Consider the following 72,089-nt stretch of genomic DNA (forward strand, 5'->3'; position numbering starts at 1 on the left):
ATGATTGTTCCGAAAGTTCACAACTTTTAGAATACTAATAAATTCGAATATAGCATCATGCTATTGAAAATAGCTTAAATTCATACTTAGTTAAAAAGCATTTAAATATTGCTTGTCATCCTCATGCTTCTTATTTATCTTCATTTCGGCTGTGGCAAGTTTCTTTCTTGCCAACGGCTAGCCTTTCGAATGAGCTGTCTTCTGTCTTCAGTTTCTTTAATTCTGTCTAAGCACTTTCAATCTGGTCCTCCAGGTATTGGTTCTGTATGTAAAAGAAAGTATACAGAATCAGCCAAAGCAATTAGGGTTTATGAAAGTGAAGTTTCTTGTTTCTTTGTCCTCTTCCATAGAATGATTAAATACAATTTTAACAGGGAAACATGACAAATTATTAAGCAACATCATGAAAGCAGTATTTTAAGCAACATTCATCCAGGAGGAATGTGTAATGGACTGGAGCTGAGCAAAAGAAGCAACAAGTAGACTATTATAATAATAAATAAAAAGAGGAGCCATTTATAGGATGCTTCAAAACTTGCAAAGCACTTTCTTCACAAAAGCCTGTGAGGATAAATGTTACTATAGGCAAGCTGGTTCTGATACAACAAAAGTTCATTTCCATATGTGTACTTGAAGCCTATCTTGTATGACGGGACATACCAGATTTTGTACTCCTGTTGGTATAGACTTCGAGAACTCTTCAGGGGCATCTCAGGCTTTCAATGAGACTTTAGAGATGGGTTCTTTTTGGAGACTTTAAAATTCAACAAGGAAAAAAATGAAGATGGTGGGTAACAAGATGTCTAAATAAATCCCAATGGATCCATGATCTCATCAATGTGGGTTTACCCTTCAATGGTGTAAGTTTATGATTTTTTATTCTCTATAGCTTTTGTCCACATTCTCCCACTAATCCTTCAGAATAGATTCAATCAACATGCTACAAATATCCTCTAGCTTTCTGGAAACAATTGAGTATCAATGCACTCTATCGTTTGTCCATCGCTTCTCTTTCACTCTCACTCCATGATTGGTCCAACATCTTTTCCAGCCATTTAGTTTGGTGACATTTTATAGCTTGTTCATACAATTAATCATTGCAAATATACTTAAGGATATTTCTCATACACCATATATCTCTTCAATACTCTTGCAAGGATGTCCTAATTTTTCTTTTTCTACAGTTATGGTATTCTGTCAGTCATAATAATACAGCACCATTTCTCCAGAATTGTGGTATTCCATGAATCATAACCACAGAGCATCACTGTAAGTCTTTTGATATTAAATGATGCAATGTTGTTTCACAAAGATGTTGAAGGTGGGGGGTGGTTGTGGTCACTGATATCACTGTAAATATGCAATCCAGTCTACTCTTTTCTTCCCTTTCAATTATGATCCACTTCACAGTTTTTCAGTAGTGTTTACATAAGAAAGATTCCATGGAGGACAAGCACTGTGGGTTGTCCCTCCTCCAACTGATTATCACAATTTAAACAATAGGCATGCTTTTTTTCCCCCTATTCATTTTTTAAAGGCAAATTTCCATTTATAAAGCTAAATACAAAAATAAAATATTATATAGGAAATCATAGATCCCCATTTCATATTATTTGCTTTTTAATAGAATAAATGAAATATTACTTATACAATTGTTATATAAAATTCAAAATATTATAGAAATTATAGAAATATATATTCATATATAATTATATATTCTATTATAATATATTATGTTATACAGGATTTACATATAATAAATATATTTATATATAAATAAAATATCATATAAACATAAAATATATAAAATAAAAATGTAAGATGTAAAAATATATTTAAAATGTTACTTATAAAATTTCGCTGCTTCCTTAAGAACTTTATTTGATTCACTTTCATGCCATTTTTGAATCTTTAAATGAGCCCCTTTTGGGCATTACTATTACTAATCTCCTTTTCTCCACTCTGAACTTGTACTAATAAAAAAGGGAGGAAATACCTTTTTAATAAATATAGTCAAGCAAAACAAATTCACACTCCATTTTAAGGAAGTGCCCAGACCAACAATTTTTCATTCCCTAGACTTCACTAACATCCCACCCCACCTGAGTATCTCCACTTGCCCCAACCAGGGTTTCAGCTCCCTTTTCTGTATTGTCTTCACCCATTAAAATGTAAGCAATTTGAGTGCAGGGGATGTCTTTCTTTTTTCTCATATTTGTATCCCCAGTGCTTAGCATATTGTCTCATTATTAGAAATTACTTTATAAATGCTAGTTGACTTGACATATGGTGGCCATATCCAAAAACCTTTGTTTCTTTTTGAGTCCATCACCTCTTTTTCAAGAGATGACTAACATGCTTCAACATATAGGTCCTCTGGAGATGTGGTTGGTTTTTATTTCAATCAAAGTTCTTTTAAAACTTGTTTTTTCTTTGCATTGTTAATGTTGTATAAATTGTTCTTCTGGTTCTGCTCACTTCTAAATAAGTTGATGCTTCCCAGAGTTCTCTGAAATAGGTTCTTTTTTTTTTTTACATTGTAATAACATTCCATTACAAACATATACCACAATATGCTCGGCTATTTCCCAATTGATGGGCACCCCTTTAGATTCCAGATCTTTTAATTTTTATCCTTTGTAATTGCCCCCACCCGTGACACATACACACACACAAACACATATACACAGACACACACATTATCAGGTTTGTTGTGCAAGCATTATCCACCCTCTTAAAAGCACTCTCCATCTCTAGCCTCACCTGCTCCTAAACCCACACCCATCCAATTCAATTCAATAAACATTTGTTAAGTGCCTACTACATGCCAGACACAAAGTATTTTTATCCCAAATATTTTTGTGCCAAACTCTACGCATATATTTAATTGCCCTTTGTTGGTTTCAGATTAAAGTGAGGGTGTATCTGATGCTTACTTTCCCAATTCCTTCTTCCAAGACTGCATACTTCTTCTCACATATTCCGACTATGAGAAATAACAAGTTAGTCTGTTCTTCCATTCAGTACTACTGTTTTCCTTTTAATCTCCTTTTTCTTTCTCCTCTTAAAACCCTCAGAACAGAACCAACCTACCCCCTGGTCTTCTGTTTTTCTTATTAAACTCTCTCAGTATCTATTAAAGGCACTAAAATTCTGAAAAGACATCTATTTCCCCATTACCTCCATTATAATATTAATATTAATCCAATAGCTCCATTTGATTGTTCAAATAAATGTTACCTTTCTAGATTTCTCTTGACATGTGTCAGAATAAAGTTCTTACTCAGTTCTGGCGTTTTCATTATGAATGAATGAAAGTCTTCCATTACAATAAAAGTCTCCTTTTGTCCTAATAGGAGAAGCTTTTCAGTGTAAATACTCTTGGATTCAAGTCTTTATCTTTTACCTTTTGGAATTCTGTATTCCAAGATCTCCTCTCATTTATCCTAAGAGCTATTAGGTCTTGTATGATCCTGATAGTGGTCTGTTGGTATTTGAACTGCTTCCTGCATGCTACAGCATTGTTTTCCTTGAGAGCTCTGGATTTTGGCCAACATTTCCAAGACTTGTCCTTTTAGGATTTCTTTCATGATGTTATCCAGTGGATTCTATCTTCACTTGATGCACTGGTTTTAATAAATCTGGACAGTTTTCATTTGTCATTATTTTTATTACATTATCTAGGCTTTTTGTAGATCATTATTTTTAGGGAGTCTAATGATTCTTAAATTATCTCTCCTTGATCTTGTTTTCCAAGTCAGTTTTATTTCTGATAGTAGATATCATTTGACTTTTTTCTAATATTTCTTGCTGTTTTGTGGAGTGACTTATTTCTGTCTGGTCTATTCGAGTTTTAAGGGAGTCTGTTACTCGGTTAAAATTTACCACTTTCCATTTAAAACTTTTTCTTTTCCAAATGCTTTCTTTTGGAGCCTATTTGATTTTTGAAAAAAATCTCTGGCTTCATTTCTTCTAGTATTTTTGCAGTCCTTTTAAGAAATCCGTTCTTTCCTCTGAGTCTCTGCTTGTAATTCTCATGAAACTATTTTCATTTTAGATTTGGAGCCATATCTCATCTAATTATGATTCCAATATTCTGTGTCTTTTTTGGTTATATTCATCTCCCCAATTTCATTTCTGAATTGTGCTTTGTGTGCAATACACCAACTCCTATTGTGCTTTTGGGTGGAGTGGTTGACCTTGTTGAATTTCATCCTGTCTTCTGGCTTGATGCACTGACCTCCACCTCCCAGGGAGAGGTTCTTTCCAGATATTTGAAGGTTTAGAATGGTGGATTTTCATGCCTGCTATGTATTTCACAAAAGAATGTTAAGGGCCTAGGCATTAGGTGTCCTGGGCTGAGCATTAATGCAATGGCAGTAATTATTGTTATTCCTCATCACTTGTAAGGTCAGTTTCTGACTACTCTGGGGCTTCTTAGGGGAGGCCGTTCTCTCTGCCTTCAAATACAAAAGATTCTGGTTGCACTGGGATGATGCATGGCTTGTTTGTCTGAGCATCAGAACTGGCAACACGAGTAGCTGCTTTCCCCATGGCCCCAGGCTTCTGGCTTTTATGTGTGCTTCTGAGGTGGATGAACTTACGTAATTTAATTGCTCATTGGATTTTTTACACATTATTTAGTCTGGTGTGGTTTTTAGTTTTATTGCTAGAATAGGTATCATATCAGGCTGTCAACCTTGTGTAGTCAGCTATGTTGGCTGAAAAGCAATAGACATTCTCCATCCACTCAATTTTCCCTGTATGAATAGTTAGGGTGAGATATTATGAGTGACTATGAATCTCATTTAGGAAGCTCTGAAGCATTTTGGGGCTTAATGCAATAGTTACAATGTCATCTAAAACAGAAACAGCTATCTGGAGTACCTCCCCATCTAGAAAGAATCACTTTTGCTATTATACTCTGTACCAAACATCTTGTATGATAGTGGCAAAACTTCTGATGAATCTGTCTCGCTCTTTGTGCTGCATTTAATATTGATAATCAGAAGAATGTCAAAGTTAACTTTGTTGCTGCTTCTATCAATGAATCTCATATGATCTTCGATATATACTACATATCGTCTGATGGGAAATACCTTGTGGGAAGGAAGTCTTTAAGGATACATTTTGTTGTTTTGAATAATTTTTTAAATAGTCAACAATATTCTTTGCATCCATCAATCAATAACGTGAGTGTAGAGATGTGTTCTTTTGTAGAATACACTTAGCAAAAGTCTGCCCAGGAAAAGATTTGTCAAGATTTTAAAAATAAACCTTTATTTAATTGTGACAGTTGAGCTGACACATTTGGATTCTAATATCACAATCTCTAATGTTCTATGGGAAGAAGTAAAAATGGCACTAACAAAAGAAAAAAGAAAAATAATAGATCAGCACACATAGTAAAGGTCCATTTTGGAAATATCACAATCTTGAGAGTATTGAGGGATGGTACCTCAGGATATCATCTCAAAGTGGGGTACATGCTGAACAAATTGGGAAAAAATCCATGGATTCCACAAAGATTATTAAGAAAACCTTAATAACTATCAGCCTATATGCCTATTTTCTCATCTTTATGATGACAACTTACATAAGTTTTGAGGGCATCCTTAACGAAAACGTGAGAAGATTTGGGAGACCCTACTAAAGAGCATGGCAGAAATGCTAGAGCTTGAGTTCAGCTGGCATAGTCTTTGAGAACCAAGGTTTACCTCGACAGTAGAAAGACTTCTGAGATATAGAAATAGTAGTAAAAATGGCATAGTGAGGACATGTAAGCATTACAGAACATGAATCTTTCAAGATACTTGTTACTTTTTCCCATGTTATCTAGAAGTTCTTGAATTTTCTTTTGAAATAATTATAGCCCCATTTGGCATGAAGGCACACCCTCCACTGAGTCTTGATAGCCTTCATATTTCTCAGTCACTTTAAGCTGAAAAGCAAAAGGAGTTGACAGAAACCACAGTTCAATAATTGTCTTTATATAAACTGTAGTAATGTCAATGTGTTTGCTCTTAAATAATCCCTGTGCTTAACAAAGAACACAGAACCATTTATGAAGCAATTAAGTTCTTAGTAAGAGAGCACTAGTATTCTCATAAGCTTAAGTGCATGCTGTTATCCTTCTTAATTGCCAAAATGTCCTTGGACCTCTTTATTACAAATGCACTCATGATATTTCCAAATAAATTATCTAATACTGGTGATTATACAAATGTTTTATTTCTGGCACTAACACTAAAACTATTCTTGATTAATTGTAGAGCAATTGTAATGCCCACGTTAAATCTTTCTATTGATTTTCATAATGTGGTATTGCTTAATTATATATGGCAATTACTAAAGCAAATCTTTTCATAACTTCATTAATATTATCTAAAACCTTAGCCTTCTTACTATGAAAAACTAAACAGCAAGATATTTCCGCTGATAATAGCCTCATCTTCCGAAATTTTTCTACTATTAAAAAAACACACCAACTAGGATCATAGATTTAATATTAGAAGCTAGCACAGAGATTTAATTCATCCAACCTTTTCATTTTATTTGTCTTTTTATTGGTACCTTATGTTTTTTATAATAAGTTTATTTCTGAATGTATTGCTGCCTCTCCCCTAGCCAAGAAGCCATAATGTTTTAACAAAAATTCTAAAAAGAGGGCAAAAAAAAATTTCAGTAGAACAATGTGTCTGATGGCATACATCAGTCCACCTCCACAGTGTCCAACCTCAATAACTTTCTTAACTCTTCTTTGGGGCTTATTTTGTTAATTATAACGACATGATGTGCAATTTTTCTGAGTTTTTTTTTTGTTTACATTACTGCAATCAACATGTATCTTGTATACCTGGTTAGGCTTATTTCACCCTGCATCAGTCCATACAAATTTTCCCACAATTTTTTGAATTCTTCATGTTCAATGTCTTAAAGTCATATTCCATCACACAAAGGCACCATAGTTCCTTTAGCTATTCTCCAATTGGTGAAAATCTTTGTTTCTAATTCTTTGCTACCACAAATTATGAATTATGAATATTTTGGTGTACACAGCACCTTTCTTTCTGTCTTTGACTTCCTTGAGGGATATGCCTAAGAGCAGCATTTCTGACTCAAAAGGCATAGATATTTTATTCACTTTTAAAAGCAGGATTACAAATTGCTTTGCAGAATGACTGGATCAATTCACAGCTCTACCAACAGCACACTTGTCTTCCATGGCTCCTCCAGTATTGATTATTTTACTATTTTGCCATCTTGGCTAATTTGCTGGGTTTCAGGTAAAATGTGGTTTTTTTTTATTTGGATTTCTCTCATTAATGATTTAGAGAAATCTTTTATATGGTTGTTAACAGTTTCAATTCTTCCTTTGCAAACTGGTTTTTTTCCCCATATCCTTTGACTACTTATCCACTGGTGAATAACTTCTGGTCTTACACATTTATGTTAATTCCCTAAATACTGGGCTATCAGACCCTTATTAGCAATATTTGATGCAATTTTTTTCCCACAAACAATAGTTTCCCTTCTTGTGCTTTGTAGGTAGATCTGTTAATCAGTACAACTACCTTGGAAAGTACTTTGGAATTATGCAAATAAAATTACTAAAATGTCCATATCCTTTGACCTAGTTTTTGAGCTAATAAGTGTATGTACACACACACACACACACACACACACACACATACCCCAAAGATGTCACTGATAAAAAGAAAATCTCTATGTACACCAAAACATTTAGAGTAATGCTTTTTTTTTTTATCACAACAAATAATTAGAAGCAAAGTTAATGCCCATAACTTGAGAAATGGCTAAACGAATTATGGTATATGAATGAAATGCAAGAAGTATATATGATGAATATAGGAACATAGAAGGTCTTATGTGAATTGATGAAAAGCCAAGAAAAAATATGCATAATAACTACAACAATGTAAATGGAAAGAGTAACCACTACAAAACAAAAGGTGAATGTTGCAGAATTTTAACAAAAAAGCACCGTCTCAAAGATAAATATGAGAAGACACTATTCCCAATTCTGCTGTAGAGGTAGGGGAAGTCCATAGGTGTAGAACATTATGTATATTTTCAAACTTTTTTGATGTATTCATTGGTTTTGCTGATATTTTTCCCTCTTCTTCCTCTTTTTTTTTCTTTAAAAAATGTTATGTGAAATGGCACACTGGAAAATGGGAGGGAGCAGGATATTAGGAAAACTTTAGATGATGTAAAAATGTTCTCTTCTTATCCTAGGTGCATTGATTTCATTTGTGCAAAAGCTTTTCAATTTCATGTAACTTCAATTTTTCTTTTGCAATCTCCTCTATCCCTTGTTTGCCAGCCCTCTTCATTTCCCACCAGGTTGTCATCCTCTGGACATTCTGCCCCAGAGACCTCTTCACCTTAGAAGATCATTTTGGTCCTAGAACTCCCACCTCATAAGAATTCTTTGTCCAGGGTCCCTTCCTCTGATTGCAGGGCTCAGCCAAGAACTTTTAAGGAGGGCATCCAGGTCAGTTGTCTTTGGCCTTCTCCATCATGTCCCTGGGTGGTACTTTTTAAAACACCCTCTCTTCCCCTTTTGTAGCTTCCTCTCAAGTGTTGTCTTCCCCATTAAAACTGAGGATAGGAATTACTTGTGTTTTTGCTTGCATTTGTCTTCCCAGAGCTTAGCACAGTATCTGGCACACAGTAAAGGTTTAATAGGGGCAGCTAGGTGGTGCAGTGGATAGAGCACTGGCCCTGAATTCAGGAGGACCTGAGCTCAAATCCAGCCTCAGACACATAACACTTACTAGCTGTGTGACCTTGGGCAAGTCACTTAATCCCATTGCCTAGCCAAAAAAATAAAAATTTTAAAAAAAGTTTAATAAATGCTTACTGAGTGACTGACTTTCATTCTGTAGATGAATAAGCTAAGGCACAGAGAAAAATGACCTCTCCAAGGTCAAACAGTGACAGAGTAAAGTGTAGAATTTGGAACTCCTAAATTGTAGCCCATTATTCTTTTCACAATATGATGATTATTGTCATTTTATTTAAAAGAGATTTTGTTTTAAAGCTTCAAATAGGAGAGGAAAAACATGTGGACATGACTGTATTCCTTGTGTTAAAAAAATGTTTTCTGGGGGTATGGAGCCAAGATGGTGGAGTAAAAGCAGTGACTTGATTGAACTCTCCCCCAAACCCCTCCAAATACCTATAAAAATGACTCTAAACAAATTCTAGAACAGCAGAATCCACAAAAAGACAGAGTGAAACAAATTTCCAGCACAAGACAACCTGGATGGTTGATAGGAAAGTGCAAGGCTGGGCTCAAACCACAGTTCAGCGTGGCCCACACAGGGCCAGGGCAAACCCAGAGCAGGCCTCAGGGGACTGAATCATGAGCAGATGTGGATGCTTCCAGACTTATCAACTCACAAACACCAAAGACAACTTAGAAGGTCAGTGGCAAAATTATGTTGGAGCTGGGTGAGAGAGGAGTGCGGTCCAGCCCTGGCCCTAGCATAGCCCTGGGGCAGTGGCCACAGGTGCAACAGTTGCTTCCAGAGCTCTGACCCCACAAACAGTGGGGGATCAAGTGATTGATCAGAGGGAGATTGCAGGGATCTCTTTGCTGGCACTGAAGAAGGATTCTCTTGCTTTGCCTGTGCTTGGATCTGGGTCACAGTCCTGCATGGTGGTCCTGGGGCAAGGGGGAACACTGGTGGGGAAGAGCTTGTGGTGGCAGTGGTGGAGGGAGAATCTTCCTCACAGTTCCAAGGCAGAAAATAGTACTTGTGAAAATAAAAATGACAAGTCTACCTAAGTTAATTTGCTTATTCAATGTCATACTGATCAAACTACCAAAAAATTATTTTGTAGAGCTAGAAGAAAATAACAAGATTCATTTAGAAGAAAAAAAAGTCCAGAATATCAAGGGAACTAATGAAAAGAAATGCAGGGGAAGGTGTCCTAGCCCTTCCACATCTTAAATTGTATTATAAAGCAACAATCATCAAAACTACTTGGTACTGGCTAAGAAATAGAGTGGTGGATCAGTGGAATAGGTTATGTACACAAGACACAGTAGTCAATGACTATAGTAATCTACTGTTTGATAAACCCAAAGACCCCACCTTCTGGGAAAAGAATCCACTATTTGACAAAAACTTCTGGGAAAACTGGTAAAGAGTATGGCAGAAACTAGGCACAGACCAAAATCTTATACCATATACCAAAATAAAGTCAAAATGGGTATATGATTTAGATATAAAGACTGATACTATAAGTAAACTTTGAGAGCAAGGAATAGTTTACTTGTTAGATTTATGGAGAACAAAATTTATGACCAAACAAGAGTTAGAAAACATTATGAAATGCAAAATGGATAATTTTGATTATATTAAATTGAAAAATTTTTGCCCAAACAAAGCCAATGCAACCTAGATTAGGAGGGAAGCACAAAATTGGGAAAGATTTTTTACAACAGTGTCTCTGATAAGGCCTCATTTCTAAAATATATAGAGAACTGAGTCAAATTTAAAAGAATACAAGTCATTCCCCAATTGATAAATGGTCAAAGGATATGAACAGGCAGTTCTCAGATGAAGAAATTAAAGCCATCTATAGCCATATGAAAAAATGCTCTAAATCACTATTTTTTAGAGAAATGCACATCAAAACAACCCTGAGGTACCACATCACACCTATCAGATTGGCTAACATGACAGAACAGCAAAATGATAAATATTGGAGATGTGGGAAAATTGGAACATTAATGCATTGTTGCTGGAATTGTGAAATGATCCAACCATTTTGGAGAACAAATTGGAACTATAGCCAAAGGGCTATAAAAATGTGTACACCCTTTGACCCAGCAATAGCACTTCTAGGGCTGTAGCCCAAAGAGATCATACAAATGGGAAAAGGACCCACGTGTACAAAAGCATTTATAGCAGCTCTTCCTATGGTGGCAAAGAATTGGAAATTGAGGGGATGCCTATCAATCAGGGAATGGACGAACATTCATGCTTATGAATGTAATGGAATACTATTGTGGTATAAGAAATGATGAGCAAGAGGACTTCAGAAAAACCAGGAAAGACTTGTATGGACTGATGTTGAGTGAAATGAGCAGAACCAGGAGAAAGTCATACACATTAATAGCCACATTGTGTGATGACTAACATTGATAGACTTAGCCCTTCTCAGCAATGCAAGGACCTAAGACATCTCCAAAAGTCTCGTGATGGAAAATACTATCCACATCCAGAGAAACAACTATGGAGTTTGAATGCAGATCGAAGCATACTATTTACTCTTTTTTTTCTTCTGTTTTGTTTTGTTTCTTCTTTCTTGTGGTTCCTCTTGTGGGTTCTAATTCTTCTTTACAACATGACTAATGTGAAAATAGGTTTAATAGGAATTTGCATGTAGAGCTTATATCAGATTTCATGCTGTCTTGGGAAGGGAGGTGGGGAGGGAGGGGTAGAAAATTTAAAACTCAAAAGCTTTTGGAAGTGATTGTTGAAAACTAAAAATAAATAATTTTTTTTAAAAGAGTGCTTATGGTTGCTCATAGACCAGAGCACAGGCCAGGAAAGCAGTAAACATCTCTCCTTTGATCACACCACCTTAGAAGAACTGAAAATTTACAGGTGCCTATAAGTATATCTGAAAACAGCTATACAAATCCCCTGAAGCTTGGGACAATAGACCCTCCACATTAGAAGCAGAGCCCTATTTTAATAAAGAGTTTAAAAGTCAAGTAATTGTCTGGGAACGTGATTAAACAGAAGAAAAAACTCAGACTGTAGAATCTTACTTTGGTGACAAAGAAGATCAAAACATACAACCAGAAGAAGACAACAGAGTCAAAGCTCCTCCATCCAAAGCCTCCAATAAAAATATGAATTGGTCTCAGGTCATAGAGAGGTCACAGGGTGAGTTGAATATGAAGGGAAAATATCTGAAAAATAAAATTAAGGGGTGAGAGAGGATTGTACTGTGAGAAGGAGAAAGGGAGAGATAGAATAGGATAAATTATCTCACATAAAAGAAGCAAGAAAAAGCTTTTACAGTAGAGGGGAAGAAGGGGGAGGTGAGAGGGAATGAGTGAATCTCATTCTCATCAGATTTGGCTTAAGGATGGAATAACATACACACTCAATTGGGTATGGAAATCTATCTTACCCTACAGGAAAATAGGGGGGAATGACATAAAAGGGGGGATGACAGAAGGGAGGGCAGATTGGGTGAGGGGGTAATCATAAGCAAACACTTTTGAAAAGTGACAAAGTCAAAGGAGAGAATAGAATAAATGGGGGACAGGATAAATGGAGGGAAATAAATTTAGTTTTTCACATGACTATTATGGAGGTGTTTTGCATGAGTACACATGTATAACATGTATTGAGTTGCTTGCTTTCTCAATGAGTGTGGGTGGGGAGGGAGGAAGGGAGAGAATTTGGAACTCAAGGTTTTAAAAACGAATGTTAAAAATTGTTTTTACATGCAACTTGGAAATAAGATATACAGGCAATGTGGTATAGAAATCTATCCTGACCTATAGGAAAATAGAAGGGGAAGGGGATAAGAGAAGAGGGGGATGATATAAGAGAGAACAGATTGGGGAAAGGGGTATTCAGAATGCACTGTCTTCGGTGGGGAAAGGGGAGAGATAGGGAGACGATTTTGAACTTAAAACCTTGTAGAAGTGAATGTTGAAAACTAAAGATAAATAAATAAATAAAATGCTCTAATAAAAAAATGTTTTCTGTCAAAGGAAAGCTATATTGCACTATGACTGTGTACTATCTAGGCAATCCACACTGCTAAAATCTTTCTCCATTGTATTTCCCAGGCTTACTGCTTGAAATCTCGTTAAATGGAAATTAATGAAGATGTTTACCAAATATTTAGTGGTCTCAGCAAGTATAACTTCTTCTGGGAAATTCCTTTTTGTGATGTTACTGAGGTCAGGAAACAGTAAATAGAAATTGTTTAATGATCCAGAAAAAAAATTTAAACAAAATCTATCTTAGGTTTAGAGGACAGAACAACTTAAAAGTTTTTTTTTCTCACCTCTGACTTATAACCAGCACAAATATCTATTTTGAAAGAGATCATGCATAGCTTTAACAGCTCTCAAGTACCACTACAGCATGAATAGTAGAATCATCTGATCATTATAAATACAGGGAATCTGCATTTACCAATAGATCCAAAGATGATCAGACTGTGGGACATGGGCTCATATTAACTAAACTCATAGGTCTGACTGTTAAACCAGATTACTACTTCATTAAATTTATGGTAGGAGGTTTATATGGCATTAGAACCCATATTGGTCATCTGAAAAGGGCACTCTATATCCTAGCAGATAAGTTTATTTCAAGTAGATAATAAAAGAATCAAACAGTTGCCTGGTGAGCATAGTATCAGAACAAAGGAAGGTGCCTATTTCTGAAAAATCTTCCATTAAGTCCTAATAGCCTGATAAAATACCTTCTTTTACTTTGTGGATATTTCTGTTTAAAAAATCACCAGCAATTGTCTAGACCCAAAGCACCCTCATCCTCTAGAAGGCAGAGGAAACACTGGCAAATTCTTCCTTGACTCTCTGTCTAACCTTCACCCCTCTAAGTTGCCACTACTCTGTTATGACAGCAGACCTTGCAGATAATCCCAGGGTTCTTAACCTGGAGTCTATGAACTTGCTTTTAAAAATATATTTTGCTAAGTATAATTCAACATAATTGCTTCCCTCTATATATTTTATTTTATGAATTAAACATTTTTCTTCTGACAAGTTTTTAGGTTTTACCAGACTGCCAAAAGAGCCATAATAAAAAAAGATTAAGAACTTTAATGCATCATTTTACAAGATTTTACACTCATTTTATTACAAGGAAACTGAGGTCCAGAATGTAGACATCATGTACCCCAAATCACATGACTCTGTGTTAAGACACCATTTTTAACATGTTATATTTTATAATGTTACTTGCCTATGGTTGCTTGAGAAAAAACTTTTGATGATCTTGGAGGCACACTTTCTTTGATGCAATTTGGAAATATTCTAACCTTATTCCCAAATCAAAATGACATCAGTCCTTAGGGTTAATTGCTTCTCTGTTTAGATAATCTCCCTTTTTAGAATGATCTGTGTCAGCTTCAGTTTCAAAGGGGACTCTTGCCAACCCTATCCCAGATTCTGATAAAGCTTGTCAAGAGTTGGAGCTTTCTACTCTGTTCACTGACAGTAGAATATTCCAGGGCTATTTATTTGAACAAATGAAAACACATCCCATAAGTTCCATAAGCCCCAAGTTTATAAATTCTGAAAAGGTTTTCAGGTTTTGATAACAATATGGTCATTTTATTTTTGAAGAAAACCATTCAGTGTTTGTTACAATTCTTGAATGTCATCTGAAAGTTGTTTGAACTCTGTTTACTGTTCAACTGGGACAGACCTAGAAATAAAGAAAGAGAAATTAGATAATGATAACACCCACCTTTGTTTTTCAATGTCTGAGGAACAACCATCCCTCCACATAATGTTTACTTTAAATCTATGTCATAAAAAAAAATTGAAGCAAAGCTATTTTGCTTTAACTAGATCTGTGATTTCACTGCTATAGATGAGGAGAGATGAGGTACTTTATCAATGCAGATCAGGTCTTCGCAAATAATGGTTTGGAGAGCTACCTGGGGCATTTGACCAGGGACGACCACAGTGTCATAGAGATAAACCAGGACTTCTTCAATCTAAGGCTAGTGCTCCATCTATGAAGCTGCATTGCATTTCACTGTTTCTCGTGGAACAATAATATTCCATTATATCTAGGTTCTATAATTTCTTTTTCCATTTCTTTATCAACAGGTTTCTACATTGACTCTTTGGATCACAAAATGTGTGGCTTTAAGCATTCTGGTGTGGATGGGACCCTACTTTGTGAATTTGACCACTCTGGGGTACATGCTTGTAGTGGTATTTCTGGGTCAAGGAGTAAAGACTACCTATATTACCTCCAGAATCAAATATAAAATACTCTGTTTGGCATTCAGAGCCTTTCATAACCTGGTACCCATTTACTTTTCCAGGCTTCTTACACCTTATTTCCCCCTTCCATACTTGACTACATTGGCCTCCTTGCTGTTCCTTGCACAAGACACTCCATCTCCCAACAATATTTTCACTGATGGTCCCGCAGGCCTGGGATCTCATTCACCTGATCTCTGACGCCTGGCTTTGTAACTTCTTTTAAATCTGAGCTAAAAGCCCACCTTCTACAAGAAGTCTTTCCTTATCCACCCTAATGCTAGCGCCTTCCCTCTGTTAATGATTTCCAGTTTCTCTATCACTTTATCTGGACAGAGTTGTTTACATGTGGTCTCCTCTATTAGTCTGGGAGCTCCTTAAGTTCAGGAACCATTTTTTTTCCCCTTTCACTGTATCCCCAGTGCTTAGCAGTGCTTGGCACATAGCAAGAACTTAATAAATGCTTGTTGACTCACAGTAATCCTTTTAAGTCCTTTCCAATTTCTTTTTTTTTTCTGAATTTAAGTTAAATGACTTTGGGAAATAATTCCAAATTGCTTTCCAGAATGGCCAGCCCAATTCACAGCCTCACAACAATGCAGTAATGGTTCAATTTCCCCATAGTTTCTCCAATATTTGTCATTTCCCCTCTTTTTCTCATCTTTGCCACCAATCTGATGGATGTAAAATAAAACCCTGAGTTGATTTAATTTTCATTTCTCTATTTATCTAATTATTAGTGATTATGGATCATTTTCTCCACGTGGTGGCTGATAGCTTGGATTTCTTCCTTTGAAAACTGCCTATACATAAGCTTTGACCATTTATCAGTAGGAGAAGGGCTCCGAGTCTTACAAATTTGATTAAGTTCCTTAGATATCTTGGAAATAAAATGAGCTTTTTATCAGTGAAACTTGCTGCAAAAAATTTGTCTCTCAATTAAATTTTTCCATTCTAATTTTTAACACTTGTTTTGTTTATGCAAAGCCTTTTAAATTTTTTATAATCAAAGTTGTTCATTTTATCTTCTCTGAACCTTTTCCTATCACTTAACATATTTACTTTCATGTTCCAAAAATCTGAAAAAAAAACCTTTTCTTACCTTTAGTATATTTTCCAAGCATCAATTCATTTGGAGCTTTACCTTTCCCAATGCTCTTACAATTTGTAATAAGTTTTTGCTACCTTTTTGAAATTTTTATTACATCTATATTCTCCACTTTCCATATTTTGTATGCTTAACCATTAAGTTTGAGTGCAAAGATCTCTCTCAGTAGAGTCACATTATCTTTTATGTGTTTAACCATTTTCTCCTACATTGTCTCCCTCATTGTTTACTCATGGTTGTTTAATCAGAATTTTAAAAAAGTCAATCTATCATGTTCCTATTTTCGACCTTGTTAAGTTTTTGAAAATTACTTTTCTGAAGTCTAGGGTGCATATATAACTAAGTTTACTAAGTTTACGGTTCCTTTTCTTTGATATTAGGAACTCCAAGGCAATATGTATATATATTTATATGTGTGTATGTATGTACGTATGTATATATCACTTTATCATAAGGTTCTTATAATTTCCATATGCCTAATTCTTCCTTATTAGTCAGAATTAAGACTGATTTAACTAGCAGTTGCCTTCATTGCTTCCTCTATATTTTAAGAAACAAAATTTTCACACATTTTCCCCTAAAACCACCTTCCACCTCTACTCCCAAATTTCCCTATTTCTGTCAAGGGCACTACCATCCTTCCAGGGTCCCATGTGTTATCTGTGACCCCTCACTCTTGCTCACCCCACATATCCATAAGTTCTCCAGGTCTCCAGTCTCCACCTTCACAACACCTCTCAGGTGTATCCTCTTCTCACTATTCACACAGCCACCTTCGTTGAGCCTCTCATTACCTCTCACCTGCACTATTGTAATAGCTCCTAATTGGTCACAAATCTTGGCCCACTTGAATCTATCCTCCACACAGCTGTCAAAGTGATTTTACTTAAGGATAAGTCTGACTATGTCATTTCCATACTTCATAAAAGACAGTGGCTTTCTATTGCTTCTAGGATCAAATGCAAACTCCTCTCTTTGTCTCTTCAGTCCCCTCACAAGCTACCTTTCCTGCCTCATTACAGGACAGGCCCTGCTCCTGCACACTACAGCCAAGCCAAACTGGCCTTCTTGCCTTTAGTCACACAGCACACTCTACACCTCCTAATTCTGGGCCTCTACACTGCACTGAAGGTCCTCAGTGCCTGTAATGGGCTCCCTTTACTTTGAGACTCAGCACAAATGCTACTTTCTACTTAAAGATTTCCCGCTGTCCTGACAAGCCCCCCCCAAAAAAAAACTTTCCCTAGATTAAAACGAGAGAGAATCTGTGTGTACTTTTATGTGCACATTGTCACCCAGAATGCCAGTTTCTTGCCTCGGTAACCTCAGAGCCTAGTGCACTGGAGCATAATAGATACTTAATAAATCATTTTCTTCCTCCAATGTGGTACCAAAACCATCATGCCCTTCCTAATCTTGGCAATGAATGGTCGTTCCCTACTTACATCTCTTATGACACTTAGTTTGACCTTTCCCAGTCATTTAATTAGAAATAAAATAAGAAAAATATTTATCACATATATTCTTTCCACTGTATTATAAGGTCATTTAGAGTACTTACACAGCTTTCATATTTTACACTTTATACACATCACAGTCACCTAGAAATTGTTTGTTGAAATGAACTGAATGTCAGAATACATGATACTCCCAATTAGTGGTATAGCTTGCCTCTTTGACAGATTTCTAATTTTCATTAGGACATTTTTTTTCTGTCTTCCTGGGCTATACTATACAGTGCTCTCTTTAGTTTCTCTTTCCTTTTATTCTAATCCTTTGACATTTATTACCAAGAACATGGAGCTAGCTTTGCTAAGGGTATAACCACATGTCCGTTCACCTAGATTTGTAACAGACTTTCTGGATTCTTCCCTTGCCATTAACACCTCAAATACAATCAGTCCCAAATCTTGTCAATTCCAACTCCACAACTGCTCTCATTTAGTCCCTCTTTCCGTATTCACACAGCTCCCACTCCAGCTCAGGACATCATCACATCTCCCCTAGACTACTAAAACAACCTGCTAAATATCTGGTCCCTATTTTCAGACTCATTGCTCTCCAATCTCTTCTCAAAGGTACAAAGTAATCTTGTCAGAGCTCCAGGCAGTTTTAGGGTGGAAGACAATTAAATTAGTCAACAATACAGACAAGATTATGAAGTAAAATGAGGCCACAAATGGTGAGATGGACCAGGAGAACAAGGAAGTATGGCAGAACTAAAAGTTGAGGTTTTGAAAAGGAGGCTGAGGAAAAGAGAAAAGAACAGAATATTAGGATGAGAAGGAAATTTCAGAATTCAAAATCATGGAACTGGTGAGCTAGAGTTAATCTTGAGCTCTAAATTAAACTCATCACTATATGTATCTGAAAGAGACTGAATTTACAGGTCATGAGAGTGTATAAGGCTATTTACCTGGAAAATTAAGGGAAATCAATATTTCATCTGATTTTTGATCTCATCAATGTGAGCACTCCCTTCAAAGGCAAAGATCACAACACAAATGAAGCTTTTCATCCAGTGAGACTCTTTTTCATGTTGTTCTATAAATCCTCCATGGGAGATACACTCAATCCAGTGATGTAGCATGGATAACAATGGAGTAGTGCGGCTATCTATCAGTTATCCCTCATTCTTACTAAAAGATCAACCCACCTCCTTTTTCTAATTTTACATTCCTCTGAAATAGCCATATTGTAGCCACATTCACTGTGCAATACCTCAGTAAAGTTGTATCCAGGTCCATCATGTACCTCTAAATAGTGTTTTGGGTCTTTAATTCTTTGGAAACTGTGGCATTCTAACAATCACTAAAAGCATATTAAGTTTAAAAAGATGTGTGTTTTAGGGAGAAACTTGGTGTCATTAAAAGCACTGTACAATTTTTCAAAAAGAAACCAGCCAAGTTTCCATCTTCTATTCAACCATGGGCTTCCCTATCTGTAGTGTCTAGCAAGATATATGGATTGTCCATCTAATATTACATATATATGTAGATATAGATATAGATATAGATATAGATAGATATAGATATAGATATATAGATATAGATATAGATAAGTGTGTGTATAGCTCTCTCTCTCTCCCACCCCTTCTAGGTCTTGATGACAGCCATTTTTCATCTATTTTTTTTCTTCTGTGTATAGAAGCCTGAACTCTATTGAGTGACTATAATTAATACAACTGTCATCCATTTCTATATGATTTTCTTTTCTATATAGAAAGCCCTTATCTCTCCAGGGAGTCTGTCTTGGACTCTGCCCTGGACAGCACCCATGACAGTGGAAAGTACATGTAGCAAGCCTATTATATTCTTCTTATGCTCCATTTGATATTAATGAAGAGACACCCAGAAGGCATGAACAAGCTGTAACTTATTACAAATGAAACATGCAGGACAAATGATATAAAAATTGTCAAAGAAAGATGGGCTTATTATATCAAGCTGTGTGCTCCACTGATATCTGTGGAACACCAAGAGAATGTAAGGAAAAACCAGCATGTTGGGTGGACAATCATGCAAAACTTAAGGAAGAACAGAGAAAAGAATTATGTATGACAGGCTAGAAAGTATCAATTGCCACCTGCATTGTTGGGGGTGATATTAACATTGGTGAGACCACAGAACCAATAGAATACTGGGAAGTGTACATTAATAACCAAAGGTCAAACCAAGTTATCTATGTATGTTATATACGACTTTAAAGAAGCGTGCTTACCCAACTTTGAAGATTGGCTTTTTACCTCGTACTGCCTTGATGAGGTCACTTTTCTCTCTCCCCAAGGCTACTGGAGTTGGGGGTGGGGGGAGCAGTGAGCAGGATGTGTCGAACCTGGGCGATACTTCTAGGCTTTCTGGGTTGCCCCAGGGCCCAAGGCTATTACCAGTATAGCCCACACTGTAGCTACTGCCTCTCCCCGCTCCTTCCTGAAATGTACATCATAATTTTATTGTAAATATTTGAAAGGAATAGCAAGTTATGCATAACAGACTTGGAGTTTCACATGCAATCATTTTTTTTATTATACTATGATATGGAAATGCATGTTTTATTCCACAAATTAAAATAAAATGATTTTTTTAAAAAAGAAACTTCCCACCATTTTGGTTTCCCTCCTCTATACACATCAGTTAATAAATGCCCTTCTTAAACACTTGCACCCAGAACTGCACAAAATACTACAGCTACAGCACAATTAGATAAATATGGAACTAGATGAATAGCCAAATGCAAAAAAACAGTCATTACCAAGTGTCATCTTGAAAGGTGTCTAGTGGATTGTGCCAGGGATTAGTGCTTGCTTTTGCGTCATATAACATCTTTTTTTTTATTAATAATTTGGATAAAAGCATACTTATCAAATTTGCAGATGACATAAAGCTGGGAGGGAAAGCTAACACACTGGATGATGGAGTCATGATTCAAAAAGATCTTGACAGACTAGGATTGTATTGAATTGAATAAGAGGTAATTTAGAAGAGAGGAAAATAAAGTTTTATGCTTAGATTAAAAAAAATCAACTTCACAAGTACAAGATAGGAGAGGCAAGAACAAGTAATGAAGTTAATGTTACGTTAGACTGCATTAAATGAGGTATGTGTTCCTGGAATAAGGAGGTCATACCTCCTCTATACTCTGCCGTGATTTGACCACACCTGGAATATCGGGTTCAATTTTGAGTCACATTTTAGGAAATTCATTGACAGGCTGGAGTGTTGTGGGGAGAGCAAACATAATGGTAAAGGACTTCAAGTATTTATCATGAGGATAACATGAAGTAAATAGGCATGGTTATCCTGGAGAAGAGATTTAGGAGACATGATAGACATCTTCAAGTACTTGAAGGGGTTGATACATGGAAGAGGAAGTAAATTTGTTCTGCTCAGCACTTGTCCTAAGTGGCCTTTTTCCCACCACTAGTCATTTTGATGGCTCTGACCCACTTCATGGTGTGAAGTCCTACTGGCACATAAACTTCACCCTATAGAGTAATGCTGTCATGGATCAAAACATTATGATTGGCTTCATCATAATTATTGTTATTGCTATTACCATTCTCTACTGAAACTACAAGTACAACCTCCATTTTGGGAGACTCCTCCTATAAGTAGCGGAATTTTTATATTAAGTGTGGCTTTTTGTAATTCTTTTCACTTGCATATTAAGAACTCATAAAGCATAATCACTTGTAGCCTCAGAAATCTATTTGCCAAAGGCTCAAGATAACTTTTTTTTATTTTATTTTTTTGGCTAGGCACCGGGGTTAAGTGACTTGCCCAGATCACACAGCTAGTAAGTGTTATGTGTCTGAGGCCGGATTTGAACTCAGGTCCTCCTGAATCCAGGGCTGACACTTTATCCACTGCGCCACCTAGCTGCCCCTCAAGATAATTTTTAAAAAATAACTTCTGCAAAAGGTTTTACCTTTACCACCAACCCTTCCCCCCAATCTAAGATAACAATAGCTTATGTCAAGGTCATCCATAGGACATGTCTCAAAAAACAATGATGGGGGGGGGAATCCAACAACAAACTCTTTTAAGAGTTATGCCTTGGCTCATCAGAACTCAAAAAGACTAACCACTAGTATAGACACGTACTAATGAATGCTCCTAAATCTTCAAGTACACCTGAAGCATTGGGGACCTCATGAATAACTATCAATGTCAAAAGTGAAGCTTTTTCTCTCTTTTTTTATTTTAATTTTTTATTAATTTATTTTTAGTTTTCAACATTCACTTCCATAAGCTTTTGAGTTTTAAATTTTCTTCCCCTCCCTCCCTGTCTCCCTCTCCAAGACAGCGTGCAATATGATATTGGTTTTACGTATACATTCCTATTAAACATATTTTCACATTAGTCATGTTGTAAAGAAGAATTAGAACCAATAGGAAGAACCACAAGAAGAACCAAACAAAAAGAATAGAAGAAAAAAAACAGCAATAGTCTGCTTCGATCCGCATTCCGACTCCCTAGTTCTTTCTCTGGATGTGGACAGCATTTTCCAGCATGAGACTTTTGGAGATGTCTTAGATCCTTGCATTGCTGAGAAGGGCTAAGTCTATCCAAGTTAGCCATCTCACAAAGTGGTTGTTACTGTGTACAATGTTCTACTGTTTCTGCTCATTTCACTCAGCATCAATCCATATAAATTTTCCATATTTTTCTGAAGTCTTCTTGCTCATTATTTCTTAGAGCACAATAGTATTCCACTACATTCATATGTATGAATGTTCAGCCATTCCCCAATTGATGGGCATCCCCTCAATTTCCAATTCTTTGCCACCACAGAAAGACCTGCTATAAATATTTTTGTACATGTGGGTCCTTTTGACATTTTTATGATCTCTTTGGGATACAGCCCTAGAAGTGCTATTGCTGGTTCAAAGGGTAGGCACATTTTATAGCCCATAGTTCCAAACTGCTTTCCAAAATGATTGGATCAGTTCACAACTCCACCAACAATGTATTAATGTTTCAATTTTCTCACATCTTCTCCAACATTTATCACTTTCCTGTTTTGTAATACTAGCCAACCTGATAGGTGTGGTGAGGTACCTCAAAGTTGTTTTGAATTGCATTTCTCTAATTAAGTGATTTAGAGCATTTTTCATATCACTATATTTCTTCATCTGAAAACTGCTTGTTCATATCCTTTGACCATTTATCAACTGCAGAAAGCTTTTTCTTTTTGTAAGCAAGAACAATCTAGTCCCAAAGACTTGTCCCTTGACCTTCATGTGGATACTGGTGTTTACATTAATGTGAAGTCTGGCAGAAAAATAGAAACTCTATGGATCCTGAGGAGTATCCCCTCAATATGGAAGCACCTGACAAAGGGAGCAATAAGCAGCTCTAATATCTTTCCACTTGCAACTCAGTGAAGATCTGGCCAGGGATAAATAATCTCTTGCAATAACTCAAATACTTTAAATAAGTCCCAGTGTAACATACATGAGTTATGCAATACGTTTTATTTTCACCTTATAATGGTATAAGGGTAATGTTTAGCACATAATTATTCATTTAGAAAATATTTGCTACTAAATGTTGGGGAATTGGCAAGACATCCAGACCACTTTAACAACCCTAAGGCCCTAATAATTAACAGCACAAACATAGGAAAGTGCTTAAGGGCAGATCTATAGGAGCAAATAAGTAAGAAGAGGACATTTAGGCTTTATGTCAGAAAGACCTTCCAATTAGTTATCCAAAAGTAGGATGAGATGCCGAAGGGAAAGATATGTTCCCCTCACTGGAGAACTTAGAGGTGGGAGGAGCACTGGGTGTGTTATAGCAGGAATTCTTTTTTCAGATATGAAAAATGAGTTTGACAAAATGGTCAGCTGAGGTTCCTTCTGGCTCTGAAGTTCTGTGGGGAAAAAAAAAAGTTTTGACTATTATCTGATCAAGTTCTTTCTGATAAAAAAGAATCCATTTCACTTTCTGAGATGTCGTTTGTTATTAGTCTGTTCAGTGCTCCCTATTCTCTTCTCATCTCAGCTATCTGCCATGAGGTCCTCTGTGAAGTCCATGAGCCTTTGGCCCTGACCTTGGTTTCTTATTCCTAACTTGTGTTCCTTTTCTTCTTACCATCCCCTTGTGCCCACCCACGCACTGAAGTTACCAGGCTACTCTACTTTGGATGATCTTAGTGAGTTCTCTGTACAATTTCCCTACCATTCCATCCTCTGCAACAAATGTTGGAGCATAAGCTGCAAGTATTGTGAGGTGATCTTCATATAAATATCTTTCAAGGGCATTGGCCACACAAGATGGTCAAATGACATGTTTAAGACACATGACAAACCAACTCAGCCAATTCCTTTATTCTCCTTTTTAAGGAAAGCCAAAAAACCTTACCTTTATCTACAACTCTCTTTATTCTGTTGGTTTACTTTGTAGCATAAATGTCAAGATTGATATAATTAAGTTGCTAGAGTATTGTTAGTCCCTGGTCACTAAAAAACTATCTTACATTTTAAGCAGCAGCAGCTGATGTTTACAGAAGATCTGGAGATTATGACTCTTTGCATTTTCGGCTACCCTTTCACTACCACTCTGCTGACATCCCTGAAGAAGCAGAATAAAGGGTACTTCTGTGGTTTTGCTTCTTGGCTTGCCACAGCCAAAAAATCCATTTCCAAGTGGTTAGCCTACTGGCTATGAGTCTCTTTCTATTTTGGTAGGCTCATCCTTAGAAGTGATACAACATCTGCTGCGGGGACCACACTCAACATGGTAAAACCTATTAGTGCTTATACTCTGTAGAAAGAGACTTCAAGAACCTAGGGGAATGGAGGATGGGGAGGGAGGGGAATAGATACATTACTGGAGCCAGGAGTACCATAAGAAAAGGGTGACATGAGGAGGTAGATCACAGCAAGAAGGATCATAGGTTTAGAAATGGAAGCAACTTTAGGGGACATCTAGTTCACATGCTTGCCCAAGGTCACACAGATAGAGGTAGAACTAGGATTCAAACCCAGTACTCTTTCTACACCACATTGCCTCTGAACTGAATGACACAGACAGACTCTAAACTTTAGAGGAAAGACTGCTGAGTGATAGTAGAAAATGGAGGGTTTGGAATTAGCACTAGAGAGTAAGAAGTATTCTAAGTTCTCTTACTCCTCATACAGTGTATTGGAGCTATGAGAGAAGGAATGGCCAATAAGCAAATATGCAATGTCTTCTGGAGAAAGCAAGGTTTCTATAAGAAGGAAAGAACACATAATGAAGAAATTGAGACTAATAAAAAATTTGTTAGCAATCAAGCAAAGGGTATGCCATCTTGGGGAGGGGAGAGGAGAAGGAAGAGGAGAAAATTTAAAACTCAAAATCTTATGGAAGTGAATGTTGAAAACTAAAAATAAATAAATATATTTTTTTAATCAAGTAAAGGAGTGAAGAGAGGGCCTGGGAAGTGCTGGGCTTGATTTAGACAATTTTAGATAATGGAAACAAAAACATGAGGAAAAGAAGGGCAAGGGACCTTTTATAATGGGAGATGACAATTTTCAATCACTAAAATTAAAGAATAAAAAAGAATAAGTCCTCCTTGTACATCTTAGCTCTTCAATAAACATTTATTAGACACCTACTATGTTCCAGATTCTGGACTAAGCACTAAGCACTGGGGATACAAAAACAGGCAATATTTTATATATACATACATATACACACACACACACACACACACACACACACAAACAAGCTATAGCAAGCTATAGATAGAATGAACAGGAAATAATTTATGCAAGGAAAGAACTAGAATTAAGAGGGGTTAGGAAAGGCTTTTATCTGGGATTTAAAGGGCCACTGGAGTTTATAAAGTCAGTGAGGTGGGAAGGAGTGGGTATGATATGGTCAGACAGCAGACTATTGTAATAGTACATGTGTGAGGTAATGAAGGCCTGCACGGGCTGGGAAGGGGAAGGGGGCAGAAAGAGCAATGTTACAGGAGAGGAGGGGTACTCGAGAGATGTTGCAAAGGCAAAATCTCTAGACCTTAGCAACAGCTTGGATATGAGGGGTGAGGGAGAGTGAGGAGTTGAGAAAGATATCTAAGCCATGAAGACAACATTCAACTCCCTCTCAACCCCATGTATTTGTTGAAGGGGCTGTGGGAAAACAGGCAAACTGTTAGTGAATTTGGAAATTCATCTAGCGATTCTGGAGAGCAATTTGAAACTGCCTCAAAAGTCACTAATTTAGGCAGGCCCTCTGACCCAATTATGTCACTGCTAGGCCTATACCCCAAAGAAATCAAAGAAAAAGAAAAAGGACTTGTGTACAAAAGTATTGATAGTAGTTCTTTTTGTAGTGGCAAAGAATTAAAAACTAGGGGGACACTCATTAATTGGGAAATGGCTGAAGAAATTATGGTACATGAATATAATGAAATACTGTTGCTGCAAGTGAAGATGAAAGAACAGTTTTAGAAAAACCTGGAAAAGCTTTTTTTTTATTTAACTGATGAAGAATGAAGAAAACAGACCCAGAAAAAAACAATTTAAGCAGTAATTACAACCTTGAAAGACTAAAGAATTTTAATGTAGTGACCAACCATGATTCCAAAGGACCTATGATGAAAAATGCTACCAACCTCTTGATAAGTGATATACATGTACAGATAAATGAGGTTTGAGGGGGAGAGGAAAGTTGGCAATAGTTTTGTGAAAGAATGAAGGGTTGCTGAAGCATTTTTTAAAATGCACAGAAGAGAATTTCAGAAGGAAACATCCAACAAAAAGAACAGGCTGACACAAATTCTATAACTGGGCCCTAGTCTGTGATCCCAGCTAAAGCTCCTACTCCTAGTCTCACCAAACAACACCATCATTAAGAAGTCATAAGTCGCCAGGCAAGGTGCTCCTTTTTATTTCCTGCGAGATGTCCCATCCTAGCTCTAACTCCCAACTCTTTCTAGCTTTCAAATCTAAGAAGCTGGATGGAATTCAGAGAAAAAATACTGAGGAATCCAGGCAGAAAAGACTTACTCTGCCATGTTTCACCATGTCATAAAAACAAAGTTCTGATTACAGACTGTGGTTCTCTACAGACGACCACAGCCCAACCTGACCCTATCCTAGCTAACTCTGGAGATGATGACAGTTCGGAGTCAGGTTTATTCTATCATTCTAGCTGTTCTATTGACCCCAATTGACCGTTTTATGCTCCATCAGGCCTCTGAAGGTGATTATGACCAGAAGCAAGACAAACAAGCTCTTCCCTAAAATAAATGAACAGCAAGATACCAACAAAAAGAGAAACAAGCTACTTTTATGGCTTAGAAGCTCATAGAAGGTCAAAAAGTCATAACTCCAAAGTGATTTTTTTCCCCTTTATGCCTTATGAACCTGTGAAAGAGGGACAAATAAAAAAAAATATGGGGATCAACTGGTCAGAAGAAAAGAGTCTAGAGAGAGTTAAGAGAAATACTTCCAGAAATAATTTAGGAGGCCAAGTTGATGGCTCTTGGAGTAAGTAATGTGACACACAGTAACAACTAGAAAAGTGATAAAAGAAGAGATGATATAGAAAAAGTCAAAAAGAAAAGAAGTTTTTCTTTTTAAAAAAGAAAAGCTAAATTGTTCTACTCAATGTGAAGAAGCAATTTCAGAATGCAATATTGGCCACCAAGCATTTACAATTCAAAATTTTAAATAGCCCCATATAATGTTAATAAGTTTTATTTGCTCAAGTTTCTCCAGTTTCATTATTGCTTCCTGTTGTGCTACATGCAGCTGCTGCATTTTGTACATAGAGGATTTCTGCAAAAGTAATTTTAATGAGCTTATATTAACCCATTTCAATATAACCAGTCCCATAAAAATTTCAAAATGTTGCAATTCAGCTATTTGTACATTCTATAGCACCCATCAGAAACAAGACATGATTGGGAGTTAGTAAGAAGAGATTCTCGGTCACGTATAGATACTCTCAGGAGAAAAAAAATGGACTGAGCACTATAGAGGGTAGATAGCATCTATGAGACCTACCCTCTGAGATCCAAACCTTCATTCTGAAAAGCTATTGGGGGATATAAAGGATGAGTCTGTGCCTTTTCAGATTGTTTTGATGATACTATTGTAGAGCAAAAGCAGAAAAAAATTGAATTCATCATTCACTTTGGTATTAATTTATTCAATGACTACTCAGTGAGCATTTATTAAGAACTACTAAGTCCAATAAATGTAGGGAAAATAAAAAGACAGAGGAGGTGGAGCCAAGATGGCAGAGTGAAAGCAGGGACTCGCCTGAGCTCTCCCTCAAATCTCTTCAAATACCTCTAGAAAGTGACTCTGAATAAATTCTAGAGTGGCAGAATCTATAAAGAGACAGAGTGAGGCAGATTTCCTGCCCAAGACAACCTGGAGGGTCAAATAGGAAGGGTCAGCCTAAACAAAGCTTGAGCCCACTTCCGGGCTGAATCACCAGCAGCACTGGAGGGCTCCAGTCTTCTCAACCCACAGACACTAGAGCCAACTTGGAAGGTCAGCAGGAGGGGTCTGTCAGAACTGGGCAAAAGAGAGGTTCAGTCCAGTGAAGGGCTACAGAGCATGCCAATATAGCCCATACACCAGCAAACCAGGAACAGGTCTTGGGAGGGACTGACTCAGCAGCAGAAGCAACAGTAGCAGCAGTGGCAGGGCTGCTCCTGGAGCTATTAGCCCATGGACTCAATGTTTGAAATTCACCTATTAGACTTCCTGGAGTCAAGAAGGTGAGGTAAACAGTAAGTTGCTCTCACCCTCCCTTACTGACCTTGAAAAACCCAGAGAATACTGCCCCAGGAAAAATCTTGAAATAGCAGAGTCAGCAGAAAGACTAGATATAGCAGTCTTTTAGGTCATGAGGATAGGGGGAGTAACGGAAAAGGTCCCTTTTGCTGTGGCTGAAGGGGACCAGTACAGGAAGAGAGGCATCCCAGGAAGCCAGAGGCAAGCCCCACCTCAGCAAACAGTAACCAAGCCCCTGGCCCCCAGCACAAGAAGCCTGGGACAGTGCAGGACAGTGCCCCCTGCCCCAGAAGCAAAGATCAACTTTAAAAGCCAGAAAAAAGGCAAACATGAGCAAGAAGCAACATACAAAAATGATGACCATAGAAAAGTATCTTGGTGACAGGGAAGATCAAAACACAAATTCAGGAGAGGATAACATTGCCAATATACCCACATCTGACACATCAGAGGGGAATATGAACTGGTCTCAAGACCAAAAAGCCTTCTTTGAAGAGCTCAAGAAAGATTTTAAAAATCAAATAAGGGAGGTAGAAGAAAAATTGAACAATTAATTTAAAAATACAGTTGATAAAATGGAAAAAAAAAGTACACTGAAGAAAACAACTTCTTAAAAAGTAGAATTGGCCAAACGGAAAAGGAGGCACAAAAATTCACTGAAGAGAAGAACTCTCTAAAAAGTAAAATGTGCCAAATGGAAAAGGAGGTACAAAAGCTAACTGAAGAAAACAATTTATTAAAAATTAGAATTGGGCAATTGTGATCTAATGACTCTATGAGACATCAAGAATCAATCAAGCAAAATAAAAAGAATGAAAAAAAATAAAAGAAAATGTAAACTTTCTTATTGGAAAAACAATTGACATGGAAAATAGGTCCAGGAGAGATAACTTAAGAATTATGGATCCACTTGAAAGCCATGATAAAACAAAGAGCCTAGACAGTATCTTTCAGGAGATCATCAAGGAAAACTGCCCTGAGGCCCTAGAACCAGAGGATAAAATACTCATTGAAAGAATCCACCTATCACCTCCTGAAAGAGATCCCAAGTTGAAAATGCTAAGGAATATTGTAGTGAAATTCCAGAATTATCAGGTCAAGGAGAAAATCCTGCAAGCAGTCAGAAAGAATTCAAATATTGTGGAACCACAGTCAGGATTACGAAGGACCTTGCAGCTTCCACATTAAAAGATCAGTGGGCTTGGAATATGATACTCCATAAGGCAAAGGAGCTTGGACTATAACCAAGGAAAACTGAGCATAATCTTTCAGGAGAGGAGACAGACACTCAATGAAATACAGGACTTCCAGACTTTCCTGATGAAAAGACCATAACTCAATGGAAAAACTGATCTTCAAATACAAGACTTAAGAGAGGTATAAAAAGGTAAATAGGAAAAGGAAAAACAAACCATGTCATTCAATAAGGGTAAACTGTTTACATCCCAACATGGGAAGATGACACTTATAACTCTTGAGAACTGTATCTTTATTAAGACACTTAGAAGGGATACACATAGACAGAGGGGGTGGGTTTAACTTGACTTTGATGTGATGATAAAAAAAAACTTAATGAAGTGGTGAAAAGGAACTGTAATGGGAGAAGAGGAAAGGAGGAAGCAGAAAAGGGTAAATTACATCACATGAAGAGACACAAAGACATTACAGCAGGGGGAAAGAAGGAAGGGAGATGAGCATTGTTTGAACTTTACTCTCATCAGACTCAGCTCAAGGAGGGAATGACATACTCAGGTACAGAAATTTAACTTACTATATAGGCAGTAGGAAGGGAAAGGGGAAAGAAAAGGGAGGGGGCTGAAAGAAGGGAGGGCAGATTGAGGGAGGTGGTGGTCAAAAGCAAAACTCTAGTGAGGAGGGAAAAGAAGAAAAAGAGAAAGAAAACCAGAAACAAGGAAGGGAGGAATAGGATGGAAAGAAAGACATAGATAGTAAATCTGTCATGATCAGGATAATACAACATTTATCAGCTTCTACATAAATAATCAGAGGGCTTGAAATATTATATTGTGGAGGGCAAAGGAGCTAGGATTATAACTAAGAATTATCTACCCAGCAAAATTCAGTATAATTCTTCAGGAGAAAAAATATACATTTAGTGAAATTAAGGACTTTCAACCTTCCTGATGAAAAGATCAAAGCTGAACAGAAAATTTGACTTTCAAAACGAGACTCAAGAGAAGCATAAAAAGGTAAACATGAAAGGCTAATCATAAGGGACTCAATGGAGTTAAATTATTAACATGCCTATATGGGAACATGATACAGACAATACCTAAGAACTTTATTATTATCAGGGCAGTTGGAAGGAGTCTACACAAAAAGAAGGCATAACTGTGAGATAGACTATATTGGGATGATCTCCCAAAAATGAATGTAGGAGAAAGACGGATGCACTGGGAGAAGGAGGAAGGGAGAGAGAGAATGGGGCAAATTGTCTCACATAAAGGAAGCGTGTAAGAAACAGCTTTTATAGTAAAGTGGAAAATGGAGGGTGGTGGCAGGCAATGTTTGAACCTCCCTCTCGCTGGAATTGGTTCAAAGAAGGAAGAAAATATAGAAACACTTAGTCGGGTATAGAAATCTATCTTACTCAATAGAGAGATAAGAGGGGAAGAGGCTAAGAGACATGGGAGGGGGATATTAGGGGAAGGGCAGATTGGGGGAGGCAGTGGGCAGAAGCAAGATAGATTTTTGAGGAGGGACAGGATAAAAAGAGAGAGAAGGATACATAGGAAAATGGAATGAAGTGAAAAGCACAGTTACTGATCATAACTGCAACCATGAATGAGATGACCTAACCTATAGAATTCAGGTGGACAGCAGAATGGATTGGAAACCAGAATCCAACATTATGTTATATACAAAAGAAACACAGGACAGAAAGACATACAAAGTTGAAATGAGGGGCTGGAACAGAGTCTATTATGCTTCAGCTGAAGTGAAGAGGGCACGATTTCAGACAAAGCAAAACCAAAAATAGACCTAACTGAAAGAGATAATGAGGGAAACTACATTTTGCTAAAAGGTATCCCAGACAATGAATATTTAAAAAAGTACAGTAAGTTTTTCTGATAAAGGTCTTATTTCTCAAATATATAGGGAACTGAGTCAAATATATGAGTCATTCCCCAGTTGATAAATGGTCAAAGGATATGAAGGCAGTTTTCAGAACAAGAAATCAAAGCTATCTACAGTCATATGAAAAAATGCTCTAAATCACTACTAACTAGAGAAAGATAAATTAAAAATAATTCCTAAGTCTACCTCACACCTATCAGAAATGACAAATAAATGCCAGAGGAGATGAGGGAAAATAGGTGCATTAATGAATTGTTGGCAGAGTAGTGAACTAATCCAACCATTCTGGAAAACAATCTGGAACTATACCCAAAGGGCTGGCATACCCTTTGATTTAGCAAAACCATTACTAAGTATGTACACCAAAGAGATCAAAGAAAAAGGAAAAGGACCTATTTGTACATAAATATTTGTAGCAGTTCTTTCTGTGGTGTCAAAGAATTGGAAATTGAGAGGATGCTCATCAATTGAGAATGGCTGAAAAAGTTTTGGCATGTGATTGTGATAGAGTATGATTGTGTTATAGGAAATGATGAGGGGGGTGGTTTCAGAAAAAACATGGCAACACCTGTATTAACTGATACAAAGTGAAGTGAGATGAACTGGGAGATCACTGTTCACAGTAACAGCAGTACTGTAGTGATGATCAACTGGGAAACTCCTTTAAAAACATCATTTTCATATACCTACAATTTTCTCCACTAAGAGAAACAGAGAATATGGTTAGTCTAACTAGGAGTCATACAGATTTATAAAACACCTCCCATCAGTAGGTCAAGCATATTCCAAAAAACAAAGAACATAAGAAATAGCTCATGGCCATTGACACAAGTGGTATTATTTGGTGTCATGATTTACAAGTGAGTATCTGCCCCACTATTAAAAAAAAGGTTAATCAAATAATATTAGAGTTGAGAGAAAATAGATGATCCCTAAGATGCCTTCTACCTGATGGAGGAAGCCCCTCTACAATTAAAGGGATTTTTTATATTATTATAATCCGCAGACAAACATAGTATCTCAGAAAGTTATTTTGGGAATTTCTGTATTATATTAGTTGTTCACTTTTGTGATAACTAAATATGCAAAGAAAAAAAAGGTCATATCAAGTCATTTTCCCTTAAAGTATAACACAAGAAAAATAAAGTTGTAAGTTTCCAAAGGAAACTTTTTCTAAGCCTTTCTTCTAAGGATTAAAACTACAGGAAATAAACTCCTTCAGATTCATTATAATATATTAAATGAACCCCCTCAAACAATAACAACAGTAGATTTCACATACTTTTTTTTTTTAGTGAGGCAACTGGGGTTAAGTGACTTGCCCAGAGTCACACATCTAGGAAGTATTATGTGTCTGAGGCCAGATTTGAACTCAGGTCCTCCTGACTCCTGGATGGGGCTCTATCCACTACGACACCTACCTGCCCCAGATTTCACATACTTTAAGAAGGCTCCTTTTCAGGGGCTATTTTTTAAGGCACACAACTGAATCTAATCACCAATAGGAATAGGGGAAAGTAGCCCCACTTATAATTTCAATGTCATTTTAAAATAAACCATGCAGTGGAAAATATAGACAAACTACTTGTATTAAAGTGGCTACTATGTACTAAACAAGAGGAGGGCATTTTCTTTGGCTGAACTTATACTAGTTTACATTATGGTCACTTAGTTCCTAAAACATCACCACATTGCATGAACACACAGTGAAATATTTAGTACCTCTGGATTTTTAAAAAAAAATAATTTTCAGAAAGTTTTTTGCCATCAGCTCCTGTCAGGATTGGATTTCAGAATTTCAGATATGAATCACAATCTCTGCTGGATTAAATCTGGGAAAATACAAGGTTTACAATTTGGGACCCTCTTGACAATGTGATAAAGGAAAAAAAAACAGAACATATATTAGAAAGCAATTGTTAATTAACAGCATATCTTAATGGCATTAGTTGTCATCTGGAATCTAAGGAGTGATCAACACATAGCAGCAACTATTATGAAGTATCCATAACAAACTTTGCGCTATTGTATCTATCCAATCTATGATATCTACCTACATATACATACACACACATTTCTGCCCTGGTTCATCTAATAGGGTAGGTGCTTATTGAAGAATGGATAGCTCTATAATTTATATTCTTCTACTCAATAAAGAATCTGAATGAAGTTTGTGCATTGATCTCCACAGCAAAAGAAAAAGAAAAAAGAGGGAGTGCTATAATATAGAAAAGTTTATCAGCAGAATCTGAAGAGAAGACAATATAAGAGTGATTTAAATTTTGCCATAGTCACTCACCTATTGCAAATGCACAGAACACAGCAAAACAATAAGCATGGTTTAGATTATAGCACAAAAAGCGGAGACAAAATTGAGACAGTCATGGGGGAAAAAGAGGTTAGTAGGGACAAAGAATTATTACCCAACTTGGAGGTTTGTCTAAAATGACCCTATGTGTCCAGGATGGTCATGGTGGAAGCTAAGACAAGAGTGAACCACAATCACCCTTGTGCTTCTGAAAAAACAAGGAAAAGCCTTCACTGGCAATCATTTGATGAGGATCATAATGAGTTTTACTCCAAACACTAAATAAATTCATTTCTATCACCTATTGTTCATTCAGTCCTACCCAACCCTTGGTGATCCCATGGAGCTCTGTCCATGGGGTTTTGTGGAGTTTAAAAAGCTTGAGAGAATAATTTCTGGGTAATTTAATCATTTTATTAATGCCATCATTTTAATAAAAGGATAGTCATTTGGCTGTCTCTCTCTTAGACCAAAGACAATCATGGTGGCAGGCTCAGAGTTTATATGCCCATTGGAAGAGACGTGTTGGGTAGGAATCAATTCTTATTGGTTAATAATTAATGAGAATGAATACTACAATAAGGGGGATGAACCTAGTCAAATAAACTTTGACCATGCCATTTACTTCTAAGTTGTCCCTAGCCTTGGGCAATCTATTCACAGACTTTATCCCCACCCAAACCTGGGTAGAGCACAATGGCTTCTCCACATGCATGGGATCTTAGTCCATCTCATCAGTCATGTCTTTCAAAAGACTGAACTTTGGAAATCAGGACTTCAGAAAAAAGGGAGAACTCTGGATCTCTCTAAATCACTGGTTATTAGTAATTATTTCTTTCAGTTTTCTTGGCAAAGATTCTGGAGTGGTTTGTCATTTCCTTTCTCAGTGAATTAAGGCAAATAGAGATTAAGTGACTTGCCCAAGGTCACACAGCTAGAAAGTGTCTGAGGCTGGATTTGAACTCAAAGTCTTCCTGCATCCCAGTCCACTATTCTATCCACTGAACCACGTACCTCCTTCTTCTTGTAGTACTGCCTCATTTACTAAGCCTTTCTCAAATATTCAATGGCATAGGAGATTAAAGAATAGCAATGCTATCTATCACCATCTTATAATGATAATAGCTAATACTTACAAAACATTTTAAAGTTTGCACAGTACTCTACATATATAATATCATCTGATCTTCACAGTAACCCTGTAGGTGCTTCTACTAGCCCTATTTTACAGATGAGGAAAAGAAAGTAGGGGCAGCTAGGTAGCACAGTGGATAAGGTACTAGCCCTGGAGTCAGGAGGACCTCAGGTTCAAATCCAGCCTCAGACACATAACACTCACTAGCTGTGTGACTCTAGGCAAGTCACTTAACCCCAAATGCCTCATGTTATGAGAGAGAGAGAGAGAGAGAGAGAGAGAGAGAGAGAGAGAGAGAGAGAGAGAGAGAGAGAATGAATAGTAGTTTTTCCAGAGTCACACAGCTACTTAAGTCCCTGAGATAAGATTCGAATTCAGGTTCTCCTGACTCCTAACCCAGCCCTTAATTCACTATTACATTTAACTGCCTCACCTTATTATATGTAATCATTTTATAGTACACTCAGAAGGAAGGTAAATGAGGTACAATATTAAAGATCTCATACTCCATGGTATAAAAAAATGTAAACAGAATTATCTCTGTATAATATAAAACATATTCCAATAGAATGGGGTGAGGCTGTGAGAAAATTACTATCATAGATCTCTTTGTCTCGTTCAAGAATATCCATCAGATATCCCAGAGATTTCAAGATATCAGAAGGTTGAAAAATACAGCAGCTGTTCCACTGCCTAAGTTTAATAAATGAGTATCTATAGTTGGATCACTTATGTAGACTACTGGGAATTTCATTAGCATTCAACACAATAGTGTGGTCATGAGGCATTTACATCAAACAAATTAATAGGCTAGAATATGTCAAGGTCTTTCCCACAGGTCTCCATTTATTATAACAATGATACTTTATCTTCCTTTATTAATTTTTACTTTCATTTTCCTTCATTGGTATCTCTTTTCTTTCTAAATTTAATCTTTTTCAACTATATAATTTATTTTTATCTTTTTGCCACTAATGTCATACTCTGTTGCCTCATAATGATGTGGCAATGACCTTGTGTTCTCAAAAGCTTTGGAGTGCAATAATATCTAGCAAGGCCTATCAAGTTGGAAAGACTTAGAATAAGTACAGAGGAAACTGCATCTCTCTTAACTGAGGACCGGCTTGAGTCTGTCGTGCAAGCATCTGTTAAGAATAAGCCTGGAGAAATGATGTTTTAGGAGGCACATCAAAGACACCGTTTTCGAGCATTTGAAGGGTTATCACTGGTCAGGCAGGGTTCATAGATCTAGGGTAAGAAGGGCCCTGAGAGATAACTAATGTTAAAATGGATATGCTAACTACCCTGATTTGCTGGAGCCCCCTCAGTTATCTAGGTAACTGAGGGGAGCTGCATGGGACCGTTCTGACCAATCAGGACATAAAATGGCTTGACATGCCAACGATCCTTTGTGGTGACTGAGAGTAAATCTAGCTGGATGTGCAACCCTGAAGCTAATTTAGCTCCTACCAGCCTTTGGGGGGAGGTCCCTGAGCTATCTGCTAGTGTATGGATCCTCAGAAAACGTCCTGCTTGGCTTATATTGTTATTTATGGGACGCTGGAGACAGCCTTCTATTTTTGTTGGTGGTGTTTGATTCTTGAACCATCTGGATTCTTTCATGCTTATGACCAAGAATGTTCGAGTTATCAAAAGGCCACCGTCGTCATCCCTGGAATTCCTCCCCCTCCCCCAGGCCTGGGGCTCTCCTGCTAAGCCGTCCTCTGACCAGCCTAATGCCCTGCCCCCCTTTGTCAGGAGAGTACAGATGCCACCCACATCGAGCCGCCTCCATGGGCAGGAGTAACCTTCCTGCCTAATAAAGATCACCTTTGATTTCACAGGCACCTTCTCCCCACGGTCTTCTTCCCCTCTGCGGAAGAGACGTATTTCGTTCTCACCGGGCTGGCCTTTGCGGCCCCCCGGACATCGTCCCTTTGGGGAAAGAGAGAACCAGATTCCTTACGGTGCGTGTCTCAGTTTACACTAAGAAGCAACATGACATGGATAAAATATCACAGAGGTCTGGGTTCAAGTCGTGCCTCTAAGGCCTACTGGCTTCAGGGCCCTGCACAAGTCACCTTTTCTGTCAGTCCTCAGGTAAGGCTAGGGGGTGAGGGGGAGAGACAGACAGTAGAACTCAATGTCAGACACCCTTCATAAGCCGGAATCGCTTTGTTGGCGGGCGCAGTTTGGCGAGGAGGATTTCCCAAAAGGACGAGGTTAAAGCGTCCGTCTCATCAGCCCGGCTTTTTAACTTGCCCGCCCCCCGCCTTTGGGTCTCTGTAGGCCCCTCACGCAGGTTCCTCCCCTCTGACCCCCGTCACCGGAAGAACTACCGCTCACAACCGGAAACACTCCTTCACTCCCGGAAGTTAGTGTGGTTGAGGGCGGAAGAGGCGGGGCGGCGAGTTTGAAAAGTAAATTCCGTGGACAGGCTGGTGTGTGGCTGACCTACTGAGGTGAGAACAGCCCCCCGTTGCCGCCCCGGAGGCTGCCCTCGCCACCCCTACTGCCTACATGTCTGTGGCCGGAGGCTTGAAGCTCCAGTGTGCGCGGAGGACGAACGGGGGAGGCAGGGGAGGTTCCGAGCCCGTGCGGGCCGGCCATGCGCGGAGGGAGAGCTGCCTCACTCTTCCTGCCCTCGGTTGCGTTTACGTACTGCTTTAAACAAAAATAAAGCCCTTTATGGATTCGATTCTCCCAGCAAGGGGGCCGGGAGGGGGGGACGATTATTATCCCCATTTTACTGACGGGGAAACCGAGGCTGACGGAAGTGATGTGACTTGCCCCACGGTCTCCCAGCCAGCAGGTGCCCAGGGCTGAACTCGAGTAGCCCTGTCCAGTGTGCCGTCTGGCTGCCTCTAGGAACACCCCCGGGACTAGCACGGACTCTTTCTTTACAGTCTTGGTGGGTGCTCCCTCGAATCACCGAATTCACATTTTCGGTTGAGTTCTTAGCGTTTTGGTCGGGGGTTTGTTTAAAAGAAGAAGAAAGAAAGAAAAAAAAATCTGGATGATTTTGGGTCTTGGTTGAGTTCCTCCTTCTTTGATGGAGAATGAGGGGATGGCTTCCCGGTACATGTTTTCAAGTTGTGGACCAAGTCCTTGGATAATTGGCGGATTATCCAAGTCTTCCCAACTATACTTCCCAACTTTGGTCGCAGCAAAACTGAGGTTTTGGGGTTTGCTCTTGATTCCTCTGACTCCAAGATCACGGGACCTGAGTGGGGTCCCTTTTTCCAGTGGCATCTTGAAACAACCAGGAATTTAAATCTCTACCCTCCTCCCTTTCTATCTAATAATTGAAATCAATGAAAGAGGAGACTGAGAATAGGGTTTGTGCCCTTCGGGAGGAGGTCTCCAAATTAAAGGAGAAAGTCAGGTTAAGATTTTACACAGAAACAGAAGAACTTAAAAGAGGCCCTGAAAGCTAGTATTGAAAAACTAGCCTTTTCAGAAAGTATCCCCTGGACCAGGTCTGAGCTGTAAGCCATGGGCTAGGATTTTCCTAATACTGGAGAATCCTGTGGATTTTGCTAGCAAGTTTGAGCATACTGTCCGAATCTACAAACCTGGCCTTTCTGACCTTTATCAGCTTGCCGGGGTCCTGTGAGTGCTGCCCATTTTAAAAGGCTGGTTAGGATTATCCCCTTGAGCACATTAGGCTCATTACCCCAGAAGGGCCCAACATTCACTTAAAAGAAGTACAGAGAATTGGGAAAGCCTTGTTAGAAACAACTCCTGAGGCTTTCCCTCAGTGCATCAGTTGGGGCAAAATTAAGTGCTGCACCAAAAACCTAGGAGAGTCAGTTTTTTTATTTTTATGACAGACTGTTGTCAGCCTGAATTTATTCTGGCCTCTCTCCTGATACTCCAACTATCTTAATCACCTTTAACTGTCACTGTATGGAGGGATTGAATAAGGCCCTTACCTACCTCATCAAGACTGGCAATTTAGATTGGTATGTGATTCCTACCTCTAGTCTGATTTATTTAGCTCATAAGTACCAACAAACTATATAGGAAGAAGAGAAAAAGAAAAAGAATGAGATCTTAAACCTGAAGCTAGAACTGCTGCAGCAGAGGCTAGAGACCTTCCTCCTCTGCCCCTATCAGATACAAAGTCCGAAGCCCACAGGGTGGCAAGGTGTGCTTTTATTGTATTAAAAAACAACAAAAACCCAGGCCATTTGAAGAAAAACTTCTACAAGCTAAAGTGCCATCTGAGGCTGCCTTCCTCTTCCTCCACTGGGGCTCTGAGGGTATGGAGGGAGTTTTTCTTGTGGTGCCTGCATCTCTAGGAGGGGTCACTAACATTGTGGTGACCTCTTATCCTATTGAGATCCTGATAGTGGTGCCACATCGTCCTAAACCCTACTGCTTTTCTCAGCCCCTAGTAAGATTTCAATGGTAGAGATCCATCGGCGATCTATGTTTCCCGTGCCCTGCCCTTTATCCTCAAGGATTTGTGTAGGACCCATCCCTTCTTCTTTCTAGATACTTCCTCCACCTTCTAGGCTGTGATTTTCTCAGGAGTTAAAGGACAACAATTGAGTTCTCTCCCCCAATTGATATTCAGCTCTCTCTTTCCTCCTGAAGGTGCCCCTCCCACTTTTTCCATACTTTCACCACCCCTATCTTTGTTCCTCTCTACCCCTTGAGGAGGTTCCACTCACTCTGGGCAGCTAGTACTTCTGATATTGGAAGAGTCCTTAGCACCCCCCCCATCCAGATTCAACTGGATTCCTCTAAACCTCTCTCCCTTGTATCCTATAGTATCCCTTCTAGAGAGAAGCTGGTCCCCTGTACTAGCCCTTATAACACCGTGATCCTTGTCTTTGCACCTGAGAATAAAGGACAGATTTGGGCAGGGGGGTAGATCCTTAGTCTAGATTGCCCAAGGCTGGGGGTGATTTGGAAGTAAAAAATATGATCAAAGTCATGGTTCTCTCTACCCTTATCATTGGAATAGGTCAGTCTCTCATAATATTCATTCTCTCTCATTACTTGTTAACCAATCAGAGTTGATGGCCATTCCCAGGAACACTCACTCTTCCAAGGGCATATAAATGTTGAGTGGGAGAGTGTCACTGACTCTATATTGTATGCTAGTAAGATTAATAAAATGATTAAATACCTAGAAACTATGTGTCTCAAACTTTTGTACATCATATAAGTTTATATTGGTCGTGGTCTGTATATTTTCCTGGAGGGTGGAGGCTCTTCCTTGAGGGCAAGCCACTCCAATGGCCATAGCCAAGAGTTTTCTAGAAAGAATTTTCCCTACCTGGGGGATCCCCAAAGAAATCCATAGTGACAGAGGTTCACTGGTTCAGTTGTCTCCCGGCTACTGGATGCTCGGCCAGTACTTCAGCACCTAACCCGTGCTTACGTCTCCCAATTCTCAGCTCAGGTGGAGTGTGAAGTGTATCAGTGGGATTATTAAGGTTCAGCTGGCCAAATTTATAGATGATTAGAATTTGCCTTGCCCTGGAACACTTCCTCTGGTTCTTCTGAACCATAGGGTGACCCCCCTTTGAGATTGTCACTGGCACCCGATGCCTTTCATTTCATTCCATGGAGACTCCCTCACCACCAAGGTTTCCCTCCTATTCTGCTGCAGGGGGCTCAACTCAGAACCCTTGGGACCTTAACCATCTTGTTTCTAAGTCATGTTCTGGGGACCCAGCCCTGGACCAGTCTGTTTTACAGCTGGAAGCTGGAGACTGAGTCTGTTGGAGGATACCTGCACAAGGACGCTTTGCAGCCCAGGTGGAAAGGACCCTACCAAGTGCTCCTGAGCAATCCCTCTGCCACAGCATCGAAAGAGAGCCCCAACCCCAGAATGGATAGCTGAGCCCACTGCTGGCCATGTCAAGCTCTGTCTGACCAAGAAAAAGCAGCAGACAGCAGCAGTGGTAGACCAAGTACCCTGTGCTGTGTGACTTCTCCTTCAGTCTGGGGTTGGTTGGTTTGCTCAGTTTACTCCGTTACTTTGTTGCACCTGTTCTCCAGGCCCCTGTGTTGCCTTGTCCATTGGCTCTCCTGCAGCACATGTCCTTGTGCCTGCCGCCTGTGGAGCCTGGCCCTGTTGTTAATACTCTGCTTCCTGTTTATGTTTGTCGCTGTCTTGCTTGCTGGGTTGGGTTTCTGGTCCTAGTCACCCTCTTTTGTTCCCTTTCTGTCCTGATCCACTTGAGCCATCCCTTCACCCCTGACCTCCAGGAGAGTGTGTCCTTGGTGGGGATTAATTCCAACTGGATCTGTGCCTGTAACATTTCTGGCCTAGGCTGAAAATTATTCACCTATCCCCTGATCTAACCAAGTTGGTCAACCTAACAGGGACCTGTGTAGTATCTACCAGAGAGGCTCTCTTAACCATTCCTGTCTCCCGACAGTTTTGGTGTGCTCCTCCCAACCCCCCACTAATTGCCTCTGTTGGCATTTCTACCTTTAATTTATCACCTTGTTTATGGTCTCCTCCCCTGAGTGTATTTAAACCCTGCCCTTTTTTTTTTTTTGGCTAGGCGATGGGGTTAAGTGACTTGCCCAGGGTCACACAGCTAGTAAGTGTTATGTGTCTGAGGCCGGATTTGAACTTAGGTCCTCCTGAATCCAGGGCTGGTGCTCTATCCACTTTGCCACCTAGCTGGCACCAAACCTTGCCCTTTGTGCTCCTCCTGGACACTCCAGTCCTTCAGTGTTGCATAGTCTCCTGAATTACAATTCCCTTGCTGCCTTGTTGCTACTTTGGTAGTCTTCTTTATTTCAAGTTGACACTAACATTAGGTACATACTGTGTACCAGGCCCTGTCCTTTGTGTCTGAAGACACAAAGAAAGGCAAAAAACATTCCCTGTCTCCAAGCAGGTCCCGGTCTTGTCAGAGGAACAATGAATGACTCACAGATGGGCTTAGTAGGAGATAAGCAGCAGAGGGAAGGCTCTAGAATTAAAGGGGATTGGGAAAAACTTTCTCTAGGAGGTGGGATTTTAGGTAGCAACCAAGAGGTAGAGATGAGTTGGGAGGGCATTCCAGGGTTGGGGGACAGCCTGTGCAAATGCTTGGAGTCTGGAAATCTGAGGAATATCACAGAGACGATTTTGACTGGATCTCAAGAGTTGGTGGGGGAGCTGAGATTGTGTAAGGAGACTGGAAAGGTGGAGGAGGGGCCAAGAGGGTGTAATAAAACTGGAAAGATGAGGGGGCAGGTTATGAAGGGCTTTAAAAGCTAAACAGGTGATAATAACAGCTGGAGTGAAGGTAATATGATGAAGACCACCTGGGCTTTTGGAAGACCACTTTGGCGGCTGAATAGAGGGCAGGATTGACTGGAGTGGAATTTGTTGTTACTTGGCTGGGTGCTACACGTCAGGCTTTTAAAAGCTAGCTGTACCTCAGAGGTCATCTAAGCCAACCATGTCTTTTTAAGTTGAGGAAACCCAGAGAAAAGTGACTTGCCCTAGAACCCACAGAACCAGGGTTGGAACACAAGATTCTCTGGCTTCAAATCCAGTGCTTGCACACAACAACCAACTGACTAATATGCACCTGGAATAGCTGGTGTAGATAAGGCTGACAGTCTCAATAAGACTATCTCTGCCTCCATGGAGCTAATAGCATCATAGAATTATTAAGTAATACGCATATATGTCTTTAGTTAATTGTTTTCCCCACACACACTTTACATTTTATGGTTTGTTGTTTTTTATTTTTTTTCACAACCTGTGTGGTAGGCAGTAGAAATATTAAGTACCTGTTATGTGTGAGGCACTGACCTATCATCCCCATTTTACAGATGAGGAAACTGAAGCTCAGAGAAATTAAGGACTGGCTGTCCTATGAATAGCAAGCAGCTTAGCAGATGATTTGAGTTTAGGTTTTCTGACTATAATTCTAGTGTTCTTTTTTTCAGGACACATCTTAATATTTGGGAGCAAGGAGAATAATGGGGTAAATACAAAATAAAGAAAAACAAGTCTTCTGAATTTCAGTAAACTATCTTAATGTGTTAGATTTGGGGTAGGTGAGAGTGATGAAAGAAAAAAAAGAAAATTAAGAAAAACACCTCTGTCTTCAAGGAGCTTGTGGTCTAGCAGACAAGTTTACAAAGTACTTTCAAAGGCCTTATGGAATTTCCCTATGATAGGTAGGATAAATGGGGTTATCTTCTGTATACTGAGAATAAGAAAGATAATTTATGGCAGGGTTAAAATCCAAACCCAAGTCTAAAGATTCCTCGAGTTCAGCTTTCTTTCTAGTGGACCTAGTCGGTCCCATCCAACTCTTTGTTACCCCATTTGGGGTTTTCTTGGCAGAGATACTGGAGTCGTTTGCCATTTCCTTCTCCAGCCCATTTTACAGATGAGGAAACTGAGGCAAAGAGGGTTCAGTGATTTCCCCAGGGTCACTCAGCTAGTAAGTACCTCAGGAAGATGAGTCTTCCTGACTGCAGGCCCAGCACTCTATCCACTGTGCTATCCAGCTGCTCTCAATTTACTCATTTATAAAATGAGGGCATTGGATTTGTGATCTCCTAAGGTCCCTTACAGCCATCTTTAGATTTGGTGCTCAGATTGCTAGGGCCGTAGCTAGTTCTTTGAGGTAGAAGGTGCAGAAATAGCTGTTGATTTTAATAATAGGACTGAATGTGAAAAATGTTTACATATTTACTTTATAATTGAGAAACACTTCTGTATCTGGATATTTGTGATTTTTTTTTAAAGTTCCCAATGCTGGAATTAAGCTTAAGAAATAAAAGAATAGATGAAAAAAGTCAAAAGAGCTTTGTGACTTTGGGCAAGTCACTCTGTCTTCTGTGGGTCAGTTTCCTTAGCTCTAAAATCAAGGGATAAGATGTGATGACTTCATGGCAGTTTTCCAGCTGTTGTAGTCTGTGAGAAGCAGAGAATGAATAGGTGTCGAAGGGACAGCAGAGCTAATAAGAGATACAAGCTTGGAAAGGAGCAATTGTGAAAAGAAGAAATAAAAGTACTTCTATGCCAATGGTAAATTAACAAAAATATATTTGAAAACTTATAAGCTTATTGTTAAGTTATAATGGTCTTTAAAAGCCTAGGGAATGCTTATTCAGAACTAGCTAACCTGAATTTATACTGACTTTTCCAAAATCCAGTTATACACGTACCTATCTGAACAACTAAACTAAATGTTGATTAGTTTAATAGTTGATTAGCTCTGCATGATCAGAGCTTTTTAATCTGTGTATTTCTATTTAGTAATAGTTGTTTCACAGGGGGAGGCTGATCAAAAATACAGTATTTTCTTGGCATGTAATAAGAGAGCTGGCAAATTATTCTAGTGACAGAAGGTACTGGGATGCTAGTACTGAGATCTATGTTTCAAAATATACCTAGTACTTTTTTTTTCAACATGGATTCCAATAACAGCCTCCCCCTCTTGCCTTCCCTACTTAAGTCTCTGTTACTGTTCTTCCAGGTACCCATACTTGAGCTCGAGTATTTGAGCATCTGCTTTGTCCAACATATGTTTCTAAATGTCACAGACTTGCCATGCAGCCACCAATGATGGAGTAGAGATAGCAAGGGTTCTAAATCAGATCCTAACCAGAAAATCACTCAGCAGTGGTGGAAAAGAGAATCATAGGTGAAAAACACAAGGGAAAAAAATAGTCCAAGAATGGTTGCTGAAGTCAAGCTGTCCATAACAGAATAAGGAGGGAATTATAGTTAGGAAATAAAAGGACAATGAAGCAAATGTTAACCAGTTAGCCAAGTGAGGGTCTAGAAAAACAAATTTAGGATGGATTTTGTAGATCTAGCAGCACTGAAGAAATGCCTTCAATACTCAAAGAATACTGGGCAGTGGGACTTTCAAGTTTGTACTGCCTATGAAGAGAATCTGTCTTGTACTGACATTAGATACTGTTAAACTTCAAACATTCACCTCTGATTTCCTTTTTGGCCTCATATCCAATTACTTACAAAGTCCTACCAGGTCTTTGTGTTGTCTTTGGGATATTCCCTTTTGCTTTCCCTTATTACTCTAGTTCAGAACTTAATTTTGTACCTGTACTATTTTAGTACTTGTTTCCAACATAGTTTTCCCGTGTCTAATCTCTTCCCTACTATTATTTCACTGACAGATGAGAACAATTTACTAGATTCTGTCCTCAGACAGAAGCTCTAGAGTTGGCTGCCATTAAAAAGCCTGATGCTACATGGGAATAAAAATAATGCAGTATCAATGTTATTTCAGTTTTAGAGTTAGCTAATGGTTTAAGAAGATTCATTACATTCTACTCACCCTGCTGATAGCACTCAGTCCAATTTACTCCTATCCTCCAGGTTCCTCATTCCCATCTCGCAGTATTTACTTTCCTACATGCAAGCTACATGTTAACATCTTTTGCACTTTATAACAAGATTAATGCTACTCCCCAGACCCATCCACTCTTAATCTACTGCTCAGTGCCTTTTAGGACTACTACACCATTCTCAGAAAATTATCCCACATCTTGAAAATTGGCCTCATACACTGTGTATTGACTTGAGACCACATCTTTTCAAAAACTTTTCCACTGAAGGTTTTCTTTACTTTCTCCTACTGGCCAAGAAGAGTTATTAAATTGCTTGCTTTTAGCCACTTCCAGACATTTCCTATGCCACTGTTCTTCAATATTATTTGCTTAGAAGTCTGAAAAAAGATAGCCTGTGGCATTCCTCTTTGTTATCTTCTGACTACCAGGTCACTCTCTTATCTTCATCAATGACTAATACCTGGTTCACAGTCTTTTTCTTCATTTCAACCCATCTTCTTTGAGGATATCAGTATTCATGTTGCTGACCCAAAACCTAAACTAATTGCTTTGTTTTTAAATCCAGTGGCCTCTTTCTACACACTACTGCAACTATCCTCATCTTATGTCAGGGTTTCTGTAAAGTTGTTGTTTTTTTTAATATTTTGGTTACTTTCAATATCACTGTTTTTCTTTGTAATCCTCTGTTTTATGCATTTAAAAACATCATCCTCAGGGTTCCATAGATGACACCAGACTGCCAAAGGTGACCATGACATAAAAAAGTTTAAGAACTTCCCTGCCTTAGGCTTTACTTTTTGTTTAGAACTATACCAGGATATTGAACTCCAAAAGGACTTTGAATCTATTCTTTGCCCTCATTAGGAATTCTGGACATTTAAAAGGTCATATGTAGGGAACAGCATAAGGAAATGTTTTGAGACAGAAAAAGGCAAAGCACATTTAGGTAAGAATGAATGGTTTGCAAGGGCAGCTAGATGGTGAAGTCAATAGAATGCTGGGCCTAGAGTGAGGAAGACCTGAGTTCAAATCTGGCCTCAGACACTTACTAGCTGTGTGATCCTCTGCTTCAGTTTCCTCATCTGTAAAATGAACTGGAGAAGGAAATGGTAAACTCTTACACTGTTGCTTCAGCTCTGTTCCCTGCAAAGTGTACTTTTTGCCTGAAAACTCCCAGGCATTGTCATTCGCCTGTTTTACTGCTTTGGCAGTGTGAAGAGCATAGTAATAGGCCCCCTATAATTCATCTCTCCCATTTGGTAGAATAAATGACTTTTTTATAAGACCTACCTGCAGCAAGAATAGTAGACAACCCAACTCCTATTGCGTTTACTTAACATTGCATGGTAGTGTGATCCTCACTTCTCAAAGGCCATATCAGTGGACCTTGGCAAGTAAGCTTTGGCAAGCCCTACCAAGCTAGATATCTGTGCCAAGAAAACCCCAAATGGGATCACTGAGACTCAGACATGAATGATAGTTGTACTGATACTATAACCATAAATAGTTTACATAGCTACAGAGAACTTGGAGAAAAGTAATGTGGGGTACAGCAGGTTAAAGACAAGTTATAGACAAGCTTAAATGTTAGTAAGGAGTTTGAACTTTATTAGGGAGGGAATAAAGAGCTGCTAACGTTTTCTGAAGATTGCGGCAATGTAGACAAAGTTGGACTGGAAGTTGTGCGTAGGCTAGATTAGAACATCAAAATATTGAATGGGGGGGATGTGTGCTGGAATCTGCCCCTACTGACTCATAATAGCCAATTGTTACATTTTCAGCATAAATACACATTGGAAATGAATAAATACTACAAATCAGAGTGTTTGGTTGATTGTCTAGACTTAAGAAGGTGATGGATAAAATGTTAATAATATAGATTAAATTTAAAAGTGAAAACGAAGATTGAATGCGATTAGTCAACTGTATAATGGAAATCTGAATGAGAATGATGGCAGCAGAAGGGGAAATGAGAAGGATAACACGAGAGACAGAAACAGCAATCTGTCTGATTTCATCTATTATAAATGTAAGGCACATAACAGTTGAGTTTACAGTGATCTTTGGCAATTATTTACTCATTTCTTATCGACTCTGTATCACAATCTCTAAAACAACTACGGTAAAGTTTTTATCCTCACCTTAAGACCCTAACTTAGACAATGAGAATCACCAAATCTCAGGGCTGAGAACCTCCGGGGAGGAAGTTCCCACTGTTACTTGAGACAGCCGGCATTTAGACTGCTCTAAGAATTAGATAATTTTTCCTTAGAACTTTGTCTTGATAGGGCTGATTCAGGGCCATCCCCTGGTAATTCTCAAACTGCAATAGACTGAGGCACTTGTAATCCATTTAACAGTTAATGAAGGGAGGTTTGCTTAACTGTGGCAAGGAAAGGACATTCAGAGCAGGTAAGAGACTATCGTCTAAGATAAAGATTGATGTGGTTGTGTACAGCTTTCCTGTGTGTTTTTTTAACCTCTGATCCCTAGGTGGAGGGAGGAGCTCTCCCTCATATCCTGGTGGTTTAGTGCACAGGTTACAGCTACTTCACTAGACTCAACCTTAGACCTGAGGAAATTCAGTCTCCATCACTGCCTCTCTTCTCTGTCACTTCAGCTCTGTTCCCTGCAGAGTGAGCTTTTTCCCAGGCATTGCCATTTGCCTGCTTTCCTGCTTGGGCAGAGTACAGAGCACAGGAATAGGTCCCCTATAATTAGTCTCTCCCATTTGAAAGAATACATGATTTTTTATAAGACCTACCTTAGGCAACCCAGCTCCTGGTGTGTTTACTTAACATGGCATGGTTTTGTGATCCTCACTTCTCAAAGGCCGTGTCAGTGGACCTTGGCAAGTAAGCTTGGGCAAACCCTACCAAGCTAGAGATATTCTGGTGTGTAAAAGGCAGTTCTGACTGGTCCTTCCCCAGAAGGTTGTGATGAGGTGTGGCCCAAGTGGAGGTCTTTGCCCCTTGCCCCAAAGGGAATCTGGCTCCCACTTCAGGTTCCTTATGGACTGCCCTTGTCAACTCCCCTTATTTCCCTTTGAAAGCCCTAGCCCCACCTGTTTGATCTTATTCAGATGCCTTTCAGTTCCTTCATTATCTATTCCCATTGTCTATTAAGTCTCTTAGACATTCCAATCCTAATTCCCACCCAGACCCTTTTCCCATACCCATTTTCCCAGACCCTTCCCTGGTCACCCAAAGTATAGAAGATCTACCCTGGCCCCCACTGGGGCTGAGAATCTCACGCCCAAAAGGCTGAGACTTTCTCATGCCCGCTCGTCCTCACGGACGTTACCTGGCCTATGTGATTTATCACTAATAAACTGTTTCTCTGGCTGGAAGAAGATTTGAGTTGAATTCATTCAGGCAGGGCTCAGTACCGCTATCTTGGGGTTCCAGCAGCACCCCAAAACTCCTAGACCTCTTCAGTTGGACACTGGATGATTAAATTTCGGCCATAGAAACTTATGAAGACCATGAAGAGGCTTGTGATTTACACGTGTTGACAAAGTACCCTTACTTACGAAATCACAAATGTTTAGAAATACTAAGACTTAATTGGGGGAAAAATTAAAAATTAATTAAAAAGTACTTAGACTTGCACAAATATTTAATCGTGAAGTTCTTTCTGAATCTATAACAAGCCTCATATAGATGTGTTATTTTAACTTCATAGTCTGAAGAAATGTAGTGATAAGTCTCTTGATCTCACCACTTGTTACCTTAAAATGAGGACAAGTTGGAGCTACCCTGTGAAAGGCCTAAATGTCAGGCCAGGAAGATTTTCAAATGGAATGTCACATTCTCAGCGTGAATTCTTTCACTGCTTTCTCAATAGCAACAGCCTCGGAAATTTCAAAGAATTTTGTAACATATGCTGTTGCAGTTGATAAGTAAGAAAGCTCTAAATCTGGAGGGAGGGACTTGGGTTTGAATCCCAGCTCTGATAGAAAATTAGTTTTCTCTCGAGGTCTTGGTTTGCTCATCTGTAACATAAAGCAATTGACTAAAAGATATCTCCCAGGTCTCTTCCTGCTCTCCAGAATCTTATGATTCTTATAAATAAAAGTGTTCTGAAAATAGTATCATAGATTAAGAGCTAAACTGTGCTTGGGCCTGGAGAGATAAATTTACTTTCCCAAAGTCATGTAGGAACTAACTGGCAGAGGGAGAATGTAAACCCAGTTCCTCTCATACATCATTCTTTCTACCGTATCAGGTTGCAACCTTTCTATCTGTTGTATCAAATTGTACATTTTGGTTACCATTCAATATGTCTTTTCACATCTAATATGCATATTTAATTTCTGTGTTTTGAGTAACTTATTTTATTGGGGGGTCCTCAGTTTCCTCATCTGTAGAAAAAAAAGGTTAAACTAAAGCAATGGTGTCAAACTCGAGTAGCATATTGACTTAGAAAACTGCATATTAACATTATGTTCTTATTGTTTTTTTTTAAATTTATTTTGTTGATTATGTACTTTCAATTATATTTTTATCTGGTTCCAGCTACATTGCAGAGTACTGACAGTACTCTGGTAGTTTGCAACAGTGTTTGACATCTCTGGTCTAAATAATTATCTAAGGACCCTTTCAACTATAAACATAGTATCCAGTAATCCTGTATTTTACCAAAAAAATGTTTCTTGTAAATTATGCCTTTCGATGCCTGCAGACAGGGTAGTATTTTGGTACTATTTCATGGAATAGTAGATAAATAGCACTACTTACCCTTTTCCCAAGTACAATGAAAAAATGTGTTTTTAAAAATAGGCCTTGGAAAATCCAGCTTTCATCATTAACATCCTTAATCACATAACATTGTTAACATTGTTCTTCCTGTCTTTTTACGTTGCCAGTCATTAAATTGTGAAATAAACTATCAAGAAACAGATCATATATTTAGTAGGCATTAATTGGCCACCTAATAAGTGTAAAACACAGGACCAGAAGGGTACGAAAGAAGACAATTGTGGCTCAAATTTAAGAGAAGAGGTAATTGAATAAGCACTCAATATTTGTTGATTAATTAATAGAAGGCATATACAGATACAGATAGATACATATATTTTAAATAGTACACACAAATGAAGAGTGTTATACAAAGTATATGCCATGCATAAATGTGGAAGAAATGCAAACTTCAGGGGAATGGAAGAAGGTGATTATATTGGTAGTGAGGATGGGTCAGGGAAGGCTATTTTCAGGAGATGATTCGGCCTAGTTGTTAAGAAATTTGAAAGATGTTTATTGGCAGAGGAGAAATTGGAGATAATTGATTAATGGGGCATAGACGTGAGCAAGCAGAAATAGATATAAAGAACAACACTCAGGCCATCCAAAAAACCATAGACTGGCCTAGCTTATGCTGAGTAGCCATGTGAAAATAGTGGAGAATGCTTAGAAATGAAGTTGAATGGATCATGAATGGGAAAACTAAAGAGAAATTATGTCTATAGGCATGATCCATTAAACTTTGTATTTCTTGTATATTGTATATTTATATGGGGTTGTAAATAAAGCAAACTTTATGCATGGATTGTTACCTTTTTAGATATTTCATTCTGATCCTCTAATATTATGGTTACAAGACCCCTCACCGTCCTGGTCTCTCTTCTCTGGGCCAGTTTCAGCTGGTCAATGTGCTGTCAGAGATTTGCATGCTCTTCATAGGTATTACTGCCATTATAAGATTGTTGTTGAAGAAAGAATGTCAAAGGTAAAATATTGGGACCAAGAACGTTAGTCCCTTGTCCATTAAACCTGGTCTATGAATCTCCCAAGAGAGGGTTAAATACCAATATATATATGTTTGTAGTAACTAAGTTAATTTCTTTTTGCTTCTATCAGGGAAACAGAATTATAAATAAACGATTTTTTTCCCCTCAAAGGCAGATGCAACTCTAAATCAAAACTAAACATCAGTAAGAGTAATTTCCACAATGTACTCACTGGGTGGCACTGTTGTATTAAGCTTTAAACCTACAAGCTGCTATTACCATAGGCTTCCATTTTGCATCCACAAGTGCTGAGTTTATGGACATTAAAGTACTGTCCTAAAAAAGGAAAATCTGATTCCAAATATTTTTTGTAAATATGGTTGGACTCAACTTTAAAAAAAAATGAACAGAAGCAGTTTTCAGTATTCTTGCCCCCCAATTTCAAACCTTTAATCTATTTCTTATATTGCATTTCACTCCAAAGATGTGTGTGTTCCTGTTTTCCCATACTTTCCCATTTGTTAACAGAAATATGAATTTATATTGAACACTAGTTTCTTAGTAATGAATATAAATGGTTGGATTAGGCCCAATGAAGACTTTTTTTTCTTTGTTATTTATAACAACATTTGAACCCAGATCAGAAAAGATGAAAAGGACATTAGTCTCTCATGGCTCCAGTATGATTCTTTGAAGTATTGACATCCATATACAAAGTGCAATAAATTTTTAGGTTAAACCTATAAAAATTAAAAGTAAGAATAATATGTGAGGCATTCCAGTAAAATAAGTTTTACTTAAATGTTCAATGTATTTTGCTTGTGATTGCCTAAATGACATCCATGTGAGAAGTGTTAAAATACCTTATACTGATTTCCATTGGTTGTCAGAGGAATTCGAAGTTTATAATAAACATTAACCTTTTAAAGAACCTTGTGAAAGGCAGTAACATTTATTATAATTGCCCAAATTACAGAAGAAATTAAGCTAAATTTACAAGAAAGAGTTACAAATAGATCAGCAACTATAGTAGGAATAGAAATTTGAACTGAAATACTAATCCCAAGATTTGGGGCCTACTCACTTTCCCTCCCCACACCCCAGGTTTGTCCACCTTAGGTTTTTATATCTTAATAAAATTTGCTGATTCAAGAAATATCTCTTGAGCACCTTTATTTCACAAGTTCAAAGAGATATTTTCTTCTAAGGACATTTAGCTATATTAGATAAATTTTGGTGTTTTTTACATTTTCGTTCTCTTTAATATAATAATAATAATTACAGTTTGTTCTTTTATGCCCTCAATTTAGTATCCTCATTTAGCCCTAAGTGTGCTTTTGGATCTTTTATTGTCTTTAGACAAAAAGTTAATAATTTTGGTGGCACTTGGAAAGGGAAGAAAAGAACTGGTGTATATAAAAAAAATGGTCCCTGAACTACATATACAATGCTAATCTTATTGTTAGCAAATGGAAAGGTATAGGAAAGAAGAGTATTTTAGGCTAACCATTTTTCAAAAAGTACACTTACATATCTTTCAGTTTATACTTTACTCCAGCTAAAAATGCTTAAGTTCTATTTTTTTTAAAGTAGGATAAATATCATTGCTATTCAGGTCATATAGTCAACTCACAATTACCTATGTAACAGTCTTCATTGGCTTATGGGAGTGATTATACCCCACCAACAGGGGGTTTGCCTTGGTGCCCTTTTCCTGAGGATATAATTCTTTGCTGCCCAACTGAGGCAGTGGAAAAGTTTCTACAGGGAGTAAAGCCTCAGTTCCCACTATCTAGTATATATACAGTTACTTTTACTGGGTTAATGAGTGAATGATTAAATTAATTAAGTTGGCAGTTGCATCAAATTGGTGGAAGGAAATGCTGGGGTAGAGGTTTTTATTTTTTTATTTTATTTTATTTTTTGTTTCCTATTTCTTTTTTACTAGGTTTATGTTGCTTTCACAGTTGTTGTGCCTGTGGTTTAACTCTTGCTATCAGGAAAAAAAAACAACCATATTGAAAGGTGGGCTGATTATATATAGTTTTGTCAAGTCAGCAAAGCATTTCTTAAATGCTCTATGTCCCAGGCACCAGGAATTGGCAAAAGATTTTCCTTTCCCTTAAGGAGCTTTCATTCTAATGGGGGAAGGCAGCACATAAAAGGAAGATGAAAAGTGGAAGGGGAATTGGGGGGAATGTAGAGAAAGTCCCAGAGGGTCAGGAGTGCAGCCTGGAGAGGAATTTATTTTTTGTATTAGCTGACCAATGCTCCTCTTCACTGGCAGAAATCTAGTCAAAGCCCCATATTTTATAGATGAGGAAACAAACCGAAAGAGTTGAAATGACCAAGTTCACACAAGTAGAAAAAAGCAGAACTGGGGCTTGTGGCCTGTAACATTTTACTGTTCACTGTAGATTTTGGGTGGACTTCTAGTGGGATACTAATCAAAATGAGTATATTATTAGTAGCTCTATCACTCACTATGTGTCCTTGGACATATCACTTTGCTTGACCTTAATTTCCTTATCTTTATATAAGTGTGTTTTATGTACATTGAGTTGGTGTCTGAATATTACTTGCTCAGCTCATTTGTTGTCCCCTCTCCAAGGGAATTTGCCATGTATGCCTTTTTGGAGAACAGGAGGAGACCTAGGCCTCGCCTTGTCAGCCTCTTAGAGGCATGTTGTGCTAAAATTACACTTGTCCACCACACCTTCAAGAATTGGCAGTCTAAGATTATGATACGGGGGGGGGGGGGGGGGGGGGGGGTTGGAATGTACTCCACTTTGTCTTATTGCTCTAAAGGGTAATACTTAATTTACCATTGACAACTTAGATCCATCCCACCAGATACTGGTTACCCAAAACACTACCATGAATAGCTGGTAAACCTCTTTAACAAGTAAACAGGGAATAAGAAAATGAGAAATTTACACAAATAAGAGTAAGCAAAAGAAGATGAACTCAGGGAATGAGATAGCTTAGCTCCCAAGGGGAAAGATCGCAAATATCTTTAGGGTGGTGATTGGGGAAGAGCGCCTTTCTCTGCAGTTTCCAGAAATACAAGCACTAGAAGTTAAAGGACATTTTGGGGAGCCTTGTTTCCCTACAAATCTGGGGCTCTGAGGACTCCAGTGGCCATTATAAAGTTTAAGCCTCATCTCCCTCAACCCCATCTCTTTTGAAATCCTCCAGCCATCTAAAGAAACCCCTTTTTTACTCATGGAGCTATGAAGCTGGGAAGCACAGCATTCAGTCAATCAGGAGTCTTGTCTCCCTCTACAAACATTAATAAAACATGTTCTGTAGCAATCATTCAGGAAAACCATCAAACCCAAGTGGTCAGAGGTATTACATGTAAAATTATAGGGATTGAACAGATGATGTCAGGTGTCCATTTAAGATCAGAATTTTTAATGACCAGTGTGACTTTCTGAGCCTACATCCTTATAGCTTCAGGCAACCCTACCACAGGCACAGGACCAATCTAAAGTCCTGGTAAGAAGATATAAGAATTTGTAGTAATATAGCCTAGCACTAGCAGACTTGTCCTACCCTGTGAGTCTCTCTCATTTCCAGGTAGTCCTCTTCAGGGATAGCCCACATAGACTATGTTACTACTTATGTGGTATAAATTGAAGGACATTGGAAAAGTCCTCTTTGAATTAAATATATATATACATATATATATATATATATATGTATATATATATATATATGTATACACCACACACACACACACACACACACACACACTCACACACATATACATACATACATATATATATATGTGTATATATATATATATATATATATATATATATATATATATATATATATATCTCCTTCATTGGCCTGTCAGACCACGGGAAGTTAACATCCGTTAGAAACTCATTGCCTCGAGTGAAGATTGTGTCTATAGAAGTTCCTTTTAAAAATTTGAATATCCTGAGAAGTATAACTGGTGAAGACTGAAATTAACTTAAGGCCCTTCATTTAATTTAGTTTATCAGATTGAATTCTCACCTGTTATGCTTATATGCCGGTACTTACACTAATTGGTAGTCCAGAATCATTAGTTAGACTTAACACTTTTCAATCCATACAATCAAACTTTACTAATCCAGAAGTGTGAACAATACCCTGTAAGAACAAACCAGCATTCTGACATTTTATATGTTCTGATAAGATTTGTCTTACCTGAATTGTAAAGGTTTCCTCTCTGCCCAGTCAGAAGCCATATATCCCCCTGCCAATTCTCCATCAATCAGCACTTCTCTCAAGCCAACACAGGTCACTGAATTTCAAGTATGGGGAATACAGGATCCAGTCATATTCACAACCTAAGAAAGGGCTGAAAGCTGGGGTCTCAGGTAGGTGTTTATATTTTGGCTATGAGTATTCCTAAATAGTTCACCACTTTATCTGATTCAACAATTTACTTCAAAATTACTGATACTTATTTACAAAATTTTCTTATTTATACCTGTCTGATTGGAGGGCTTTATATGTTTATTAGCTATTCAAGAACACACACATACTACCTACTGCTTACTACCACACAAGTGTTTATCTTATTATTGTTATTGAAAAACAACCTGAAACAGTTCAATCACAAAAGGAGGCATAAAACAAAATGAAGTCAGTTATGCTAAGTTGACAAACATTCCTATTATGTTATTAAGGTACTAAAATTTATTGTCACTATAGTATAGTAGGTAAATTTTGATGCAGGAAGAGATAGATATTGAGAATTGGGTGCCTCTAGAAAGGGCAGGACTGGCTAGGGACCTGGTGAGATATTCTAGGATGTTGAGAGGCATTCAAATGCCTAAAATGGGACATGTCAAGAGTCTTATGTCTCTACACTACAACACTCTGACTCGCACATCACTGTGTAATAGTTCAGAGAGGAACTCAACCACGCAGATAGAGTGGACAGAGACTATCATCTTAGGACTTTACAATCTACAGCTTTACCAGATCTGTACTCTAGTGTGTGTAATCCTTTAGCAGTGCAGGTCACAGCCTATCTACACCTCTCACTCTCTGCCATTCTTGTCCACATCTTTCCGTAGAGGATCCCTCCAATTTAACAGTGCCCCCATTCCAAAGCAAAGATTCCCAAACTTTCAGCTTTAGTGTTTCAATTTTTTTTTTCATGGTGCCTCTAGGACAGCAGAAACACCTGATACAGAGAGCATCTCAGCATTGATTCAATTAGGTCACTCCCTCCAGCACCATTGCTTCAGTGAGGTGTCATGTCTGACTGAACTTCTCATGCATCTTCCTCAGTTCTTGGTAGTAAAGATCTGTCCATCCCCTGTTCCCTCACAGGAGGGAATCACCCTCCTACTGGGGGCACTTATAAGAGAATTCTAGGACTTCCCCACTACTACCACCACCACCACCACCACTGGGAATTTTCCAACTCTTTTCTACTTCCAGTCTCATTCTCTTATGTTGCCCAATCTCAGTGGGATGTGGTAGAACTGGAACCCTTCAATTGGAGACCCTACAGTGGGTTCCTCTCTGTGGCCTATCTGTAACCATCCCCATGAAGTGAGATTCCTTCACTTGTGCGACCACCACTTGCATTGGCTGTTCCTCAGCTTTCAGCTCAGGCTTATGCTAGCAGTCCAGCTTTGCAGGATGGGCAGCAGTAATCAGGGAATGCTGAATTGGGAGTTTGCTTTACCCTTCTGTGTAGCCTTCTCCCTCACCTACTGAGCTCATCAGTCTGTGTGAGTGGGAGCCTGCCCCCTGTCCAGCTAAGAGAACTCCCCGTATAGAAGCAGAAGAGCTCTTGCTACCAGACACCATCCTGTGGTGTGTGGCCAGCTGATCAGCCCCTCCTCTGGACATGAGCCACAAGGCCATCTCCTCTCATCCCAATTACCTACTACCTCAACTCTTAGGGACAGGTCTGAAGATAACATCTTGCTAGTATAGGATGAATGGGGTGGTGAGAAACTTCTAAGTCATTTTTAAGTTAACAAAAGGAGATTAATTAGCCCTAACATAACAAGCATATGCAACAAGAATACAGCAGGATTTGGCTCCTATGGACATGGTTCCTCTAGTCTCCATATGTAAACCCATCTGGTCAGCAGGGCAGGGCATGGTGACTCGTGATCTTCAAACATCCACTAAATTGGAGGGCTTCAACTCCATGGATAGCTGTTGTCAAGAGAGGCAGAGGCCAATCAGGTCCTGGAGTCTGTTTTGTTGCCTTTTAGGAAACTACCCCCCCAAAAAAAAAGCTACTGTCTTTCATCTGAATTACCAGATTTCATCCAAGCAAAATGGGGATTTTTTCTAATTTTACCTTTAAATGGTTAGAGCTGGACTCTGAGGAACAAAGCTAAAGTTAAAGGCAATTCTAGGACCTGAATAACTAAGTTAAAAAACATAATTTCGCTGATTGTGTGAAAAAAACACCCCGTTACTATTACTGACTCCTAAGTTTCATTGTACCATGGGAATGGAAGCCTGACCCAAACACCACAAAGTTGTACAGTCATCCCTTAACATTCACAGGGTTTAGGAGCACAGGACTCTCATAAATGTGAAAAGCCACAAATAACTCTAGGCTTCACCTCAAATCTTTATTTTTAATAATTTGGGCCACATTTATCCAACACACAAAACAAGTAAAACAACACACTATACCCATAAAAAGGCTGTAGCTTCTACATGAAAGAGATTAGTGTATCTCACATTATAAAAAGTCTTCATGGCCACTGGTGTAGCTACAGTACCTGCTTCAGGGACTTACTTCTCCTAAGAAAAGTACAGCATATAAAAGATCACTCTGGTTGAAAATCAGGTGACTGAGTATGGATGGTAGAGAGACAAAGAGAAGGCATTCCCAAAGAAAATATGTAGTCTTAATGCACTGAAATATTTAGGGAAATTTAACTGTTTATTATAAATTTATGTATGTATATTTATAATAGTAAATGAGAAAATGGATTAATAATATACAGTGTGCATTTGTATGACGCTGCATTTGTGACATACTATTTTTTTAGTTTTCTTTACATACATACATCGTCTGTGATTTTCTACAATACACCGCAGATCTCCAAAAAATTCCCATTTAATTCTCAATGGCCAACCCGCAAATAATCAAAACCAAGAATGTGAAACAAACCAATGTCAAGGGATGATGATATTTTTTATGTTAATTCAAGATGTTTCACAAATATTCAGTAGAAAGGCTGAGAGCTATAGGGCCCTGGCCCAAAACAGCCTAAGGTTCCCCAGAATGAAGAAAAGTGTTGAACAGAATCAGGTTAGCCTGATCTTTATAAGCACTTATTCTTTGTTATTATTCTTCATCCTGCATTCTCGAAGAGGACCAATGACATCATGCGAGTGATGTCTTGACTTGGAGAGAATTGAGTTAAAACAAGGCAGAGCTGTGCAAAATCCTCTAGATACCTCCACATAAACTTAGAATGTTAGAAATGGAAGGGATCATGGAAGTCACATATTCTAAGCTTCTCTATGAAGGCTAGGGTTCTAGGCCTAGCTCGTCTACTGCCTCACCATTTGGCCTTGGGTGAATCATCTAAATTCTCTGAACCTCAGTTTCCTTATCTGTAATGTGAAGGGATAGGACGACTTCATAATTTCACTCTAGGCAAACAAATCGTCTATCCTCAGCTCATTTTCAAAGTTGGGGAATCTGCTATCTCACAAAAAATCATGTTCCTTTTTTTTTTGGTTGCACTTTTTCCTGGAATTATACATTGGTTTGTATTAATTCTTTCAATACCCAAAGTGACTTTTAAACAAGAGTTGTTTTTTTTCCTGAGAAAATAATTTTGTGTGATCACATATTCAAAATATCCAAAGTTCCATTAATTATCTTAAATTTCAGAGATTGTGATTGTATTTGTAAATAACAGTTCCCCAGTTTGGACTTGTCCTTCATTTTTTAAAAAAAATGACCACTAGTTGCTTAGGTTTATAGATGTTCTCTTTCTATATCCCATTCCATCCCCATCACCAGCTGTCTTCAAAGCAGAAATGCAATATTTTCAGCTAATACAAACCCTTTATTTTCCCATGATTGCTGGAACTTTCAAACATTCCTGTACACAGTAAAACTTAGGATTTGTCTTGGTCTTATTCTCATACTTTGTATTTAGGGTCAACAAACTTTGTGAGTGCACAGCTGCGACTCAGCAGGATTCCTATAGGCTCCAAGCATATCTACGTGATTTTATCAGTCCCAGCTGACTAGCCCTTGAGTGGTTTTTCTTGAGTAAACGTATTTTTGGCAGTGTTGCTTGCTTTGTTTTTAACATCATTCTGTATTTATGTTTGAGAGACTCAAATTTTGTTTCTGATTAGATAAAGGTGACCTTCCCTTTTCTCCAAGCCCTGTCCCCCAGAGGAATCATGAATCCTGTTCAGCTCAGCTGCTATTGTCATTTGTTAGCTGTTAAGGCACCTTTCACCTTTAAAGACATACCTGAAAGAAAAATTTATCCATGAAAACACTATCGGTCACAACTCAGAAAATTCTGTTAACAGTTTAGAATAAGATAAAATATTGGAGGGTTTTGCCATTTTGATATCAATATTATTTCTTGAACTGAGGTTTCCCAATAGTGAGGCACATTCTGCAGTTTAAATGGAAGGTAACCTAAAAAGATGAGTACATTGAATGTTTAAGATAGGGACAACTGGAGCTAAAGTAGGATAGAGTAAGCACACTAGCCTGGTCTTGGGGATAGGGGCAAAAATAGAAGGAGAGGAGGGAATGGAATAATGGGATTGGAGAAGCAGGTCACAGGGAGGGAAAGAAGAGGAGAAGGAGGATATTGGGGTTTAATTATCCAATCCACAAGCATTTATCATTTGCCAGGTACTTCTAAGCGTAGGAGATTCAAAGATAAAAGTGTCCTGCCCTTAAGGACCTTACACCCTGCTTGGGGGATAGTAAGTACATATAAAAATCTAGCAATGATGGCAGTCTTATCATGGCAATATGCTGTGTTAAGTTGACAGGTAGGACTATCAGTTACTTTGATTTGCCCCCACCTTTTTGGGGGAGTTAAGGGGAAAAGTAGAATGTTAAGTATCCTTTTTTCTTTTATTGCTTTTGGTATCAGTGTGGGGAGGGAACCGGAAGAGCTTTAGGCTCAGGGAGAGCCTAGTGTTGGGTAGAAAGACAGTATGTGCCGGCTACTAGGTCACTAGTGTCCCCTTCCCAGCCCTTGCTTGCTATCCTCCTTAAGATGAGTCGTGGGAAGTGTATGTAACTGCTAACAAGGCTCTGATCGGTCTTAGGTAATAGCTTATGGTCTCACGCATGCTTCTGAAAAACAGAATTGGGGCTTAAGTTTGGATCCTGGTGGGATCATGAGAGAAAGAAGAAAACAGACAGGAGAAAAGGTTGTAAGCAAAGCAAAGCACAGCATTTCATTTTTTTTTAGCAATATTCACTGGTTGGTGAGTCATAGGGCCTTGGGGGTAGTGGGGTTTCTGGCCCTGGGTTCAAGCACTTACTGGCTTGGTTGCCCTTACTATATACCTGGCTTATGTGGAGTTTCTTTGGGGGTCTGAAGGTGGGGTACAGTTAATTGCCCTGGGGCCTTCTTGCCTATTTGTGGTGACTTGGTGTGCTGGTGGGTGGATATCCAAAGGCTTAGATGACCACGGATCTTCACGTTCTGCCTTTAGCACACTCATCCAGACCACCACAACATTAAAAATGGAACTAAACCAGTTTTACACTGGTTATAGCTCTCACCACATGGGGGCCTTTTAATATTAGAAGGAAACAAATCACTTCTACTTGGAAAGTCTATACCAATCTCTCCATTTAGCAAGGTTGAGCCATGAAAAGAGGCCTGTGGTCTCTTTGGCTGTCCAATTGTTGGTTATTTGCCTAGTGATATTACTGACTTTTATATTGTTTATATTGACTTTTTATATTGTTAGCTTTTCATGCTCTTAATATGCTCACTCACTTGGCCTGTGGTTTAACCCAAAGGTAGCAGGAGATGTTTTTGTTAGTACAAACCCCTGCTAGGGCTATAAGGTCATCTGGAGTTATAGCTGTCAAGCTATAGGTTTTTCTAAATCTCTCTTAGTGCCTTCTATCTGGTCATATCTTGGAACAGGGACAGTACAGAGTTGGTTGGAGGAAGGAGGTGTGGATGTTATTTCCACAGGTAGCCTAATAGCTATAAGTGTGTTACAAAGGTTTGCTATAATTGACCAGCTAGAGTATTTTAAGTAGAGTTGTATGGCTTGGGGCAAAGTACTCGAAGTCAGGTCCTGTTTGGCCATGGGGACTCCTGTCAAGGAGCATGAGGTAGTATTGGTGACCAGTCTTAATTAGAGGGAGTTATTGGTCTTTGGGAAATCATACCATTTGAGGTGTCACAACTACCAGATAAGACACCTGGCCCCTTGGAGTCAGGGTAGGGAACTGACTTGGATTTCTACCAATTTATGATAATCTTGGCCCAGGGAGAGCTTTGATTTCCTGTGGCCAAAAATGCCCACCATCCATTGAGGGTGATCTATCAAACACTTGAAGAGGTTGAGTCCCATGGCCAGTGCCTAAGCCAATTGTAGTGTTGTGGCTTGGGTTGGCCACTCCTTTGGGAATTGGAAGGTTGAGAATCTTGGAAGGACTATTATGTCTCTCAATAAGCCTGACTGCTTGAAGGAGGAATGTGGAAATTCCAAATGATGCTGTACTTCAGTGACTATTCCTTCACTTCTGTCTTGGTGAAATGGGAGTTCTGATATGAATCAGTAATTTGGGAGGGGAAATGCAGCTCAGGTGTTATTATGCAGAACATTATACCTTGAACAATATTTGGAGCATTCAGACTCTGCTAGATGTCAGCTAGTAATAGACTCATGGCCATTTCAATCATAGTAAGGGCATATTTATTAGCTTTGCCCCTGAAGGATGTGGTCTAAGAAATCAATTTGCTGTCTTGTAAAGGGCTTGTATACCCTCAATGTCGAGCCTAAAGTATTGTGTCTTAGCTTCCAAGCAGTAGTTTACAGAGTTTTGATGTCTCATGAAGTCATTAGCTTCCATTTAGCCAAATTTAATTTTCAAGGAGTTATTTTCTATTGTAAGGTTTTATACCTCTTTTAACCAAGCTGTTAGTTTTTTTAATATCTTTTTTTCTTTTACCACTTATGTCTTTCCCCATCTTCTCCTCTATTGTTCTTATTTGTTTTTTAAAATCATTTTTTGCTCTTTTAAAAATTTATTTCTTTAATTCTACTAGGAATTCTTTTTGGGCTTGTGTCCAATCTCCATTTTTTTTTTCTTTGAGGCTTTGCTCAGAGATGTTTTTGAGTCATTGTTTTCTTTTGGGTTTGTGTCTTGAGTGTCCCTATCACCAAAGACATTCTTTATGGCGGGGTTCATTTTTTGTTTGCTCATTGTTCTAGCCTCCTTCTCCACCTTGAACTTTGTATAGTGCTGGACTCTGTGCACTTTTGGGGTGGATGTCTGGGATGAACTTCTGTCCTTTATATATATGTATATATATATATATATATATATATATATATATATATATATATATATATATATATATATGTATATATATATATATATATATATGTATATATATATATTTTTTTTTTTTGCTCCATTCACAGCTCAGTCTGTGGGTCTGTAAGTTTTCTGTGCTCCCAAAGAGCTATCTGATATATCTTAGACCTTTCCTGGCACTGCCCTCTTGATCTGAGCTCTGCAAGTTCCCAGTCCAGGCCTGAGTTTATTGGCTTATGTATGGCTGAGTTTCAGCATACTGCTGCTGGATTCAGTTACAACCTGCTAGGAGGTTTTACAGGTTCAGAGCAACTGAACTGTGTGCTCCCTTTTAGTCTTATTCTTCTGTCCTGGTTATTCCACTGTAAGCTTTTGTGCTGAGCCAAAGTCTAGAACTGATTCACTGCCACTCTGCTCCTGGGTTTAGAGCCACACAACTATGTTTTCTCCCCAGTTCAGCATGTAGATAAAGCATGCTTGCAAAAATGGTCCATTTTGCCTCTTGTGACACATCAGAGGACAGGAGATCAAACATTTACATCCTTTCGAGATCCTTAGCCACCGAAGACTAAGTGTAACTGAGGTGGTAGCTCTTCAGACCAGGGTCCTTCTTGCAGCAGCAGCAGCATTTCTTAAAAGTAGCCAAAGTTAGGGGGACAGAAACAAGATGGTGAAGAAAAAACAGAGACTTGCATGAGCTCTCCCAAATTCCCCACTGAACAACTTTAAATAACTCCTCAAAATGAGGTTCTGCTGGAGCAGCAGAACCCACAAAAGGATAAGATGAAATAATTTTCCAGCCGAAGACAACTTAGGCTGGCAGCAAAGGTCTGTCACTCCTGGGTGGCAGTGGGACACAGTCCAGTGCAGGCAGCACCCTAGCAAGACAGCAGCAGGCCTTGGGGGCAACTGAATCAGCAGCAGTGAATTCTGGAATTCTCAGTCCACAGGCAGTAAGGGGGTTGGACAACTGGTCAGAAGGAGATTGCAGGGGACCCTTTGCTGCCATTGGCCACAGGATTTTGTTGTGTTGCCTATGCGTAGTTCTGAGTGACAGTACTAGGGTGAGGAGGAGCACTGGCATGCCAGAGTGTGCAGATGAAGGGAACAGGGACCCTGGTCACAGTTCTAGGGTGGAAAAGACTGCTTGTGGTTGCTCACAGATCAGAGCACAGATCAGGAGAGCAGTGACCACACTTTTCCTTAGATCATACTGAAGCACTGAAGACTTACAGACTCCCCACAACTAGCTCTGAAAATAGCTGCACAAAAAGCCTAAAGTTTGGGACAATGCCCTCTCCACCATGGGAGCAGAGCCCGACTTTAATATAAAGTTAAAAGTTAAGAAATAGGCTGGAGAAATAAGCAAACAACAGCAAAAAGAACCTGACTTTAGAAAATTATATGGTGACACAGAAGAGCAAAACACAAATTCAGAAGAAGACAACAAAGTCAAAACTGCTACATCCAAAGCCTCAAAGAAAAATGTTAATTGCTCTCAAGCCCAAAAAAGAATTCCAGGAAGAGCTCAAAAAGGATTTTAAAAATCAGATAAAAAAGGTAGAGGAAAACTTGGGAAAAGAAATGTGAGCCATGCAAGAGAGTTATGAAATAAAAGAGCCAATATCTTGATAAAGGAGGCACAAAAAAATGAAGAAAAAAAACCTTAAAAAAGGAATAGGTCAAATGGTAAAAGAGGTACTGAAGAGAAGGCCCCCATAAAGAGCAGAATTGACAAATGGAAAAGCAAATACAAAAATTCACTGAAGAGAAGAACACCTTTGAAAAACAGAATTGTGCAGATGGAAAACAATGTACAAAAATTCACTGAAGAAAAGAACTTAAAAATTAGAATTATGCAAATGGAAACTAATGACAAACAAAACAAAATCAAAAGAATGAAAAAATAGGAAAAAATGTGAACTATCTTATTGGAAAAACAATTGACATGGAAAACAAATCCAGAAGAGATAATTTTAAAATTTTTGGACTACCTGAAACCCATGATCAAAAAAGAGCCTGGACATCATATTTCAAGAAATTATCAAGGAAAATTGCCCTAATATTCTAGAACCAGAGACTAAAATAGAAATTGTAGGAATTCACCAATCATCTCCTGAAAGAGATACTAAAATGAAAACTCACAGTGTCCTATTCATTGTCTATGAAGCCTCTGCTGCCAATGTTAGCAGGAGACTTTTGGTCTGTGAATAGGACATACACAAGTGGTCCTTCTCCAACACAGTGCCTTCACACCCACCATTGGCCAAGACAGCCCCACATTCTCTCTCAGAGTTTCTGGGGGTCCAACTAACTAGCTGGCCATAGAACAAATTTAATTCTTTCTTTCTCTCACCCTCTGATGTTATCTCATCATTCTTGCCAATTAAGTATCCTTTCCTTTGCAACTTTTGGTGGATGGTGGGTCCTGAGGAACATTTGCTTCAGGACTAGTCTCTAGTCTCCAACTCTGGTGTAAGGTAGAAAGAAAAGGTATCCTTACTGTTAGATCATGTCATCTTCCCAGCCCTTGCTTTCTTCTTTCCTTAATATGTCTTGAGAAGTAGATGCAACTACCGAGAAGCTTCTGTCCAGCAGTTCGTTGGTTCATGGTGCCTTTATTGTCTCAGTAATTTTTTCATGATGCCTCTAATATAATAATTTAATATAATAATAATTTAAATAATTTGATAGTTCTGTTTATTAAGTAGTTAGATCCAAACAAATTGAGTACTTAGGTACTAACAAGTCCTAACTTAGTATCTATTTCAAAAAATAATACACACAAATTAAAAAAGTAATATTTGTATTAAATATTTAAATAACCATAATTGTTTAGTAATGGGATATGCTTTCCTGTTGGGCACTGCCACTCACATTTCCTTTCAAATAGAAAGTCTGAGAAGTCACTGTGTTAGTAGAAAAAATAAACAAAAACGTATCAGACACTTAAGAACTTCATCAAAAGGGAAAGGAATGAAGTACAATCTAATGTTGAATCTGTGAACTGCCTTGAGCTAGGCAGTTTCTACAATATTGTGTCTCTATGGGTGCAGCTAGATGATGTGGTGAAAAGAGTGCCAGACATGTTGTCCAGAAGATTCATATCCCTTAGTTCAAATCTGGCTTCAGTTACTTACTACTATTGGGCAAGTCACTTGACCCTGTTTGCCTCAGTTTCCTCATCTATAAAATGAGCTGGAGAAGGATAAGATGCTGCTGGGGATCTAATCTTACATATTAAAACATAAGTAACAACACTTTTGCAAATAGAGGCTTTCCACTGCTAGGTTCAATGGCTACACAAATGGATTTACTTAGAAGAGGCTATTATTATAATAATTATTATTATAATTATAATTATAATAAAAGACTTGAGAGGATCCTTAAATAATTAATTCCCAAAACAGTGAATATGAATTAGTTGTTTCTAATAAAACATATTTGTACTATAGGACACACAGTACAAACAGACAGTATTTCCATATTTGTAATAAGCTTGAATGAAATTGACATTTTCATTGACAGGCTTAAGCCTAAGGGCACATACATGACAGGATAAAGCATCCTCAACTCTGATTTCAGCCAAGAGTCATAGTTTAACAACCAACCATGCAGTAATAATTCCACCTCACAACCAGACTCAGGAATAACCAGGTGGGAAACATTCCTGTTTAAAAGAACACAATGGTGAAACTGAGTCAGGAGGATCATATCTTAGACTAATGTCAAGGTTGTCCTCTCAGCTTTTCCAAGATGCAAAACTCTACCCCTGACAGTTCAGGACCTCAAATGGAAAATTTCACTAATCACAGCTTAGAGATACATAGAGTTATTTTTACTCTTATGGAATTGCAATAAGCAATAAAAATTTACCAGGACTCACACACATAAGAGATTTCACTTAACATATTTCACTTGGTTTTCTTTTCTTCTGGTACAAAGACCAATCATTAGAAATCATTTCTATATTATATATAAACTTGCAAATCCTCAGCAAGCCAAGTTCATTGTTTAAGAACTCCATAACCCAAACAAGCTCTTTTCCCAGGGCCAATGGCCTTGCTGACACGGATGGTTTCCAGGAACCTGGCAATTTGCAAAATAAGGGGAATTGATATAGACCCCAGAGAAGGGGCTGAGCCTGATGCCCCTGCCTCCCCACCCCATGATACATTCTTCCTCTGGACTGATGTAAACCATGTACTCTCTGGGTGTAAGTCTCCTATTTTCCATCTTAATTTAGTTTGTTTTGCCCTGACTGATTTCCCCCCTTATCCCTCTAGGGCTACCCACTTGCCACGATGTCTTTTAGTGTTCCCATATAAAATCATGCATTCCACACTAGTATTCATAAGATTATTTATTTTTAGGACCTAGTATATGGTAACCATCAAATGGGGCCTCTGGTCATCCCCTATTGCTCTACATCAGAGGTAACCTTGACTGTCTTCCTAGGGAAAGGGAGTTGTGGTTATCCAACCCATCTACCCTTAGAGCTGCTGTTGGCTGTGCTCTTTGACACCAACCACAAGGTGGAATAGACCAACCCTGCTGTATACCCTCATACTCCAAGGAGGACTGTTCTGAATAGATACAACCAATTCGGATAAGCTTTCACCTCATCCCTTCCTTCCCACACACACAATAACCGATCACCAATTTTAAGTTTTAACATTAAAACAAGAACCCCCAAATAACTTAGTTAACAATCTTACAACTTTCATAAGTGATAGCCAAATTGATGGAGACTTAATTTCCTCTTAATTACAGGCAAAGGTGAAACTATCCAGTTCCCTAAATGGCAGTTGCAAAACACTGTAAAACAGGGTTAGCAGGGCTGATAAAATAGCAAAATTGGATTTAAACAACTTTTCCACCATCTTTTAGTTTCTTTCAGTTCATATTTTATTAACATCTAAGTTGCTTGCCATAACTGATACAAAAGTTTACCAATTTGAAAGAATATTATTTATTTGAAACTTGAAACAAACCCATTACCAATCAGGTGACTTTAATCTTGTTGATTTCCAAATTATCTCATAGGTAAAATGATCCATCATAGACTTCAATCCTGTTGATTTTCAAATTACCTCATAGAGAAAAATCAGACAACTCATCACCATTTGCATTGCATACCAGTCACATCTAAATAAGGAACTAATACTAACTTGCTTAAAGTCACCTAGTTAACAAATTTCAGATCCACACATTTTCTGGATACATGCATTTTCACAGTTTGTCTTAATACCCAATAATATAATAAATTCTGACTTATCTTAAGCATCAAATTAGGAGTGCCACATTTCACTTAAAATGTGACTAGAATGAATTCAATTACACCTGGATCTATGTTCCAAATGGCATTACACAGAATCTAGGGTTATGATTTTAATACTGACTGTAGTATAATATTTTATACAAAAGCTATTTATTCTAATAATTTCATATCATGGGGTCCACTATTTCCAGCCAATCCACTGCCAAAGATTGTAAAAGTAGCAATCTGATATTAGGATTTAATCTACCACAATTATCACACTTAAGAGCATGTTTTAATGTAGTTCAAATCTTGTTTCCACAATCCCAGAAAGATCCCATTGCTTATCGATTTACTCATAACTCTCTTTGATTTCTTAAAATAAATAAGAGTCTCATATAATTTATAATCAAATTTCCAATTTTAACACACACACCAATTTAAAAAGTTGTTTTAAAATTGACCAGTATTTAAGTTTAGTTTGTAAGACTCCCTAAATTCTAGCTAGATATTCCAATCAAACTCACTTACCTTTTGATTGTTTCCCAGTTCACACAAATCTTTTCTCTTTTTGTGAGCCAGGAGAGGGTTAAGTGCCAGTTCTAAAAAGTGTATGCCTTATTTTTCTCTTTCCTCTCTTCACCTTGAAACTTTTACTAACTCAGTCCCCAAATCCATCCCTTGATAATCAGTGAAATGACCTGTTCTTAATAAGTCTGTCATTCTAGGGGAAAAGATTCCCCACTCCCTGTTTTTTTCTCTTGTCTGTCCTTTTACACCCTAGAACCTGGCCACAGTTCAGGAATGTAGAGGGAGAGAAAGAATACATAGATACATGCATGCATATATACATACATACACACACACACACATATATACATACACACATGTGTGTATGTGTGTGCGCATGTGTGTGTATATATATACGTGCGTATATATATATATACACATACATACATACATATGTATATAAACTTTTAGAGGTGTAATTAACAAGGCACAGGAAGATTTGCCAGCATGTGTCTTGTTTCTTTAAAATTCTGATTCTACTCAAATAATCTTCACTTCACTGAGCATATTCTCTTCTCTCTCTCTCTCTCTCTCTCTCTCTCTCTCTCTCTCTCTCTCCTCTCTCTCTCTCTCCCTCTCTCTCTCTCTCTCTCTCTCTCTCTCTCTCTCTCTCTCTCTCTTCCATTCACCCACCCAGGCTGCTGCAGTCAGCCTGAAATGGAGGGAGAGGAGAGACTCTCTCACAATTACATGCCTTATCACTTTCAACTTGGCTAACCTGCAAACCAGCATTTCTACATGTTTCCTCCTTCTTCTTTACCTTGTCAACTAATTCCCCAGCTATAAGAATAGTGGCTTTCTGCTTATTTCCTTCTAAGTGGAATTCCTCGAGCAACTTCCTATTCTCAGTCTCTGAGTCTAGGAACTTAGTAGTGGCTTTTTTTTTCAATTCTGTGAGAAAGGGAACATTTCACATCTGCCACTACCTATCTCCCTCCATTTCCCTACCTGATGGAACATATTCCCACCAGGAGGGACTCTAGTCCTTCCAGCATTTTCAGAGCATCCCCTTATTTATGCGGTAGTCATCATGTGTCCAACACAAGGCCACCCCACACACATGGAGGCCATCTGGGGATTCCCCCCATCCTCTACTCCCTGCGCATTCCTTTGGTATCCTGCCAACTATGCCAATTGTAAGGTCTGGAATTCCCCTGGCTGGGGAACCCTGTACTTCCCCTATAACTGTGGGGTGTTCTTGATACCAAAAGAAGAGGCCAAGGAATTCCATATTGATTATAGGAGTTTAATAAATCATAATTACTTACAAAGCAGAGGTGATCTGAGGTGGCTGCCAGACAGTTCAGTGGATCCCTGCAAAAGACCCCCAAAAAACCCTATGGTAATTATAGAAATCAGATGAAGGGAAGAAGAGCCCTGTGGTGTTTCACTGTGGATTGGTGGATATTTTGGGTTTCCTTTTAGTAATGAGCTCATTTCCAAGCTTAGGCATTAAGTCAATGTTAATGGGTAAATGCCAAAACACAAGATTGTGTAAAGGTCATGTGCTGGTCACAAAATGATCATAGTGTCAATGTTATGATTGTCATCTAAGTTCTGACTCAGTGTCTAATTTATTATGTCAGATTTATGTTATAATTTTTAGCAGGTCACCATATCCGGCCTTCCACATTTCACAGAGTTTAAGTTAATGGCTTTTCACTTATTACTCTGTATTATGGCTTTTCCCCAATTGGGATCCCACACTGGTATAAGTAATCTCTGCCCTTGGAAGTTGAAGAAGTGAATCCATAGATCTCTTTGACAGCTAAGTACTGCCAACTACAGACAGTGCTGTCAGAATACCATAGTTTTAGATATATTTCTGTCTCTTCCCATGCTCCTCGACTATTCTTTTTCACTGCATTCCAGCAATGATATATACAGATTAACAATGCAAAGTGCCAAAGCAGAAAGATGGAGTATATACTTTGAGGAATAGTAAGAAATCCAGCTCAGCTTTTCTGTTTATACATTTTAAGAAATAAAAAGACCTTTAATATCAAAAGTTTATAGTATGATTAACCAAAGTAGAAGGGTAACTTTGATTTAAAAACTAATACACCTTGGCTTAAGGTCTTTGGAAGCTTGTGAAAGGAAAACTCTGACTTTTTAGGAGAACTAAATCTTCTGGAACATCAAAACAGCTACAGACAGAAAGGGGACTGAATCCAAGAAGGTCACAATATGAAGTATTCAGAAACCCATTTAAGTATCAATATAATTTTCCTTACTAGAGGCAGGGGAGGGAATAAGCATTTATATGGTGCCTACCTTCTAACTGTGCTAATAAGTACTCTACAAATATAATCTCATTTGAGATATCTGATAACCACCTAAACTTGAAAGCAATTGGACTTCTATGGCAGGTTGTCTCTTTATCTCAAAGATCATGAGAGACTTTAACTGCTCTAGTATTCCTTTGATATTAATGAGAGATTCCATCATTTAATGTAACTGGAATGTTAAAAAAGCAACATCTCAAAGGAGTTCAAATCAAAAGCCACTTAAAAGAAGACTTAATAGTTTCTTCTGGGTGGATGCCAGGACAATTGGAATCAAGAGGAGGAAATTTGGGGGGAGTTTAGGGCATTAGATAATAAATTCAAATGAGGGAGACCTGAATGAGATTAAAATTCTGAATGAGTCAGCTTAATACATTCAAAGAAGTAATCTTTCCAGGTAGGTCTCCATCTTGGTAGAATAGAACATCTCGATTTTTCCAGAGTTTAATGGGTTATTGCATTACTATGGTGTTAAAGTTTAGGATATTTCCCTTTTTTTCTAAAGTCTAAAAGGCTTAGTCAGCTACTTACTTAATGCTCTATCATTCCCATATTTTAGTTCCTGTTACAGACACTAACATAGACTCTCATCACTGAATATACATAACCTACATGGTAAAGGGGGTTTTCCAAGGTATTAACAGTGGAGAATACATTTCTTCCCTTTGGGTCATACTTTCTCTCCAAGAATATTAGTCCAGGAACCTGAATCCAAGAGCCTTGGGAATGGCAATGCTTCCACCCTGATGCCCTCAGACATCATCTCCAGAAGCAAAACCTGTGGAGATGCAGCCTGACTATTGCTTCTTCAAGTGCTACAGCCCCAGTACTGAAGACACAGAAAAGTTCTTGCTCTAATTAGAGCCCTTGGCACTGACAAATTGTTGAACATGACATGCTGTTATCATCTTATCAGTGAAAATGAAAATACCAAAGAGGTATTAACGTCTACTTTGCTACTGCACCCTAAGGACCGTGGGACTTTTCCATCTGATTTGCATCTGAAAACACCCATATATGCTGTCTCCCCCATTAGAATGTCAGCTCCCTGAGAGCAGGAACTATCTCATTTATCTATCTATATCCCAACACTTAATACAGTGCTTTGTACACAGTAAGGGCTTATTAAAATGTTCATTCATCCAAGAGGTCACACTTTCTCCCTCTGGTGACCAGTGCCCTATGCTTTGCCTGGCAGTCCTCCAACCCCTGGTATATAATTGCCCCCTCTAGATTCTCTGGCCACCCCTTTCACTGCATACCCTTATCTACCACAATTACACTGCCCCTTGGTCCTTCATAAGTACCCCAAACATGGTAATTCCACTTTCACTTGCAATCTAGTTGGCTCAAAGTTTAGTTTCAACTAGTTTTTTTTGTCTCCTACTATATGTCCAAACGGGATATGAGAAGAATAAAAATACAGAAATCCTATAAAGTTGAAAGCCATGAATATGGCTA

At 38.4% G+C, this 72,089-nt stretch overlaps 1 long non-coding RNA gene across 1 annotated transcript; it reads right to left on the reverse strand.

The window, feature by feature from the left end:
* Positions 1–13,878: 13,878 nt before the first annotated feature.
* On the reverse strand, positions 13,879–37,247 carry LOC110210017 (uncharacterized). Its single transcript, XR_002324998.2, has 3 exons — positions 36,763–37,247; positions 19,863–20,071; positions 13,879–14,465 (listed from the first exon to the last, which is right to left on the reverse strand). It is a non-coding gene; the product is annotated as an uncharacterized LOC110210017 (long non-coding RNA).
* Between the last annotated feature and the right edge of the window lie 34,842 nt (positions 37,248–72,089).

The sequence above is a fragment of the Phascolarctos cinereus genome, unplaced genomic scaffold, assembly GCF_003287225.1.
Source record: "Phascolarctos cinereus isolate Bilbo 61053 unplaced genomic scaffold, phaCin_HiC Scaffold_5;HRSCAF=322, whole genome shotgun sequence".
Taxonomy (NCBI): Eukaryota; Metazoa; Chordata; class Mammalia; order Diprotodontia; family Phascolarctidae; genus Phascolarctos; species Phascolarctos cinereus.